We start from the raw sequence: 72,089 nt of genomic DNA, 5'->3' as shown, positions 1-72,089 counted from the left end.
ATCCAGAAGCAATTACAAAATGGTATGGCTGTTAAAATAGCCCAGGCACAATGACTGAAAGGTGATCCATAAAAAAAAGGAGAAAACAAACAGCTACAGACTTAACATAAAGCTTTAACAGGGCAAAAGGGAAAACTAGTTCTTAACGCTTATCTTAACAGCACCAGTTTTGTGCCAGTATAATCATTAACTCCAATGTGGCTGCTTCTTTTGTTCATCCATGGGAGCTGGGTCAGTTTTAAGCGACAGTATCTCTTTGAACATGTTAGCAGTCTGTGTACTAAAGATGAGTTCTTTAATAGTTTCTAAAGCTTGTTTTTAAGTACGTGAATTCCTCAGTGACTGAGCACCAATGTGTAGGTACATAGGAAATCCGTGGTTACTGTTAAATAAGGTGCATGAATTCAGCTAGAACATAGTAAGGACTTCTTCCTGGGTAGAAGCTTCATTGCTGAAATATAAGTATTGTGGGGTTTTTTTTTCCATTTTGAGTGGTTTTGAGGTTGCATTATGAGTGAAGACGTTGCTTTATGTGACTGTTCAATGAAAGTGATAATAATAAAACAATCACACACAGATAATTTTTATGAAACTCCAAGAAAGACAGTAGCTTTCATTTCTGCAGACTGAAAGAAAAAAAAAAAAAGTGTAATTTTTACTTAATTTCATACAGTCACTATGGTTTTTTGCTTTACTGAAAAATGAACAAACAAAACCCCCAAACATATCAAAAGTGATCATGTTCATTAAATTTTAAACCACAGATATATGTAGACATTTACTGCCTGATTGGATTCTGAAAGATTAACTTAGCATAGGAGCCGCAAGTTCAGATAGATGGCTCAAGTGGCTAACATGTGGCTGATTTATTGTTCTCTGGGGACAAGGGGAATTGAAATTTGACAGACAGGATATGCTGTACCTACTTACTGGCAGAACATTAATTCCCAGAAGTCAGAATGTATGCATTACAAGCAATGCATCTCTTCATTTTGCTTTGTTTTTCAAGGAGTATGCAGCTGAAAATAGCACAGACGATGCCTGAATACCTAAGTAACTCCTATACAGTGAACCGGTGGACAGGAAAAGGAAGCGTGGCTCTACAAGAAGCACTTCAAAGAAGACTTGCAAGTGTGCTTGATTTAATGCAACATACTCACCAAATCTTTTGAACTCTTACACAGCACAGGTCTCTTCCAGCAGCAGAAGCAACAGCAGCATGCTTTTCTGGCAGAAAGCATACAAGATAAAGAATGCATGAGCTATGGAGATAAACTAGGTTACAAGTTGAGAGCATCTGTACAATGTGATCCAAAAAATGCTTATCATACCAAGTTACCTTCTTCCCCACTGCATTTGGCTCATCTAAATCCTGAGCTATACTTGCTTATGAGGAAAAGAACAGAATGAAAATGAAATTTAAATGTCTAATACTTATTTGTATCACCAAGTTTTTCTTCCACATACATCAAATCGCATCCTCTAAAATGAACTGTTTTCAAAGTCTGCTCCAAATATTTTAGTTAAAAATTTTCTTGCCATAAAGTGCAATAATGCCAAAAGTGAAGCTTTTTATGGGATCAGATGCTTTTTCTGACAGTATGACACTAGTAATTAGATTGGCTGTATTATGACAGAGTAAAATCTAATAAGATCCATTTATTATGTGGCACCTTTGGAAAACAAAGTGTGCTTACATAGCTAAGTACACTCAATGTGCACACCCACATAGAGTCTGTAGTAGAAGCCACAAGGGGTAACACTAACTACAAATTTCAAAATAATTTGGAGGTTTTTCTTGTTGTTATTGCAGCACTTTGCTCAAAGTCAGGTGATGAAATGTTTTAGAATGAACTATACTTACAGAAAAGCAAACTGATGGAATCAGAGCTCTTAGTTTTGTCCCGTCCACGCTTGCTCAAGTTAGCTATGAGTATAATATCCCACCTAGCACTTAGTAAACCAAACAAGGCAAGCCATAAAGCAACTGGCAATTTTCGCTGCTGTTTTAAAAAACTTTTCCTGCAACTACATCTTTTTTTTTTTTTTTTTTCCTTCTCTCACAAGCTATTTATGCTTGCACATTATTTCCTCTGTGTTGCCCTCAAGGTGGAGCATTTGCCATAGTATACTTATTTCTGGAGTTTTTCCATCTGTGGGGTGCTGGGTGTAGAGATCCCATTTCAGCTACAAACACAGCTTACACTCTGTGAAAGCGTAAAATGTTCTGACTAGATAGCTAATGATTTATTGTTGCCAACAGTGGTTTTCTAATTCCATTACCATAATTTCCACTGAAAATTCCATTTACAGCATTCTATGTTTAGACTCCAGGTAAATGAAAGTTAGTAATTTAGTGCGGCAAATGTGCCTCACTGTTCTAATTAACATGTTATTTGTTATAGGCCTTCCTCCTTTCTTTGTAGAAGAAGAGATCCCATAGAAATGATTGCCACACATTTTTATGAAGAAAACAAATGAGAGAACTTCAAGTGTTACTCTACATGTATCACATAAATTATCCTCTATCCTTAACACAAACTGTGCACTGTAATTTAAAGCCAACATGCAGTCACCTATTTTCCATTGCTGTTGAACTGGATTACCACCTGCCTTGACTCCATCCTTTGGGAGATTGCCAGCATTGTTACAATTTAATGCTATATCCCACTGTGTCAGGAAAGACATGCCTCCCCAATCTCACTGTCAAATGAGTGCTTGTCAACATCCCTTAATTATTACTATTATTAGGAATGAAGGTTAAATATATGTGCTTTGTGAATGGTAACGTCTATTGTCTGTTTTATTTTTGTTAGGTTCAGTTGTACTACTAGGACATAAAATAAAGATTTAATCGAAGGACGGTTTAGAGTCAGGTCTCTGAGTTTATTTGTCATTGTTTGTAGTGAATTTTGTGCAAACTGTGTTAGCATTTACATTCCAAAATGCTGGTACAAGAGGAGAGAATGCGTGTTCAGCAAACTAGGAAAAAAAGTGTCTCTCAGTTGAAACGAAATAAAATATTACTCAAATCCCTAGGACAATATACAGGTACAGAAGAATACAAACGACTTTTTCCTCCTGTGCAGGCTGGGGACTAGAAAGCTGGAAAGTGGGCACAGCTCCCAAACCTGATGACTTCTTTTGTACCCCAGTGAGTTGTCACTTCCAGGAACTGTGGCCTTACAACTGGTTGACAGAAGATGATAGGCCAAAGTGTTTTCTGCCAGTGGAAATAAGTAAATTCTTGTAAATTTTTCTAAGATATAGTCAGGTTGCCCTTCAAGTCATTGCTCACATCCTATCTGTTTCCAGTATATATGTGGCCTATAAATCTTGGTCTTTGAGGAAGACGAAATTTTTATTTGCATTGTCATGACATGCCACTAAGGAGGTGTTATAATCACCTCAGTGTCAGGCAAGACACTGGCTCTTGGAGCAGGTATAATATTACCTGTGTCTACATAGCAGCTCGCCATCGATCTGTTCAACTCCTTACTGCTTCCAGCCTCTCTGGCAGTGTAGCTCCTCCTTTTTATGTAGTTCCACCTTCTGTCTTTCTGGCTCTGGTCCTTAGTAGACACATTTATTTATTTATTATTTTTGTGTGTGTGTGTTAGCTTTCTCCTCCATTCATGGCTTCAGCTGGCCCATGGAGGGAACTGCAAGCCGCAGCCAGAACAGGAGAGAAAAGAATGAGTTTACTCAAGAATGAGGGGGCAAAAAAGCCCTGTTACATTCACTCAAGCTATCTTTCTAACAAACTAACTATTTGGTTAACTTAAGCCACGTTCAGCAGAAGCACAATGTTGGTCAGGGTGAGCTTCCCCATCTGCCCCCAGCTCTTCATCTTCTGTTCATATTATCATTAAACCTTCCCTTGCACTTTATTTCTAAGGCTGTAGTATCTGTGAACTCAAGGAACTGAATGAATTGATCGATATCAGTACAAAATAGTACTGCTTTCCAGTTATACGAAGTTAACTTCACTGTGATCACACAACCTTCTGATCTGGCAAAACATGAGTAGGGGCTGTGTTGCAGTAGCTTAATCAGACATTGCTACGGGACTGGTCCCTGCAACCATAACCTGAAGCTGGCTGTGCCATGGAAGGGTTGCAACACCTGACAGATACGTGCTGCTCCCAGCAGGGTGATCCACAGCCCTCCACATTCCTACGGCACAGCCTGCGGTCCCACCAGCAACCTGACTTCTTGCATATATATAAATCAGGATACACTCAAACATTGTACCTTGGAAGGGAGGTATCTGTGGAAGCAAAGTTTAAACCATGTCCCAGTGGACTAGAAGAGTTTCTTTCATCTGTTCAGACTGGAATACAAAACCAGTAGAAGTATTTTAAGTAGCTGCTTTATTCTAGTCTTCAAGCTGGAGTTTACTGGAGTCTTATGTGGTTTGCTCTTAGTACTGCCTCTGTGAGAGCTGTCGCTAGATCACTCTGGGGAGTTGGTCTCATATTCAGAGTTTCTCAGCTTGTGCCAAGCAGGCCAGCAGGGCTAGGATGTTCAACAGTTTGTGTGATTTCCTGGTTAGAATAAAGCAAGGACATTACTACAGATCTAGCTAGTTAAGTGTAAGTTATTTCTTAAAAGATGATTCAGTATATTGAGTGGGGATCTACTCATACATACGCAGGCACAGGAGAAGCATCTCAGCTTCTGCTTGCCTGAAGTTTATGTGCCTGATTCAGACCTGTACACCGGTCATTTCCACCTAACTTGGAAATCAGAAGCAACAATCTTCCTGTGAGCTCTGTTTCTGACTTGGAAAAAAAACTTCGAACTTCAAACGCAGCCTGAGAAAGAGAAGGAATGGTAAATAATGCCAAACATTTCCATCGGAGCTAGTTGTTCGATCTACTTATCTGGAAACAGGGACATCTAAGTTTGACCTCCTTCTCTATTAAAGGATTCAAACCTCTATTTCCCCCTCCCTAGGATGGTAGCATGTATGTTTCCTATCAAACATCCTTTGCAATCTTAAATGAAACTGCTGGCTGAATACAGACACCTCACCAGCCAGGCAGCATGTGAGAGGAGACTCCTTGGACTTAAAAGGTTAAATTCCTTCCAAGTGCTGTCTTCGGTCCTAAAGCAGATGGTCCTAATTCTTGCCCCAAAATCTTTGCCTTGGTTTACAGGGAAGGCCAGATCAGAGAAGCGAACTATCCTCTTTCCCCACATGGTTGATTTAGTGACTATTGCCTTCACTTTCTGCGCTGTTACTCTGCAGTAATATGAAAGGAAAACAGAAAATCCAAACCCATCCAAATAATTTCAGGAATCTGCAAATAAAGTAACAAATCTTCTATAGTAATTATCTTCAAGGCTTATCATGAAACAAGCCATAACATTATAATTTTTCGATCAGGAATGTGTAGCTTACTAGACAGTGGCTAGTTTGAAGTATATAGGAAATAAACAGAAGGTCATTTCATAGATTGTGAATACACATCATTTTGAATAGATGAAGCAGGAAAAAACAAACTTAAAGTATGCAATATTTTGTTAGCTGATGTCCCTGAAAAAATGGTTATCATGGATACTTGCATGTATACATGTTACCATATTTTGAAAACAATATCTGCTTGTTCTGTTTACCCTCAAAAATCTGAACAGCAAAATTTTTCTAAATATTAAAAAATATTTATCTTTGAACACTGGTTATGTCAGGAATTATTGTTAATATCCAGAATCCACTATTTTTCATCTAGAAAACAAATATTCATGATTTTGATGCATTAACTGCACCAGCCTATTAGTACATTGTCTAAGCTGGAGTTTAAAAGACCAGTTTAAATTAAAAATAAAGCTCTATTCTGGAAGCACTCCTTTTCCTTCTTTCACTGGAGCTTAATCCATCAGTTGATACCATTGATACCACTTTTTTGCTTATGCAATACCAGTGATGTTTATCTTATCCCTTGTACCACTTACCACTGAGCCTACTGTGGTAATACTGAATATTTTCTTTCCAGCATGTATTGAATATAAAACCATCAGCAACCCACTGACATGTTTGGTAAAGCACTAAAAGTCATATGCAGTGTGACTTTCAACTTCACCAAGGTGAGAGAGGGTTTATAGCTCCAGGTTTTACAAGCTATTTACTTTAGCTTTTGCATCTCACCTTCCACCCTCCCTTAAAAAAGAACTATGCTCCTCTTTTGAAGCTTTTTATTAAAAAAAAAAAAAAAAAAAAAAAAGATTGTGCTGAATTTGTCAAGGAGACAAAGTATTGGTGCCTGTATCAGACCTTTTGGAGAGCTGCACTTAGCCATTTGTTACTTTTCTTAGGAAAATTTCACCCATGCTCAGCTGTTTCCCTGTCCTCTTAGAAAGTCCCAGAACTCTCCTCCACCACAGCAGTTCTGGCTGGGCTCCAGCTTACCTGCAAATGCCCACCTTCCTGGCGCAGCTTTCACATGTCTGTTGAGACAATAGTTCTTCAATAACACCATGAAGCAAAACTTCTGAGGTGTTCAACATATGTTGTCTGGTTCTTTAGCTAAAAAAGACGTTATTTACAGGGAAACGAGTTGGGAGTTTTGTCACTGAAGGTAAACTGTGTACTGGTGTGTTCTCTAAGCAAATGTTTTATTAATTTGTCTTCTCTTTCTCCACCTCCCACTTTTCTTGACTTCCTTCTAATATTTGAAACTCTACTTGGCAGCTTTTTACCTTTGGGCTTCTGAGAGCTGCAAACAGATCACCTGCTTATTGATCGTGGGCCAGAGAACACTAATCCTCTGAATATTGAGGAAAAATAAAATGTTGATGAAAAACAAAACCTCTGATTTTTTTTTCCCCCTTGTAGGATGCTTACGTTATTGCTTGATATTACTGTCACTCTTCTATGTCCTTTATTTTTAAAGTTATTTTGTTATGGTTTTTCTTCTGCTCATAATTTCTAGGCAAGATTTCCAGAAATCACCAAGGAAAGGGTTGTGAACCTTTTGATTGCAGCTTTAAATCTAAATTTAGTTATCCATTTTTGAAACTCTGCATATTCAATTCTGACATACAGAAATAATGCATTAAATCTACATTAATATCATTAGCATAATTTGATCTTAGAAGTAGATTCAAGTTTCACATTTTGGATACTTAAGTATTCCAAAACTGTTTGGAATAAAAAAAAATAATTTGCTCTGTTTTAAAACATAACTACAAATCAAGATAATTTGTAAATTCAAAGATAGTCTAATTCCTCTGTGTGAAGCATATGTGTTTATGCAGGAAGGAGGAAGAAAAGAGAGTGGAGAAGGTTTCATCACTGGGTCTTGATTTGGGTTGAACCACAGTGGTCTCTTAGCAGTGTTTTGCACTTCAAAAGCACTAAACATACACTAGGGTGGTAGCCTGATTACGCTGGATTGAGTCCTGAGTAACCCTGCTGTCTACTTAAGCACAAATAATGTGAGGGAATGAAGTCATTTAAGGAAAATGAGGACTCCTTAGAGATACCGACAGCAGAGCTACAGGCAGCATTGGTATGGATAGAGCCTGTGCTGTTCTTGACCTGCTTCCCCCCTTATATGACCCAGAGAACATGCTACTCCTGGGAGTACAGGCTACAGCCTCAGTAACTACTAAATGCACCTTCTCTGTCTAGGGATTTTCTTATAGGAGTAAGTGAATCCAGATAACATACAGAAGCTTTCAAAAAGAAAAACAGGAAGAAAGAAAAACAGTAAGAAAGAAAAACAGGAAGAAAGAAAGAAAGAAAGAAAGAAAGAGAGAGAGAAAGAGAGAGAGAAAGAGAGAGAGAAAGAGAGAAAGAGACAAAGAGAGAAAGAAAGAAAGAAAGAAAGAAAGAGAAAGAAAAAGAGAAAGAAAGAGAGAAAGAAAGAGAGAAAGAGAGAAAGAAAGAAAAAAAAGCCCTGGGTACAGTAGAAATATAGTCTATAATAGACTACTTGTCAGATATTCTTCCTTCTTAACCATACAGATGTTATCACGTCATGGGATTCCCTTGTCTTCAGAATGGTTCATTTGGCCATCCCTCATAACTACAGTTTTCTGAATTACAGATTTTGTCATCCACATCTGCTTAGAGGAGTGTTTAATGGTTCAGTATGATTCTGCTCACACCTGTGGCAGAAGATTTTACTTATTATGGTAATAGTGGCAGAAAGAATGTATGTGCTGGTATTTCTTATCAGCCCCCTTTCATGTAGCTGTGCTTTGAAATATGATGTCCTGCACTGAAGTCCACCTGAAGCCAAATTAGCTGTGAACAAAATGGTAATTACATGCTGATTTTACTTCTAATTTTAAACCCACTGCACCTTTTTGTTGATAGCATTGTATTCTTCAGTCATGGTCAGTCTGCCACAGACTGTAACCTACCATTCATCTGTTTCCAACTGAGTCAGTGTTTTCCTCTATGTTCATTTATGGATTGATCCTGAGAGGCACAAAGGACCCGCATCTGCAGTGCAGTTCATTACACTTCCTGGCAGCTTCTGACACTTGGTTATTTCTTCCTTCTTTACACATAGTGCATCTGTCTATGTTGGCTCTCATTTTATTCCAGTAGTTTTCTGTAATAATTATTGCCCCTGTTCCTGACTTCTTCTATGTTTAGCACACTGTTTTGTCTTTTTCAGTTTTAAATTAAAATCTTGTATGACACCGAATGTACAATGGCCTCTAGTATCAAGGCTTCCTGCTAATTTGATAACATCCCAGTTACACTTTGTGATTGACCTTCTAGCCAAGCATCTTGTTAAGTATACAGTGTTCCTATTACACTTACATCCACAGCATAAACGGAAAATAAATGATATATGATCTCTTTCCATCTACTGTATTCACAGGACACTTCAGTTTGTGGTTTACCTAAAACTGATCCAGTCATATTTCAATGCCTAAATTTCTCATATTCAGAGAAGTGGTTAATTTAAGCCTAAAGCATATTGCCCTTTTGAGAAACATTTCCTCTTCTAATTTAATATTACCATTCATCCAAATATTTCTTCTCTTCCATACCCCCAAACATCTGGAACCATCCAGTGTGATGCATGCTACTTATTGAATATATACCCATACGGTGAAAGTGCAGAATGACACCACACCAGGGAGCTGAGTTGGGAACAAAGCAGATGGAGTCAGGGACAGGGCTGGAGACTGGCATCCCACAGCAACACCAGGGCAGGCACCTGGAGCCCTGGCATGGGCTGAAGTGTGGTCCTGGGCAGTCAGCAGCTTAATGGTGACCCAGTGCTCTGACAGCAGCCTGGTACTTAATGTTTACCTCATCTTTGTATTGCAGTACCAGTATGCAATACATAATACATGCTATATGCGGGAACGTTATGAAAGTTTTTCCACGTTTGCTCTGATTTTATTTTTGTGGTAGGTATATGACACATTGAGCACAATTTTCATATGATTTTTTGCAGTCATAATTTTTCAATATTTATCTGCAATACCTTTCTTTCTCTGCTACATTAGTTATAGGAAAGTATATGAAAATAACATTTCTTGCTGTCATTGTTTCAAGTCCACGGACCTTTGTATCAAATGAGGTGTTTATAGAAATCATTGTGATTTATGAGTTAAGCACTCAAACAACTACTTTGTCAACATAATGGCAGCTGCAAGCATAAAAGACATCTCTAGCAACTCAGTTGTGTGAGTCTCAAGTCCTCACATTTATTGTGCTAATAAAATGGACATTTTATTGTGAAGCATGATCAAATTTCACTAGTATCCAATATTTAATAGCTGAAATACCTGTGCTTAGGTATAAAAGCTCAATGAATCTGTCAGCGTAGAAGTTTAATACTTAAACATGAAAAATAGGTTTTGGTTCTCATTGTCATACAAATGAATTTCCACAATTTCTGTTCTTTGATGAAAAAAAAAGTTGCTTTGGGAACGGTAGGATTACTAAATTTGAGTGCTACGTCTCCTTTGTGACAGTTTTCCAACTACACCACGTTCTGCTGGGATACTGGCTGGAGGCTCTCTGCATCACCTATGAAGGTGCTGGAAGCAGTTCACTCGCTGCCTAGCCCCCACCTAGCCCCGATGTCCTCTCCTTTATTGAAATATACCGTATTAGCAAAGCTCCTCTGAAAGTTTTACAGACAGGTGCAAGGTGTGTGTCTGCACTGGTGAGAACAAAGACCATAAAATGGTAATAGATAGTCTGTTGGCTGCACCTCATAACTAGTCATCCCATTTGAGCACACAGAATGGAAAGGAAAAACATATACTTTTCGAATCCATTGTTCATTTCTAATGAAACATGGAATTATCTGCTCATTTCTGGTTATCTTTCACTCTTTTCATTGTTACTTTTGCCCCCTTATTAGAAATACTTCATATTTAAACACATCCTATAAAGAACAAAATTTTTTTTAAGTAGAAATTGATCTAAACTTGGGCTTTGAGGCAACTGCCAAGTACTGTGGGACCATTCTCTCCCATTTTTATTTTCTTTCTTCAGAATTAGACCCAAATACTCTTCGTGTTCTTGATGTTCCTGTATCAGTCACTTCACAGTTCATGTTAAGTCAAAAACCAAAGGTTAAAGACATTTTCATTGTTTTATCTCTTTGTTTTATTGCACAAACCATTGTTTAATAACTAGGATACCTCTTACTTCCTTTTATCTTGTATAAGAAAGGTCTGAAGAAGGCTTATGCAGCTTAAGAATTTTTACAAAGTATCAGCAGGCAGATTGTTTTTAGCACATGTAATGGTATTATGAATCCAGTAAAATTCAAGTTAAGCAGGCCCTAATAGCATATTTGGCTTGCACGGTATTTCATTCTGGTGGTAGTACAATGGAAAATAGGATCAACAGCAAATTTTGACTTATTCAGAAGCTGTTTGCTATTTTATGCATTCTAGTTTAGCATATATCTATTTTGTCTACAAGATTTTTTTCAAAATACAGAAGACTTTCACTATCCAGCTTTGAGTAGTAACTTTATTTGTGAAGATACCTATCCTCTGTAGTAGAATGTAAAAGCACCTGCTGGTGATACTAGCTGCTCCCTACATTAAAAAACCTGTTTCAGCTAAGCACTCGGAAGGCATGATAAATTCACATCTTGGATTATTTTGTATGTTCAAGGTTTTCTCACCATTTAAGACTAACCTATTTATCTGATATCTTCATCTACAAAACCACAGTTCATTTTTAAATGCAAAAATTTCACAGCTTAGTGTTTTTATGATGATAGCTTCTGTTTCATCATGAAGCTTCTGTTAGGTAACTTTAGTCAGCTGGATACAGTATTCCACAGTTAAAACTGTAAATTGTTGTTGTTGTTATTATTACTATTATTATTATTATGGTGGTTGTGGTTATTGTTATTATTACAGATGGTCTAAGTACCTAAGCTAAGACAAATGCTCGGTGTTCTGCAGAGACAGAACCACAGCCTGCTGTACTACAGCTCATGTAATTTCAGCCTCAGTTCCATTAACATTCATTGATATCTGCAGGCTTTAACTGAATTTGAGGAATGAGTCTGAACAGACTGACAAAGCAAAGGCTGGAGAAAGGTGGTCTGATAGTCTACTGGCCAATTACTTCTATTTAGTCAGTTGTATCTGGAGAATCAGAAAACTCTCGATGTTGTAATAATAATTTTATACTTCAGTGGAATTCTGAGTAAATGATTTTCTGCAAGACTCAAGAGTTATCTCTTAACGGGCATCCTGTATTTGTACAAATGTACTTGCTTTTCATTTAAAAGATGCAATGTCACTCTCATTTCTAAGGCCTGTGTATCAACATTCTTAATAGAAGGGAAAAAAAAAAAGTATGCCATTTAGCCTATTATTGATACTGTTAGACCCAAAGTAATCTGACTTCCTTTGGCATTAAAAAGACTGGAATTTTCTCATTCTTTGCGAGAGAGGAATTGTATGTCTCTACATGTGTCTTACAGAACTGACACTGGATGAAATGGACGTAGAGCTGCCATGGTCACGGTGGGAGTTGCCTTATCAGTCATTACGATAACTAGTGTAGCTAGAAGTCAACGCAGATATGATGTAGCATTATAGTAGTTTCTCTAGTATGTAGTGATGGAATATTTAATTCAGATTTTCTACTTATTTATTTAACCACCTACACAGATAGTTATGAATAGATTTTTTTGTTTCTTCAGAAGTGAGGTAAGCCCTTTCCCACCTTCAGAGAAAAGATTTGCATAGAAAAATGCCCTTAATGGGGCAAAACCTTAACACTCACAAGTGTCTGTGTCTCCAGTTGTATCACCTACTGCTTAGGATTTTCTTCACTGCTTTGAACACTTGGTGACCATATCAGTTACTGGAACAAATTCAGCTCTGAATTACACCATCATTAGCAACATAGGTTGCTAACTCCTAATGATATGCTTGGTTTAGCACAATGATAACTTGGGAACTTTGGATCTAAAGTGAGGAGTATTTTATAATCAAGGCATATTTTGTATTTTGTCAGTAACACACTTTGTCCAAAGACTCTACATGTCTTTCTTTATCAAAACCTTTCATTCTGGGGTAGGTTTTCTGTTCAAAATGGCAGACATGACAGAGGACACACACATGCACTCTCTCTGCATGGAGACTTTTCTTCTCCTGCTTCCATTAAGACTGCAGGAAGCTGTGCAGGGTACAAATCCATGGAGGTTCTCCAAACATGGAAACAGTACAACTGGTCCTTCCCACCCTCACTAGATGGTGCTGCAGAGTAGTTTTCTGAAAAATAAATAAATAAACAGAAATACAAACCAAATTGTTCCCAGAAATTGCTGGTTTACATTTCACCTTTATAATTGGTAAAACAATGCAACAACTCTTTAGAGGGGAAAAACATCATGGTCAACGTAGGTGTAATGAAGCTAGGATTCATAAATAGTCCAGATCTCTAAAATCAAGTTCTTTGCAGATTTGATGTGTTAAGTGGATTTTAAATTAGAGGTTTAAAATACTAGGATTGTAATAAGAATGTTTCAGCAAAATTTTTTCTTTGTGTCTTACAGTGTTCTGCAGTAGGAAGTCATTCATTCTTTCTTTATACACCCAAGCTAGTATTATTGTAGAAGACCTCAACAGCATGGTGTCTTCCCAAGTTAACTATTCAGGATTCACAATTATGCTTTCCTGTAGACAGTCTTTAAGATTTCTCTTGGAAATTCTCTGACAGGCCTAATCTAATGCTCAGTAACCACAAGATCACAAAACAATGTTTTCATTCAAAACGCAGGAGGAGAATGTGCTTTCTGTAAGGTAAGAGCTAAAAGACTAGGACAGCTTTCCAGCAACTGGGAGGCTAAGATATCCCATCTTCAGCCTGATGAGGTGCAAGTGGGCACAGCTTATCTCCATGCAGAATGCCACAGTGAGGGGGAGGGAAAAGGGGAAGGGATGAGAGCACTCATCCCGCTGCTAGGGTCACATCAGCATACAGATAGGAAAAAAGGTCTTGTGAGATGTGGAAGACTGGGCACAAAATACGTCTTCATGTTGTAGCTTATTGATGAGAGTGTTCATCTGGAAGAAGTTTGAGGAAAATGAGCGTCATTTGGGGGTCTGATCCAACCACTGATCATGCCATTTTCATCAAACACTCTTAGATAAGGTATGGAAGCTACTGGGAACAAAGACCAGAGCTCAGGCTTTCTGGAGGAGCATCTCACCACTGATGTACATGCTTAGGCTCCTTCCTGTGCTCTCACTTGTGTTCTCTTCCCCACCCACCTTGCAGTTGCATCGTAGGAGCAAAAAGTTGATTTCTGACTTTTCCAATAGGGATGGGAAAAGAAAGAAAGAGAGAAGGTCCTTGGGGCTTACATTTTGATTTTTGTAGACCTGTATAATCAAGGGCTACAGTTAGACAGATGGGGGAAATCTGAGATACGTATCTTTTTCGTTAGCATTTTCTAATGACTGTGTCCCCTGTTTAGTATGCTTGCACGTGCATCCCATTCTAAGGTACCTAACTAATATGCTATATATGGAATACAGGTATTTCACTCACATCCCATTTCAGTAACTGGGAACCTATGAAGAAAAACAACTGAACTGGTATGAACTGCTGATGAGGAAATTTTAGTTGAAACACCAGAAAAAATCCTGGCTGTAAATCACATTTATCTATGAATAATACTCCAAAAAAGACAAAATCTATATACTGGATCTTCTCCCCAGGCATCTTTTAAAATTAAATGTGTCAAAACCATCAGAATAGCACTGTTTAATTATATATATATATTAGCCTGACTTCTGTTAACTTCTAACTATTCTGAGTACAGCTTACTGTACATCTCAGGTGTGACTCTTTTTCGTGCTTGTTGTTGGTGTTTTTCCTTTAGAAACATAGGATTAAAAATTAGTACACTATCCAGCATATCTATTTAGTAGCAATCTGACTGTCTATATTGAAATCGGGGTTAATCAGTTCAAGAAAAATTGACAGCATGTCCTAATATTTGTGAGAGGCTAAGTGTTAGAAAATATATTGCGTATCTTTGAACTGGCACACAGGGGAAAAATGATACATCCTTGTACATACAATACTAATACAAATGCACACACAATGCAGGCATATGTAAAGCAGATGCACATATGTCTGGTGTGTAAGAATGACTACACAGAAGCTGATTTCTCCCCATTGCCTGTTTTAAATCTGATTCCATTAATTGCCAGCTGGCTGTGAGCTGGAAGAGGTCTGTCAATAGAAACAGTAAAACCAGATTCATCCCTTGATTTAATAAGGATGGTTCAGTACACATCATCTGCACTATGCATTTATTCATGCCCTTTTCTAATTGGTCGGTTCAACTTGTAGAAGAGTACATAATTTTACTTAAATTATATCAGAGGAAGAGAGAGACAAAATAAAAGAGAGAGGAGGAGAGAGAAATTTTTAATTTATATTTCATTTTAATTCACCTAAATGAAGTTAGATATTTTGAAATGTTTAAAGTTAAAATAAGACAAATGAAAAATACCTTGATTTGCTTATATCTTAATTCCAAACAGTTGTCACCCACTGGCGTTTGGAGCATGAGGAAAGCTACTTCCTGTGTAAACCAAGACAGACAGAAGACATGCTGATGTAAAAAGAATAAAGGGGAAGAGTAGTTTAAAATCTAAGGTTTAAAAGAGAAAGATCAGGATTTTAATTGGCTCAGTGAACACCAGTTGTATTTTATGTGAAACCAAAGAAGGTCATAAGTATTTTGTCTTAAGATCTTGAGGAGTAAGGTCATGCTTCAGTGACTATATGCTTAAAGGCACATTTAATCTTACTGCAAAACTGTTTGGTGAGAATCTAAGTCCTCAGTACTGAAGAGGACATTTGGATAATGCTTTCTGTAAAAGATCCCTGACTTAAGCTGCAGACAGATCCTGATTCATGCGACGAAAGCTAAGTCAGACCTGCCTTTCCCAGCTCTCTAATATAGTTAAATACATAATGTACTTAACCTGCATATATGGAGGCAAAGAAGAATGTCACTTAAAGATGTCAGTCATGTCCATGTGAGGAAAAGACAAGGTATCAAAGCCATGCCTGACCATAAATGCTAACTCCTTTCACTTTGATCTTTTCCTTCACCTGTATAAAATAGGTTTTTTACTTCCTTGTATGCTTTGAAGTTGTATAGAAGTGGAGTTTTGTTATATCCCCCAGCTACTAGTTTGGAAAATTTTTCCCATGTGAGAGAAAACATCCTGTTCCATGGAGCATTGCCACTTTATGCAAGACCTCCTTCCTTGTTAGTAGGGAGCCATACCGTACTACAGCTGGTCTTAGAAATACGTGACTAAGTTAAAAATTTCCAAGCTACTTTACATCTAAAGTTAAAAAAACCCAGTTAATTCAAAATTTTAAGAACTAACCGCATTATGCCACTGCGAAGTGTTTATTCTGTTCTACACGCTCAACCTTCTCAGTGAACCACAGGGATTTAAAGTGCTGAAAGTGCAACTTCAGAGGTGGTAAAGTCTTTGAGGATTTCAATACCTGCTAACAAAACCCCTATGATATTTAATAATATTTTATAAACAATTAAAATTTTAATATCCAGAAGACAGTTAATTTTTCATGTACTATTTTTGGGTTTGGACCACATTTCCTCTGCTTTGTTTAGGTGAAAAGGAAAAGCAATTTGAAATATTACATTTGAAATGCTTTGTCCCCCATATTCTTGACATGTCTGATTTTTTTCCCCTCTCTAGTATTTGGCTGTTGCTATGTCCAGTGATGATTAATAAATGTAGCAAAGTAACGTTTCTTCTAAAATGAAATGATGAAGAATTCTGACAATTCCATTGTCACTGATCTATTTCAAAAGCAGTTGATTTTTCAAGCATACAGCAGCACCTTCTATGAACTATAAAGGTTTTCTGCAGATCTATGCCTGCCTCACTTTTATCAGACTAAGAGACATTTTTTTTTTTAATTTTAAATGAAGTTTAATGATTGCATGGCTACTTAAAAATGGCCATTTGTACTGCTACAAAATTGTGATACAAAAAATGCTCTGGTAATAAATTAATTAACTGGATGTAATTTCAGTGTTAATATTGGTTTTATTTAATCTGAAAGCATTACTCAAGCAGTGCAGATTTCTGCACAAGTAACTGTTTATGGCTTGTCAGAATGGAAATCCAGAAATGAGAATTTTGCTTTGCTGTACAGGATGCAGGCTTTGGTATAAACACTGTGGTCCCTTTACATATCCTTCTTGCACACAGCAGGGTTTGAAAGCATTGACGTGTATGGCTTGTTTCCACAGACCTTAATGTCAATAGGACCTTTTCTATGTACTTAAATGGATATAGGAAGAAGAGGACTGGTTACATTTTCACTGACTGTATCCTGTTAAGTGACCGAAAGAACGGTTTACCAGCTGTTTTGCAGGATGCTGGCCATTGTTATTAAATTATTTATTTTCCTGCGGTGTCACAGCTTTAGGACAATTACCTAAAAGAGTCTGCTGCAGTGCCTGCAGGCTATAGCAGACTCCACAGGATTCCCCTATAGATATTCCACAGGCAGAGGCCATACACTGCATAATTGGGCTGCAGTGAGTGACTTGCCACAGCAAATTATCCAGGGAAAGTGTTCAGCTTTCTGTGCTCACCTTTAAGAGTAAAATGTCTCTCAACAGAGACAAAAGGACTGTGTAAAGGCATCAAGGACTTATAATTTGATTTTCATAGCTGACTAAGAGACCAAAAACTCCAGTTCATGAGTTCATTACACAGCCTCTGCCAGAAGTGGTGTATTGACTTTAGAAGAGGTATTACAGGATTGAACTGCATCCAACCCCTGGGGAGGGCAATCCTGCCAGGTCAGGTCTAGTGTGTTTGAATTTGGAACCGTCTGCCTATACTCATCTTCATATAAATTTTAAAAAGCCTGCCTTCTGCAGTTGTGAGAGTCCATTAAGTTACAAAAACGTCAGTGTTTATTTGGGAAAATCATACTTTGGGAACGGGGGGAAACTGTAAATAAATTTTTGATGGCAAAGCACAATCTGAAAAAAAAAAAAATAATTTTGAAACCTTATTAAACTAGTGATGACCAGGAGTGGAAAGTCTAATAGCCCTAATGTGAGCAGGGTTTGTCACTTAGGTCTCTCTGTGACTTACCAAAGAGCAATGTCTCATTTCTCATTGAAATGTGTCCTGTAGGTTCATGTATCTCAAAACATCAATTTAATGATTCCAAAACTGCCATGGGCATTGACTACAGTTTTTGGAAGAGCTGTACCAATCACAATAGCCTGGGGTAAAATGCATTCAGCATTGCCTGATAATACTGCCATTTACACAGGACCACACTGTAGTTTGGCCTGTCATCAGTGGAAAGAAGACGTAAGAAAAAGAAACAGAGAAAAGCTTGATCAGTGGTCTGAACTCGCATTTTTCTCTTACATCCCTACTGCTTTTATCCAACAACCAGCTCTCAACCCTGAAAACAATGTTTCCCAAATGAGCCGGTTGTTGGTTCATGATTGTGAATTAACACAAACTGCTAGCACATCAGGAACTGAGATCCTTTTTCCTGTTTTTCAGTTTGTAAAGATAAAATCCTGGAGCCTGATGTTTTCTTGAGTGAGAAACATCATCCTTCCGGAAGCATACAGGCTTGCTTTCTGTCATTAAAATGGTCTGGAGAGAAAAAAATTAATTGTTCCTGTCTCTTCAGGTTAAAAATAGATCTCTGAAGCTATTGGCAAAACCTGCTGCACCTCTGTATTGTTTACTGTCAAAAGAACTTCACTTTCTGGAATGAAGTTCAAATTAGAGAACCTTGTATTTAGAAAGGAAAAGCGTAAAAGTATAAACTTTTTCTCTCTTGTTATTGTATTTTGAAAAGACTGAAATTTTACTGGGTTTTAACAGCTTCACAGATACTTCCTTGTTTATTATATCACCCTAGAAAAATGAGACACTGATGTAAAACAAACATGGAAATCTTTCTTCCTTGGTCTTCTATTTTTTTTTACTTTTTTGTGCCTTAGCTATCCTGTGTATTGTCTACTGGTCTGTTTAAAATAGAGGGATTTTTATTTTTTTTTTAACTGCACATGCATGCTTTTAAAATCCTCCTTTTTATTTGCTATTCAGTTATTTTTACAAAGTCCCTGACAAGGAAAGGACTTTTCAGTCCCCTTGACCCCTACTGAAGTGAAGATCTTCAGAATGTCCACTCAGCCTCTTTACTGATGGTTTAACCAAAAAGAGAAGAGGTAAGAACTGCAGTTCCCTGACTATAACAGACGACTTGGAAGGATGGGGATAGACATGAAATCAAAGAGGACAGACACCAGAAGGACACTGCTGAACTCTAGAAGCCTCTCTGTATTCATAGAATAAAGTTAGCTGAGGTGGTGACTAAGTAAAGTTTCTGAGTTGACTTTTACCTGCTTTGACCACTCCTGAGTGAAAACCATGGAAAAATCAACTGTACTTAAGGAACTTGTTGCAAGACTCCTGCTCAAGAAATTGTATTTTAGTGTTGAAAACCTACTATTTGCTAACTGAGGTAAGAGGTCTGTGGCAGAAAACTTTGTGAGGGTCCAGAACCCTTAATGTTTTGTGACCCCTGTCCATCAGTATTCAGGAAGGTGTGAAATGAAAAATATATGATCTGTGATGCTGAGAAGAAATTCTTGGTAGCGGATAAAGATGAAAAATCTGTCTCTTATTTAGTCTGACCCCCCCTTCCAGGTCCAGGTGGCGTGCACCTTTCTTAAAGTGAAACAAAACTGAGTTTGCTTTCATTTTATAACTGTTTAAATTACCACAGTTCTGGAAGGAGGTTGTGAGGTAAGCAAGAACTAGGTCCAAAAGGACAGACCCATAAAAGACATGTACAGTGACTGCTTTCTGTGCCCTGTCTTCAAACAAATAATTTTTGAGCTAGATCTAACTTGGAGGTCATATTGCAGTGGTTACCATACCAAAGTGCTCAAAATTTTAAGCTCTGCTGAGTGGCAAAGTTTATTAGCTCGGGCTTGGTGTCACACTGACACAAATATGCAGCATCTGGCCAACTCAGAGGGCAGGTAGGGAGTGCCTGGATCTGCCTTCAGAAGGCCTTGCTGACACGCTCTTGTAAGTGTTAATGGGAAGGGATGGGTGGTAGTGTCTTTAGGTCTACAGCACTGGAGTTAAGGCTGTGGAAAAAAATAATGAAGTTCTTGAAAGTGATTGGGCTGGGAAAAGCGGGAAATAGCTAGGCTTTAGTCCATGAGATAAGGTAGGCTACAGAAGGCTATTACTAGATTGAATGTTATTGCATATTTCCTAATCCAAGAGATGTCACTCTTGAGTATGGTCCTTCACAATTTGGGATGTTCAAGGATGCCCTAATCACTGTGGGATACTTTTCCATTTACTGTTGCCAGGGTACTGTAACTCCTTCATACACAGGCCTTGCTATCAGTCACCCACATTTCTATTGCTTTGAGGTAACTTTAATGTATATAACCCTGTGTAGGACTGCCCACTTAAAACATAAAGATGAGGCAGAAAGTGGATGTTATTTATTATTTGATTCAAGCTTCCCATATTTACTCTATAAATATGGTATAGGTATAAAATGCAACATATGATATACTATACAACAATATACCCACTATAATGTAGCATGCCATAAATAAGGCATTTGCCTTTCTGGAAAGTTTTGGACCTGAATAAATACTATGTTACTGAATATAGGTTATTACAGGTTCTTATTTATGGCATACTATATTGCTTTGTCATATGCAAACTTAGTTACGTACAAATTGTTATCTTTTATGTCATCTATTTTAAAGTACCCCAGAATAGGCGCTTAATGAATCAAACATAGCAGTAAGTGCATTTTGAATATGTGAATGCAATGCTTGCATAGCCACTGCCATAAAGCAATTTATAATATATCAAACTCCTTTTCAGGTATACTAGTAATTTATTAAAACCAAAATAAGCTGCTTTAAGACAGTCAATAAGTGCAACTGAATTGTGGAAAGCAGTTTTTTACAGTTCATCAAGGTCAAATAACTTCCTTTGGACAACAATACTGAAATCTGTTTCATTAATTCTTAATCTTGAGTTTGTAACCCCAGGTATGGATTTAAACTTTGTTATCAATGCACTTAGCATCTTAACTTGAAAGTTTATTCTTTCAACTAGTCACACATAATTGTTTATGAAAAACTATTTACTGTGATTTTTTTACATGTCTATAGATGCATCTTTAACATACCTTCAGCCATTTAATTTTCCTTTAAGTTTTCATTTCTCTAAATGCTTTCCAATTCTACAAATCTAAGATGCAAATACAGAGGTCATGTGAAAATCACTGTTTATCTCACATTATGGAAGGTACTTTTATTATATAAAAAACAGATACTATTCCTTATGTTTTGTATGTGCGTGATATACTCCTGTGCTGATTTAGAGCTTCATTACTTACCATGTGAGAATCTCCACCTAATTTTATTCAACTTCCACTGAATCTGTTCAGTAGGGGGGTTTTTCGGATATGACTAATCTAAGCTTGTGTCAGTATTTTATTTCTCAGTGCTTTTAAAAGAATAGTATTCCATACAATACAATATAAAAAAATAACTGTGTAAAAACACTTCCCTTTCAGGAACGAAATGAAGTCTTTGTTCAACCATGCTGATAGAAAAAAAATAATTTTCTTCACTGACTTGCTGAAATCATAAGTAAACTGGTGTACTGTAAAATCGTAAGTACAGAAAGCATCTACTTTACTGAAGGATAAACAAAAGATGGAAGGTAAATTACTCAAAGACACATTCTTCAGTAACAGGAAGAGTCAGAAATCTCAATTCTCAGGCCTCTGCTTGAACCACTAGACACAGGCCCACCTATAGTTCAGCTTTCTGTCAAACTTGTGTCTGTACTGTACTTTAACACAAGAAAAACTCTCTATGGACACATAATTTATTTCTTATAATCTCACCTTCTGATCCTTTGCTGGAGGTCCCTTGAAACTGGAAATAATTTCACTTCATGCACCAAAGACATCATTACATTCCTTACTGATAAGATGTCATATACTTACAAGCACTAGTAATTTCTTACATGGCATGGCTCAATAAACCTAGCAAAATGAAAAAAAGTCATGATATCTATTTTTGAGTCTTCAGCAACCTCATAGACAAAGGCATCTTTGTATGTAATATCAATCCTATAAATATCATAGAATCACAGAATGGTTAGGGTTGGAAGGGACTTTCAAGGTCATCTAGTTCCATCACTGTGCCATGGGCAGGGGCACATTTCACTAGACCAGGTTACTCCAAGCTCCATCCAGCCTGGCCTTGAACAATTCCAGGGATGGGGCATCCACAGCTTCTTGGGGTAACTTGATCCAGTGTCTCATCACCCATGCAGTAAAAAAATTCTTCCTTATATCTAATCTAAATCTGCCTTCTTTCAGCTTAATGCCATTATGCCTTGTCCTATCACTACATGTCCTTGTAAAAAGCTCCCCTCCAGCTTTCTTGTAGGCCCCTTTAGGTACTGGAAGGCTGCAAGAAGGTCTCCCCAGAGCCTTCTCTTCTCCAGGCTGAACCACCCCAACTCTCAACCTGTCTTCACAGGAAACATGCTCCAGCCCTCTGATCATCTTCATGTCCTTCCTCTGGACTCGGTCCAACAGGTCCCTGTTTGTCTTATGTTGGGGGCCCCAGAGCTCAACACAGTACTGCAGGTGAGATCTCATGAGAACAGAGTAGAATATGTAGACATCTTCAGGTATTGATGACTAAAAGAAAAAATAAACCCATACAATTTGCAATGTCTATTTGAAATCATAGCGTAAACACTTCACAAGATAAACATAACTTTAAGAATATTAACAGTATGTGCATATTTTATACCTATGTTTGGTGCTATGCACCTGCTTATGATCCCAAGTGAGAGCTGATGGCTGAAATGAAGAGTTTAGGGAGTATCCAGAGTGTGTATTAGGAAATCTGAAAGCTTCAGGCAGGTCGTCGAAATCTGTACGAATGTCAGGTTGTTCTTAGCAAAGGGCCAGGTTTTGCTAACACAGTGTTTAAAATGCTCATGGAGGGGTTAGGTTTTCCAAATCAGACCTCAAGTTGTTGGCAGTGCAATTGTAGGGAACTCCTTTGCAGCTGTTTCTACCAGAGTTGGCCTGTAGTATAGGGCTGAATAAAAGACTACAGTTTCCACTGCAGCTTTTGGAAAGTAAATGTTCACTAGGAGAGAATAATTTATAATGCACTAAAGACTATTTAATTTATGTGGTGCTGGCCTTGATTCCAAAATCTCCATCGCAAGAAATGAATGCAACAGCTCATAATAAAGTACATTGTAGAGGGCATTTTCTACCAACTATACAATCTTTAAAATATCTGCTCATGCACAAGCTGATCTAACAAAAAGAGAACAAAACAACATTTACCTCAGACTACTCTATATTGGTCTGAAGTGTAGCATAGTAACAAATCTATTTTACTGCTGTGAAGTGTCTGATTAAATGTGAAGATCAACATGATCTGTCTAATCAATAGAAAAATAATTTCCATTATAATGAACATTTTTCTCAATTATAGTTCAAAGCAAATCAGAAGGCAGAAGGTTATAACAGGGATCATTCCAGAGGATGTTGGCAGCATCTGGGATCCATGATCCCAGAAATAAAATTATAGAACTGAGAAGTAAAGAAGCACACTGAGGTGGGGTTTTATTTTGTACATGATTCCTGAAATGTATTTGTTGATAGCCTTATGCTGTCATTTCACCTCCATTTTCTGAAGATATGAACTGAATGATGGATTAGAGAGGATATACATTTCTCATTCTGTTTAAGAGTAAAAAACTTTTGCTATTCATTCATTCTCAATTCATTATTCTATCTGAATATTAATTTTCATGTTTTGTTAAAGGGAGAAAATCTAGTTGGTGGCATGTCACTTTTTCTAAAGGTGCATGAATAATTTGTGGTGATTTCATTCCTTCAACAAATTAATATTTTTTTTTGTCTGTTATTAAATGTCAAGACAAAGTCACAATTTTAGATGCAATTCCCAGTAAAAATATTAGCCTAATTATTTTTCCATCAGTAGTTCCTCTAATATTCAATAGTCAAATTTTGTTGGAGGTACTTGATCAAAGAAAAGGTTATAAAGTTTTGTTTTCTTGTCATAAATGAGCCTTCTCAAGAAACTCTGTTCTGCCTGTCATGTCTCTTCCTCTTATGTGACAAATTTGTGGAGAGGTAAGGTGTGTGCTGTCACATTTTTGAAGATAGTATTTTTGTTCTGATTTTAGTGACTGAAACTAGAAGAGCTGGAGCAGAAAACAAACACCTGTTAGCAGATTCCAAGGATTCAAATGATTTTCCCCATGCAAATAAAGACCACTCATTTCATAATACCAGATTTTCACACCAGGTTTATCCTGAACAATCCTGACCAAACCCCCTGAAATGTAGACAATTTGAAGACCATTATAGAGATCATTCAGATTAATGAATATTTTCCTAGTGGTAATACTTATTTTAGAAGTGAAATTTGTGAGAATAGCATAAAAGCCCCATCCCCAGAAAACCCACAACTACTTAAAAAACCTCAGTTTTGGAATGAAACATGCTTTTCAGGAAATAAACTGGTGTGTATTCCTGCCAGATCTTTTCAATGCAACTTTCAAAGCACTTAAGTTGTGGTTCTGTTTTATCTCACTACATAAAGTTACAAAACATGGAAAATTTGAGGGGAGGGGTGTGTGTGAGATAAAAAGAGAGTTTAGGTTACCAACACCTCTTTCCATTTGGCTGCAGGGACCTTTTGGAAGTGAAAACAAAAAAAGCAGAAGGAAAGATTTCTTAAAAACTAGCAAACTTTCTGGTAGAGTTTGGAACTGCTAAGTAGCTAGTCAAATCAGGACTTATGTAAATTAATTTCTCAGGGATTTATAGCTGATCATTTCCTAGAGACAAAGCTGATCTTCTTAACCAAAAGCATGGATGTGATTTTACAACTTTATTACGGAAATGGCTGTAGCTCGCACTGTAATTACTGCTTGGTCTTTTATAGACACAGCTTCCAGAACGCTTTATAGTAAGCTGCTTCATCATATGCTGTGTAGGGAAATGACACTTTTCTTTATGTGTTCCCATGTTCTCAGTTTGGTGATTACTTTCAGTTCATGGGGATTATAAGGTGTCAAACATTATTTTTTATAATAAAAAAAGAAAAAGGAATGAAGGAATGCATCTCTTGACACACCCATGTCATAAATGCTGACATTACCTTTCATGGCCTTTTAGTGCATTGAGCTAAACCCACATATTTTTGCTACTCTTTGTGACACTCTCTTGGGCTTTTTAAATAGCCGCTCCTTTAGCTAGCATCCCCTATGATCCTGGGCTTCAAAGTTTGGTTTTATGAGGAAACCACGCTGTCTCCCTGTCTCGGTGTGCAATCTTTCCTGTCGCCCACTCCGGAGGCCTGCTAAGCATGGCTTACTGCACACAGATTGTTTGTGAAGCTGCCAAACGGAAGCCAGCAGCTCAGCTCAGCTGAAAGAGATAAAAACAACATTATTTCATAGCTATAAAAAAACACAATAGACTTGTAAATGGTGCCTTGTACAAACAGAGCTTTTCTTCAGGCAAAGAATAGCTCCTTCAGGGGACACTGAGACATCTGTATTGTTCGTTCACCTCTTGTGTAAAGAGCTGCTATTTATAGCTCCACATTAGAAAATCTTGCTATAAATAACATCTGAAATCCACTCCTCCCATAATACCCTTTGTCCTTGATATGCCTTCACTGGGACATTTGTATATTTACCATGAACAAGAGAACAAAACAACTTTGGACAAAAATGGTTATGACTATGTCCAATGATTCAGTTCCTGGGATGGCTTTCATTTGGTGGAGGGAGGAGAAGGGAGGAGATAGATATAAACAATAAGCATCTCTCTGACTTTTCTCCAATATTCTAGCTAGACTAACAGGCAAACAGACACAGCTTGACAGACAGATGATTGTCTTATCAACTGTAACCATCTTGGAAAGAGTATATCCAATTCTTCTAAAATAGCTAATTAATTGGGAACTGGTCCCTCTGTTCTCTTGATATGGGAACTTTTCACAGCAGATGGTCTGTTCCATAATATAAACTGTATATTAGTTTTCACATCTTCCTGAAATTGAAGATGTCACTTAACAAGCCCTTCCAAATGGGGTTCTAGTAGGAAGAGGCTGATGATTTACCTCAGCAGATAGAGATTGACGTGGTGTTTTAGGAGTTTCATTTGTAGTTCTTTTGAGACTTTTAGTTTGCATAATGGTTTTATGGTATGTCTTTTGTTACTTGCTTTCATTCTTGAATATCAGGAAGATACAATTTGCTCTTCTCTGGTTTTATTGACAGTAATGCTTATTGCAAGAGTGAAGCTAAAGGAACCAGATTTAAGTGTTTTCCTTAGTTGTGTCCGTTGGTGGTTGTTAATCAGAAAGCAAAAATGCTGCAAATGTCTGCTTGGTTATGCAATTTGTAGGTTTTCAGGATCTTGTTTCTTGCTGAATTTTAACTTCACTGTACCTTCTCTACTGTATGCCTCAAAACAGGCTACATTTTTTTAAAAAAGCAAAAATAAAAAAATTGAGAACATGATAAGAGATGTGACTCCTATTCTTCATGTCCTCAGAAGAAAGGACAAGAAAAAACAATTTAATTTTGGAACAAGGAAGATTTCCTTCTGTCTGCTGAGATCAGTTTTGCCTTCATTCATGCACAATGCTCAGTTCACCTTTCATTGCTGGACTGATCCTGGGTTTACAGGCTCTTTGACATCTCTTTGAAGAAGCTCTCCACAAAATCAACACTAACTTGTGCTGCAGCTGTTTGTCACAGCTGTTTTGTTTTTGTGGAAGAAAATACACTTCTCATTTTGCTTCCTTCCTTTCAGCTGGTTTCCTACTTCCAGGATCATAAAATATTTTACCTTTTTTAACTCCAGTGTTTTGGTACCTCATCATGGTTCCTCCAGGTGTCTCTGCTGTAGACCTAGAGGAAGTATGTCATTGTGTAAGGGTAATGAATTTAAGGTTATATACTTCCTAGGCATGCCTCTTTTTTTGCTTATATATTTTGGAAAAAAAAAAAAAATCAGCTGGATTTCAAATCCCACAAGAGTACAGCAATGCAATACTGCAGCTACATTCTAGGCTTTTATCCTTGTTTTGTAAGAGGTCCCACTTGCAGAGGCGCAATATATAATGTCAAAGGAAAAGAGTGTGGCAGGGACAATATATCCTATTTTATCTCTTGCACCTTCAGGTGATTCAGCTTGCAGGCACCACATTTCTGTACAGCAGCATTTCTTTTCTAGATGTTCTGTCGTGTGTGTATGTGCATGCAAGTGCTTGTGAAAATATAGTTCTTCTAATGCCTCAGTCTGCACTGCAACTCCCTGATACCGAGAACATCTACAACTCAAGTAGTTTAAGGAAATCATGATTCCTTCTTTTCACATCTTCATCACTCACGTATGGCATACGTACATCTATGGCAAATAATGTACTAGCAGTCTCTAATTTAATAGTTCAATGTTATTTATACAACTGTTCAAGTGTGTACTCATCTTTAGGCAATGCCTATATCTGATTGGTTGGACATGAGTAAGAAGTAGCTGTGTGAAAAGAGATCACACCAACATTTTGCCCAGCAGAGGCAATCAGGTGTTTCATGAAGGCATTCAGCTAAATCGTGTGAGATGTTACACAGACCTTCAGATGTAAGTATATGCGAAATACAGTATCTTTAGGAGCTTTGATCCCTTCATAATTAGCTACTAGTGATGTGGTGCCTGGGTCTAAAAGCTACATTTGCTCTTGCTTAATTTAACTTAGGGAACTGGCAAGTTGAATAGCCTTTGGCCAGACCTACCATTAACAGAGATAACTCATAATAGTTATTGTAATGATACATACGAGTTTTCTAGCAATATAATATAATTTGCCACGCTGTGCATGACAATAGAGTGGGATGATCAAGTTTAAAGTGTATTTGGAAAATTTATTAATATCTCAGTTCTTGAAATCTTTACTAGATTATGATTAATTTTGAGCAGAAAGATTAAAAAAAAATATCTTTTCTCATTAACCTAAGAAAGCCATGCTCTGAAGGAAGCAAATTGTTTCATTGCAGAGAAGCAATTTTCGTCTCAGTAATTTTTTTTCTGAACAACCTGTTCACGGGGAAGAGCCACTGTTGCATTTCTATAAGTGATCTTAGTTTCTGTGAATCTACACCTGAATAATGCCGATTTTACATTAGAAATTTGAATTGTGCATTGCAGTTTTCTTAAAACACTTGGATTCATGGAAACAAAGGTAATAAATTCTAAATTCATGGTTTAGTAAACGATACCAATTCTTTGTGATAGGATCTTATGCCTGCTGACCCTGTGATAGACATACATACTGGTAAAGCAAGAAGACATGGTTCTGGTACACTAGAAACAGATGTTTGTGGATATTGTAAGTAGCTAAGGTCAATAAAAAGATTTCCAAAGCAGACAGCTTGTCTCTGTTTAAACAGAATAGAAAAAAATATTTCTGAAAGAAACCAAGCAATGATGGTAACCTGATATTGCAAAGTTTTATTTATTATCATCAGCCAAAATTCTGTAGATTTGTTTTTGTGGGAACTAAAATCTAGCAAAGATCTTGAAGAAGAGGAACTCTTCAGTGAAATATTCTGCTTTTTCTGAGACTATGGGTGATATCAAATACTGAAATCAACATTCAAAATAAAAATATATGGAATATAAATAGAAGCTCTTTTATTGCATGAGATAAATACTTTTTGAAATGCGTTCAGAAGGATGTATTATTCATGAACTGTAATCCACAAAAAAAGTTATCTAATTTTCTCAAGTAAATGTTGGTAAACTTATATATGTTGCATGTTATAGCTAAATAAAATGAAAAAGGTACTTTTGAACAATTAAAAAAAACACTTTCAAAGATTATTTTTACATCTCATATTGAGAGAATGGATGCTTTAGTTATCATGAATCCATACTTCCATGGGTCTGAAGAATCCATAAACTGGTAAATTGGTCTAAGGTAGTTTTATGGTGGATTTTAAATGTCACATTTTAACACATATCAATGTTATGCAATTTGGACTCTCTTGCAATGTGTCCCTGCATCATCGAAATCCTGAGACATTATTAGGAGATGCTGGAACTCTTTTCTAATCTATGTGCCTAAATTTATTTCTTAGGGAAACCAGAGGAAATTATGAGGATGAATGAGTAACATCTAGCCTTTGCCTCTACATTGTGTCCATGACTGTGTAGTTTGTACATGCTTCTCATGTCCCATGGTTTATATCTTCCAGGAAAAGATCCTTTCTTCCAGTTCCAAATCTCTTGCTTCCCTACCATGGCAATTTTTTTTTATTATTTTTATGTTGTTGAGGGTTTTTTTGTTTTGTAATTGGTGGTCATGATAGGTTCAAAACTGTTCACTGTATGAGATACTCTGGCAGGTGGTCCCCTACCATAAATTCCTCAAAATACCATGAATGCCAAATTAAAAAAAGGCAGATAATTAAAAGTATAGAAGGAAGAATCTTAATCTAAGAAAATTGAAAGTTATTCCATACAGACTGGGCTTTGTTTCCCTATACTGAAATCTTGCAGAACCCTAAAGAGATCTTTACAGTGTAGGTAGAAATACTTTTTCCTTCCTATCAGGCTCATCCAGAACTTTGTGTTCATGCTTAAAAGAATAACTGTTTTGATAGATGAAAATCAGCTTCTCTTAATTCTTCCTATTTTTCTTGCTTAAGCAAGCTTGAGCTGCTTACCTGGACAGAAGGAGGCACCTCAGTGTCTGTTCTCATTGTCCCAGGATCACCTCAGATAGCAAGTCCACCCAAAAACCTCTCCATGGTTTGGTGTTATGGTGCTGACAGTGCTCCAGACTGTGTTTCAAAACCTATTGTATTTTAATTAAAACTCCATCACAGGAAATATGTAAGCCTTCTCATTAGAAATAGCAATTAAATTAAAGAAGGAAAAGTTAGTGAGGGGTTGGGATGGGTGGGGTGGGGGGAAGCGAGATCTTATAAACCACCTTGAATACTTCAGGAATCAGAAATCAAATAAAAAAGAATATACCATTGGAATCTTGGAATTTTTAATACAATTTTGTCATTCCTCAGAGCCATACTAATGACTTTTTGAACAGTTGGACTTGATAATAGTTCCCCTCTCTCTTCGGCATAGCTTTTACTGTCTGTACTGTACCCATCTTTTTTAGTTTGCAGCAATATGTCTGCATAAACCAAAAGTCTATTAACTTCCAGGATATCTGAGATTATCTTTATACCCATCTCGAAGCTTCAGTTGCTATGCAGAGTATTTGCACTACAGTTAAAGAGCTAGTAAGTGGTGTGGAAAAAAATAAGAAATTGGTATACTTCCGTTAGTATCTTATAAGCTTAATGTTCTGGCTTGTGTTAAGGCCATGGATGAATACTGGGAGTCTCACTAAAAGGATTATCTGTAGATAGCGGCATCTGATTTATAGAAGTAAGCTTTAGACACTAACCTCTTACAGTGTTAGTATGTAGCTTGTCAGCTGAAGAAATGTTCCCTTTTGAGGAGATCAAGTAATTGGAAGCAGTGAGAAAACACATGAGAGACTTCATATGTTTAGATCAAAATGAAACATGAAGAAAATAGAAAGTGGTTATGTTGTGCATCAACTCTGAGTGATAATGACTAAGAGCAGGATACCATTTCTTTTGCTCATACCAACTCCTTTCTCTTTCAGTAAAGAAATGGTTCATTCTTGAAATCCAGATTTTCATTTTGGTTTTGGACAATCTTTATGACAACAGTAGTACAGTACAAAGGTATAGGAAAAAAAAAAATGTTTGGAAATTGTAATAAAAACTCTTTCACATTGGTGCAGGAATGTAGTGATAAGGAAATACCAAAACATAGGGTTCTGTTTGGATTTCTCCCCATTACCTTGAAGTAAAATTAGTCAACTCGATATCCTGTGTCCTGAAGGTTTAGAACATGATCAGGTAAATCAGAAAAATAATGCTATTTATGAATGTGTACACTGTATGCTATACTTTAACTTGTATCTGTAAATGAATGAAATAAGGCATCATATAACAATAACAACCTAAAATCTGTCCATAATTTTGAAACCAGCTAAATCCTGGATTAGTATCACAAATCAAACACTTAGATAACAGGAAAGGTTTTAGGAATCTGTAAAGTCAAATATTTTGAAATAAATGAAACCTAGAATGTCCAGGCTTTCAATAGTTGGACTGTTACTTAAATATTAAAAGAAATTGACCCGCTGCAGAATATTTTGGAAATGTTTGCAGTCATATAATTCTGTTCTTTAGTATAATATAGAAAAATAGATTGGCTTGATCTGCTATAACAGACAGATCCTATAAATTGAAAAAAAATATTACATTACTTGTAGATTTGTGCTTAAACTTTAAAAGAGACTTTTCCTTTGGCCGTCTGCTCCAGATGTGCAGAGTGAAGAGGGCAGCACGAAAGGAAGTTTGTGCCCTTGCTTACCTCTATCTACTCAGTGTACTTCTAGTCCCATGGCCAACACATGCATATTCAGAGCATGATGGACTTCCTGCGTATGTGCTGGCCATATATGCACAAATATAAATATAATAAAAATAAAAATATAAAAGATCTACTGCAACCCAGAATATTCAAACTGCATGCTGCAAGGTGCATGGGCCTATAAACGAATCTAAGATTTCACCTGATGCTCCACACAGGTGGAATGGAATGAGTCCATCCTCTGAATGGACTCAATACTGATCTCACATTCCAATACTTCTCTCATAGTGTGGTTCTAATTATCTCCAGTGTCTCACCGATTAAGACAAATTATGAGGTAAGGAGACTGAGGGTTTTTTCCTCCTGTTTTCTGATCTGCTTGAGGGTAGAAAGCTCTGCAAAGGGACCTGATTGATAGGCCAGGGCCAGTTGTATGAGGTTCAACAAGGCTCAGTGCCGGGTCCTGCGCTTGGGTCACAACAACCCCACGCAGCGCTACAGGCTTGGGGCAGAGTGGCTGGAAAGCTGCCTGGCCGAAAAAAACAAGACCTGGAGGCGTTGGCTGACAACTGGCTGAACATGAGCAAGCAGTGGGCCCAGGTGGCCAAGGCGGCCAACAGCATTCAGGCTTCTATCTCAAACAGCATGGCCAGCAGGACTAGAAGTGATTGTCCCCCTGTAACTGGCACTGGGGAGGCCACATCTTGACTATTCTGTGCACTTTTGGGCCCCTCACTATAAGAAAGACATTGAGGTGCTGGAGCATGTCCAGAGAAGGGCAACAAAGCTGGTGAAGGGTCTAGAGCACAAGTCTTATGAGAAATGGATGAGGGAACTAGGGATGTTTAGTCTGGAGAAAAGGAAACTTGAGGGGGGATTTTATTGCTCTCTATAACTCGCTGACAGGAGGCTGTAGCAAGATGAGTGTTGGTCTCTTCCCCCAAGTAACAAGCAATAGAACAGGAGGCAATGGCCTCAAGCTGTACCAGGGGAAGTTCAGATTGGATATTAGGAAAAATATCTTCACTTAAAGGTTGTCAGGCATTGGAACAGGCTGCCTAGGGAAGTCACTATCCCCAGAGGTATTTAAAAGACATGTAGATGTGGCTCTTAGGAACATGGTTTAGTGGTGGACTTAGTGTCAGTTTTACAGTTGGACTTGACAATCTTAAAGGTATTTTCCAACCTAAATGATTCCATGATTCTAATTGCTAGTAATTATTCTGAGGCCAGATACGTGTGAAAATTCTGTGCAGAATTCATAGTAAGGCCTGTTGTAATGAGACGGCAATTATACATTATGGGATGCAATCCATGTATCTCTTCTGGTCTTTAGAAGAGCAGTAGCCTGCATATGTAGTAATGTGGCACCCTCCATGAAACATGGAGCTGGGCAAGTTGGGGTTCTGTTCCGAGCGAGGTGAATACAAGCCAGAAGTAATACTTCGAGGCTTGAACTATGCTCATACTGCTACTATGATCTGACAACAAAATTTTAGGAAAAAAATGGATCTGGCAATGCCTGTAGACTCAGGGAAGGGGAAAATTCCTCTCTGAGATTTTTCTCTATATTTTTGTATCTCCTATTAAAATCTTTCCTACTTCTAATATTTTTTTTTTTTTTTCACTTGTTGCAATTAACTCTGTCATTCCTTTTCACTTACTCTCTCCCTGTTTCCCAACTTCCCCAACATATCTGTCATGGTTTAACCCTGGCTGGCAACCAAGCACCACACAGCTGCTTGCTCACTCCCCCCTCACCCAGAGTGATGAGGAGGAGAATCAGAAAGGAATGTAAAACTCAAGGGTTGAGACAAGAACAATTTAACAGGTAAAGCAAGAGCCACACGCAGAAGCAAAGCAAAACAAGGAACTCATTCACCGCCTCCCATGGGCAGGCAGGTGCTCAGCCATCTCCAGGCCAGCAGGGCTCCATCACATATAAGGGTTACTCAGGAAGACAAATGCCATAAACGCCAGATGTCCCCCCCTTCCTTCTTCCCCCTATTTATATACTCAACCTGACACCATATGGCATGGAACACCTCTTTGCCTAGTTTGGGTCACCTGTCCTGGCTGTGTCCCCTCCCAATCTCCCATGGCCCTCCAGCCCGCTCGCTGGAAGGGTCCAAGGAACCAAAACGTCCTTGATTTAGTACAAATATCACCCAGCAACAACTAAAAACATCAGTGCATTATCAACATTTTTCTCACATCAGACCCAAAACACAGCACTGTACTAACTACTAAGAAGAAAATCAGCTCAATTCCAGCTGAAGCCAGGACAGTATCCTGTCCTAGTTCCTGAAGGCACCTGAAGAGAAAAAGAGTGGGATTTTCAATATCTGGGGAAAAAAAATTAATGTATATATATTACTCTGATTGCTTATTCTTGGTGTTGCCTTTTATAAGACTTACAGGATTTAACCTTCTCTAGGACTTATATATGCACATATTTATGCTTATACATGAATATAAGAATATCCCGTTCATAAACACGCATTTAGAATGCTCTATAAGGTCACAAAACTGTAAGAAACAAAAATCTCATGAAATAAAATATGTGTAAATTGTTCTTATTTTCTTCTTGCTGTAGTGTTGTGGTTGGTTTTTTTTTTTAGTATATTTTTCATTTGCTTGCAGCTTCCTGTATTTTTGCAAATATTTGTTTACTCTTGTAAGTGTTGTCTTCATGTAACTTTGAGAATAATTTCTTAGGAATGCTTACTGGTTCTCATTATCAATACCCACACAAGTTATATTGAAGATTGCTCTTTCCCCTTTTGTTCCATTTCATTTTGCATGCAAGGCTTTATACAACTCCAATACAACAGCACGTGTTATCACATATTCATCTTCCAAAACTGATGATGCCTTTTGCACTTTCCCCGAGTTGCCTTCACATAAAAGCTACAGACAGAGCTACATATCACATAGTGAATTCAGACAACACAACCCAGTAGTTCCAACCATTTCTGTTGGACATATAGTCCCTGTGAAATCAAACCTCCAAACTGTGCCAGGTTTCTACGCTTTCTGATTTCTGTCAGTGCAAATCCTTGAAACTCTATTACTGCCAAACTGCATTAGCCATATCTTACTTTCTTGTTAATAAAGATGCTCAAAACATCTGCACAATAAGAATAATTGTAAATTGGATCCATATTTCTGAGAAAAAAGTTGTTTTATGTCACAGCACAAACAAACTAGTAGGCTGTAACAAGGCTTTTACCACCCCATACCAGGTTAACTTCAGTAAGTAGCTCCCACGCCTTGCCCTGGCACAGCCATCAATCCCCCACAAGGTTTCAACAGTTCATCTACTGTCTGTGCCATTTATTCATACTCTTCCAGGCCAACCCACCCTGCTTCTTGCCTCTTCTCCATCTAGAGCATGCACACTCTCTCTTCTGCCTCCCCCAGGTCTCTCTTCATCAGCTGCCCCTCTTCCATACCCCTTAGAGCTATTTAACCACTTAGCAGGAACCAGCCACAGCTGCACCTTAACCACATCAGCCAACCCACCGCCCCTGAAGCCAGCCCACAGCTGTATATTGTTAATTAACCCAGCTTCATTCCTCTACAGTTTTATAGAAAGGATTACATTTATTTCAGTTTTACAATTCTTAGAGGTCCTACCCCCTCAGAATTCATCAAAAGAAAATGCAAGGGTGATGCTTAAGCCAACTACTAATTTCTTTCTAATGAATTCACATATTTTATGTGTGGGCTAAGATAAATACCCTGTGTATATCTATGCAATAGATCAATTCACTCTTAGATTCATAAGTGCATGCTTTTATAAGTGTAGGCTTAAAAAATTTTTCACTCTGTGCTTGACACCAACTACTACTGGAATGTGTTGCGTGTTCTTGGAGATTTTTGGTCTCGTCAAAGAATATGTAGAATATGTTTGGGGGGGGTTGTATTATTTTGGGAGTTATTTTCTAGACCACAAGTTAAAAATGACAGAAGACAGCACTTCTATACGCTCCTTGAAACATTTTACTGAGTTTATAGTCCAGCCTTTTGTTCATTCACTGCAGAGATGTACATTGGTGAATCAGGGAATCAGTGTTTAATAGCATGAATAAGATTCCTAGAATTTGACCCTCTATGTATGTACATGGTTCATGTTGACGGTAATGGATGACAGATATTTAACATGTCAAAGAAGGTACTCATGTTGAGCTGTAAGAGAATTCTAGTAGATAGTAATTTAAACTCTCTTGAAATTCTCCAAAAATATACTCCTCACTGTAAAGGTAAGCATTTTTCTTTCAACAAATAAGAAACACTGAAAATTTTATACAAAACTGGAAAGTTAATTTGTCCCTTAAGACCAGATGTGACCTTCATTATTGATCCGTGATAAACTCCTTCTCAAATTAAAAGTATTTTAAAATGTTTAAACATCTTTACATTGCTCTTTCTCTGCTGCCATCACTTTACTTAGAAACCGGTCTTGTGGCTCTGAAAATCAGTAAGGTCAACGTGGTGTCTTGGAAAACCAACAGAGCAGCCAGAGACACAGCTAGCTTAAATGTTATTTATATGCATGAACATCAAAAAGGAACAAATCAACTCCTTTGTCCATAAGTATTAGACCAATATCACTGCCCTAAGAAACAATTTGGCCTTATAAGGTGGTTGTAATCAGACACAATCCCCAGCCCTCTCTGCTCCAAGCGTTGATACAGCCAGACACTATTACCAATTCCGGTACTTGTTCCAGTACTGTAAACTTGCTTGGACATCAGGAAAAAAGAATGTGTGAGAATGGAAAGCAAAATGCACTGTGCTGTATGTCTGAGGCCCTCTTAATATGGTCTTGATTGGAGTCTGGCGCCTATTGTGCAAGGTGCTTAACAAATGGTAGGAGACAGTCCTTGTATTAGTTCAGAGGCGTACAAGCAACCCATTGGCCTACACATGACACTTGACAATTTCACCCCTTTTTTTTCCAAAGAATTTTCTTAATGAAATGAGCCATTAAGAGCAGTGCATGAATCTGAACTGTATATAGCACACCACCTAACACTGCATTTTAGAGAATGAGAAATGTGAACATGTTCAGGCATCTGTGAACAGAAATTGCAAGTTGTGGAAAATAAACCCCTTTGTCCTAAAGAGCTTTCAAGCAATAATTCACTCTTACAGAAAGGTCTTTCCTAAGGTCATGCTACCTTTATTTCATAATCCCAGAACACAGCAAGGAAGTGAATATGGACACGACCTCTTTCAACTCCTGTTCATTAGAGCAGATGATACAAACAACACAGGCCTTTCATTGCAAGGCATGTGAACAAACTGAAATCATGACACGATCTAGCCAACAAGAGAAATCTATTGAAATTGAATACTCTAACATGTTTCTCCACTTAAATGATAATGCACATTATAGTTCTTTTAGTTTAGTAATCTATTTCTGCCTAGCTCCATTATTTCTGTGAGACTAATGCTATTCCACAATGAATAGCATCAGAAGCAGGCCATGGAGCTGTAGGGAAGCCAAAATCTTCCTTTCTGTTTATATATAAACAGGACTGAGTCAGTCCATGCTTCAAAAAAGCAAAGAGTGTTTATAGGCAGACAACCAAGGTAACCGAAGGAGATTTAGGCTACAGCTAACTAAGGTGATCTCAAGACAGCTAGATCCTGTATTGTATTCAGGCACACTTTGTGTTAATTCAGTGTCTGTTTTCCATGCATGGTAAACCACTAAATGTCTTGCAGACTGCTGCATTAGATTCCATGCACTGTGAATAGGGTCAACAATTCAATAATTTGACTTTTTAGCTGGTGTGTGTCAATCTTTCACTGTAAATCACTGAAATAAGAGAGAAAGTGGCTGAAGGGCAGACCAAAACCAGAAAGCACATAAGATTCTTTTCAGTTTATTCCTGAAAAGTGGTGATAGAAATGTGAAACACTTTAGCTAAACTGAGGAAGTGATCTCTCTTTTGTATGAAACAGTGGATTTCTTACCTGTTAGAAGTACTGTTAGGGTAAAACATTGGGGACATATTCATTTCCACAGTGTAAAATTATACAAGATTCCTGAATACAGAAAGCGTGCCAGAGCAGAGTTCACACTGGCACAGGGCAGATATCACCTCTTTTTTTTTTATTCTTGGAAAAAAGCACGAAAGAAACTGATCCTGTGCATCACGCAGTGATTCTCAACGACTTCTCACACTCTGTGAGATAACACGCAATTTGGTGGTTTACCCTAGCTGCATGAAGGAGTGTGGTACTGAGTGCTGTGGTTTTAGCACCAGTCTCAGCTAGCACAGTCACTCAATGCCAGGAGAAGGTAGTAGATCACTCACCGTAGTGTTGCTTTGGGCTAAACCTTAGAAGGTCTCTCTGAGAGACTTATCAGGGCCACACTGTATTTTTAATCTCAGTGTGGGGTAGGGTCTGCTAGTCTGGCCATTTCTCAACCCTGTGTTATCACACTGCCTGGATGGGATGGGATGGGATGGGATGGGATGGGATAGGATAGGATAGGATAGGATAGGATAGGATAGGATAGGATAGGATAGCATAGGATAGCATAGGATAGCATAGGATAGCATAGGATAGCATAGGATAGCATAGCATAGGATAGGATAGCATAGGATAGGATAGCATAGGATAGCATAGGATAGCATAGGATAGGATGACGGTTTGCTCTCCTTCAGCTTGAACACTGCCTAAAGAGACTAAAGACCCGGCAGGTCTTCATATATCTTTTAAGTATTTGCTATCTTTTCTATATACCGTTTTTGAAATATGGTGCATGAAATTCTGGAAGGTGTGGTGTGGTGGCTTACCTTGGCTGGATGCCCACCAAGCTCCTCTGTCCTTCCCTCCTCAGCAGAACAGGACAGGGAAGAAAATAAGATCAAAGAAAAAAGAAAAACCAAACAGTGAACCCAGACAAAGGCAGTTTAATGAAGCAATAGCAAAAGCCACATGAGTGAAGCAAAGGAAAACAAAAGATTTTATTCTCTACTTCCAATCAGCAGGCAATGTTGGGCCACTTCCCAGGAAGTAGGTCTTCAGTACATGTAGCAGTTGCTCCAGAAGGCAAATGTTGTAAATAACGAATGCCCCCCCTTCCTTCTCTTTTCGCTTAGCTTTTATGTCTGAGCAGACATCATATGGTATGGAATATCCCCCTGGTCACTTCGGCACTTTGGGTCATCTGTCCTGGCTATGTCCCCTCCCAAGACCTTCCCACCCCCAGCCTGCTGGTGGTGCAGGAGGGAATGTTGCAGAGAGAGCCTGGGTGCTGTGCGAGCCCTGCTCAGCAGCAGCCAAACCCCTGGTGTGTTATCACCACCTTTCTCACTACCATTACAAGCACAGCGCTGTGGGGGCTGCTGTGGGGCTCAGCCAGACCCCATACATGTGCCCTAGGAAGAAGATTCACTTTTCATTTGAAGAGAGGCATCATTAGAACTCAGCCTAACACAACTTTCAGTATAGGGGTTTTTTTTCCTTTTTGTAAAGTAAATAATTGCTAATGGCAGACACAGCTATATTACTGGCTATTAGATAGGTTTGTGGGGGTTTGTGTTTGGTTTGGTTTTTTTTAGTGGGTTTGTTTGGTTTTTTTTTCATCTACAGACAGATTTTTAGGCTTTGCACTGTTTACAGAACATCTGAAAAATGAAAAGACAAACTACGTGAAAGGTGATGCTGTTACTGTCCTCTGTTTACCTGGTGAGTAGGATTTGGGGGCAGATGATACATTTTAGAAAGCACTGAAGTAGCCAGCTGAAATATTCTGATGTACAGGAACTTACTTTGTAATACAGAGGAAAGAAAGTCTGGAGAAGGATTCAGATACTTAAACACAGGCATCTAGTGTGTTTTTAGTACCTAAGAGGATCCTCCTTGGCCCCAAACCATGTAAATAAGCTCTAGTTTTGTGTAATATATGTCAGCCCCATGCAGCTGTCTAGGACACCCTAGAGAGTCTCAAATGACCTAGTTACCCTCGTTTAGGCACTTTCTACTCATTAGGCAGACTCACCACTGACTGTAAGGATGGAGAACATGCTTACTTTCTCCTTGTAATCTGATCTTTCTTTATGCAGCCATTTCATCTTTTGTTTAACAAAAAGTACTTCCTCTGGGCCAAGGAAAATGTTTGAGCCAAGGTTTAAGTCAAGGAGAATGCTTTATTCCAGAAAACTTCATGGAGAAATCCCCAAAATTTTACTAACTGCAAGACATCTCTGCGACTTCTGCTTCTCCATCTGTTCTATAGCATATCTGGTGGTCTGTTTTACATGTGCAAAATGGATAATCAGGGTTTTTTTGCATTAGTCTGAGCAATTAATTACCCCTTTATGTACAGATTTCATGCATCCATAATGTAGATGACAGGTTATAATGTAAGTATTTCATTAATTACTCGTATTCAATCAGCTGCATGCTTCAATCACAATTCTGTGAATAGGAAGCTACACACAGTGTCTGTCCCACACTCTCAGATTTTAGGAGTAGCAGTCTTTTACCACTCTCTGCCTCCAAGGAATATCACAAATGTCTGGAAAATAAACCCCAAAATACTAATTCATTTTATTGTATTTATTTTTTGTTATTTTACTCATATTTATGTACAGATTGTTAAAGAAAATATTGGAGGTCAACTATATCAATGGCTTGCCTTTCTTAAAAAAAAGTTCTGTTTTAAAGTGTGAGTAGAATGTGCGTGTCTAAATGCTCCAATAATGGTGCTTAAGGCAGGAAAACTGGTTTTACTTTTCACTAATTTTTCCTTAAATATTTTAGGTTTATGTAATACTTACTCATAGCAAAGATGTACTTGCAATGATGGACGTAGCTGTTCTTTAAAGCAGACAGAGGATGTTTTTCAGGCTAGATGTCCCTTAAATCAAGAAACTGCTGAATTTCTAAAGAAGTTTCACCTTATTCTAAATATAAAAATTATTTAAATGAGTAGAAAATTACCCACCCAACACAAATGCACAGTCATTATTTTCTAATTGCTGCAATAATGTTGCACATGCTTACTGGCAACATAGCTGTTAAATTGATTAAAGGATTACTTTCACTGCACCACCAAGAACAGTGGTAAAGGTGCTCTGAGACATATGTAAGCAATGTCACAGCATCACAGGGTATTATACCAATGAAATGGAAAAAGTGCTGGATTATACCAGCAAGTAGCTGTGTTGAGAAACTAGTGTAAAGTTGAAGGTTTTCATCATGTGTGGAGTTTAGCCCATGTTCCAGTGAGAGATCGCTGAACTGTATAAAATGCCCTTCACCAAGTAGGTGGATAACTAATGATGGAGCAGCCAGCAACTGACTGTTAGATTGGCAATTCTTTAATTGTCAATCTAGCAATTTTTCAGTTTATAGCAAATTGGTAGGTCCTGTTAACAAGGCAGAGGAACCGGAATTTCTTGCCTCTGAGAAGAAATCCAATTGGCAAAATTAGAGATAGCTCACATGTTTGAAATGTCTTCTTACAATCAGTGTGGAAACAAGGTAAAGGAGTTCCTCAGCAATGGATGGAATTCTGTAATAAACCCTTTGTTACATATGCACCCATATTGTGGCAAATAAATGTCAGTGAACTAATTACTTTGTATAAAAATTAAAAATGGTCAAATTTATCTGTTTAGTGTTTCCAGCTGGACAACAGGAAGAGGTAAATATCTATGCCTAAATTTGTACTGAACTCCCTTAATCTGCATTTGTTCTTATCCACACGCTTCTACATCTGTAAAGCTGCTGCTAGACACAGAAAAGAAAAGGGAGACTTATTTTCCTTGATAGAGATTTAACAGCATGGACAAATGTGGGTGATCAATTTAGGGTTAAGTACTGGAATAAAATGCATTTTTTTCTCACAAATTGACAGAGATGCAGGATTATTATACTTAATATAGGTGAACTATACTTAATAAGATCTGATCAGAGGGAGTTTTAATCTTACCTCAGACTTGAGTCATAAAGTATTGAGATGAAACTGCAAGAGAATATAAGAAGTCCACTTTGGTTTTTATCCATCTGGTCTTCACTGGCACATTCTACACACTTCTATAAAACCATTTCATTGCTGGTGTTCCAAACTTTAAGAGCAGAGCTGCATGGATTTAACTGGGGAGGACCTGTCACCACCCAGTAATCACCAAAGCTGCAGTTCCAAAAAGGTATGTGAGGGTGATAAGTCTACAGAGATGATATTGTTGGTGGAAGTTAAAGAAGAAATGGACAAACACAGATTCAGGTCCCCGGTTTCACTATTGGGTTGAACTGAATTTGGACTACTGTGTCACCAAAAAGACTGTTTACTCCCCCAGTTCATCCTTGGCGATAATTCCCCATGAGACATTTTTTCCTTTGACACACTGAGGAGTTGTTGGAGTCTGTGGTGGACTAGATTAGCTTGCTAATATTGCTGAAAATTAACACATCAAAACATGAGTAAGTTTTATGCTGGATGCATGAGCAGATTCTACTCAGCATGGAGAGCAGGGACCCATGGCTATGGTTAAATGGTAGGAATTGCTATCTTAGCTTAATCCAGTCATGAAAACTTCTCTGCTGCAGATGGGGGTCAGGATGCTGAGAAGGAGTGTGACGATTACATTTATAATTTTGCTTGGGACACTCACCACCAGAACAGAAAGGAACCTAAACCTCTCAATTTCTTTCTAACTATAAAAACACCCCCCCCCCCCCCCAAAAAAAAAAAAACAAAAAACAAAACCCAAAACCCAAAAGACAAACCCCAAAGAAAAACCCCAACCACTTTACAAAAGTAAGTTGTATTTATTTATATACTTATTTTTCCCCATGAGGGAACCCTAAACCTGGAAACCACATGAGTTCACTAGGTAAGAAGTTTTTACACTGCTGTGTGTCTGAAGACCGTATAGCAATGTCAGACAATAAGGTAGCATCAGTAAGAAAGGTGCTCTAGATGTCAGAAGGCACCTGAATAGCTGGGGTGTGATGTTGTGTGAAGATCAATAAAGAAGCAAAAGAACAAAGAGGCAAGTTTTTTTTTTCCCCCCATTTTCTTCCAGCCACATCACTTCTCCTAATTCTTCTGAAAGCCTTGTGTTCTGGAGCTGCATGAGCTTTCAACAGTAAATTTTGAGAGAATATAGGAGAAGAATATAGGAGAGAGATGTTTTTTTGTTGCTCTATCATCACAACTTAATTATATGTTGTCTGTCTTTTTAATAAAACATAATTTACTTTATATAATAAAAGAGATTGCATTGCCTGAGCCGAGTTGATGCCAAGATAAGATACTTGGTCTTTCCTCTCTTCAGAGGCATAGACCAGCTCTGTATTGTAATGGTAAGAGAAACTGTTATTAAAACTAAGTCTTTTTTATGTTTAATAATGCATAACAAATTATTATTTGTTTTGTATGGAGTTTTTTTGAAGTTACACAAAAACTTTTCTCAGACTTGAAAACTTGAAAAAAAGTCTTAGAAATGGACTTTGTTAGAATCCTCTAGGCAGTATCTAGCTAGTTATTGATGATGTTCTGACTCTCTAGTTGTTGAGTCTCAATGTGAATCTGGAAGCGATGCAGCTGTTGGTGGAGGTGAGTGTCCAACTTACCTTATTTTTTATGGTAACCAGCTTGTGTTGAAGTTGGTACTTGACAGATTTCTGCTGTGGAGAGTAAGATTCAGATGCATGCTTGCATCAGGGAATGTGTTTCTTGTAAAATAACCACAGCCTTATAAAACATCCAATTAAACAGGAAAATACTTTTTGTTTGTAAAATCAGGACATTTAGTCACAAAAGACTGTAGTTGCAGTAACATATTGCAAAAGTTAAGCCAATTTCTGAAAAGAAATTTTTATTACTTTAAAATAAATAGTCCTACTCTTGCCATAGTGTAGCTTTATAGGACCTAACTTTTCAGAACAAATCTTGATAGATAACATGAAATAAACACGTATTGGACATAATTTGATGATTTCCTAGGAACTAATGAATTTGACCTGATTACTGAGGACTGTCCATCTGTAAGTTACTAGATCTCTGACAGCACTTACATACAACATACACTTTTAGTGTAAAGTCCAGTCAAAAGAAAAGGTTTTATATTAACAGGGGAATTCTTTATGAAAAGGGCTAAAAATGTCAAGACCTCATAATCATGAAGAAAGAGAACAAGCTTTGATGCAAACTCATCTGTATCAGGAACAAAGAGAAGGAATCAATTGGATATGAGAAAGCAATTTGCTGATAAGAGAAAGAAAGGGAAATAACAGTGGAGATAAATGAGAAAATAATGTGTGGAATTGAAATGGAAATAAATGATACAACAGAAAAAATAATCAGGTTGTTTTTAGCAGTATTATGGACCCCTTCATTGCAATCCTGGTAAATGGTATTAGACAGCAAAATTACTAAAAATGAACCTAAAAAGGCAGCATTATTCAACAGCTGCATCTTTAATTTAGAAAAAAGCAAGCATAATATATGTTTCTTAGCAGGGCACTAGATGCACTAGACTATAAATGATGAATATTAAACAACAGTTTTGGTGATGAATATATTTTTATGAATAGAACTACGTAATATGTCCCTATGAATTTTGGATGATCTGAATGAGGACAGCTTTTAGACTGTTGATAGTTTTTGACATATTTTAACAGTGTTTGAGAAGTACTAAAGAAACAAGAAAGTGTAAATATTATGGCAATACTTAAAAGGGCAAGTACACTCCATAGGTATAGGTGGAAGGCTGGCACCAACGCAGAGCACTACTATTAACAGCCTCTTAAGGAAATCCAGTTTTGATAGAATTATTTTAAAACTCAGCCAAAGAGAACACTTTACAGCCCAACCTTATTCTAAAGACACAGAAGAAGTATGTGGGACTTTTTTGGTTTCCTAGTGATTTGCATGTTCGTTCCAGCTACAGAAGATCTGATCCCTTCAGTCTTCTTTGAAGGCATTTAAATTCATATCCCACTTCCAGGAAGTGTGCTGAATTTTTGTTATCCCATGGCTTCATAGAAAATGCAAACATAGGCTTGGGGCCGAAATTCAGCCGAGTGTCCCCAGTATTAAGCTAGAGCACTGTTATCCGTCTTGCATATTCTTGACCTAATAATTCTTTAATTGTTGCAGAATGACATTACTACTTCAACATGATGTCAGAGTATTTGTATCAAGTTTAAAGGCTGCTGGTAAACCACAGGTCAGATCAAATGAAGGTATGATTCCTTCTGGCTTTAAAGATACTTTACCTCTTAAATCTGGGTACCGTTAGTGAGGCAAAACTTATCTCAAGTTTAGAATCATAGAATCATTTAGGCTGGAAAAGACCTTTGAGATTACCAAGTCCAACCGTTAACCCAAGACTGCTAAATCCATCACTAAACCATGTCCCTAAGCATGGCATCTACGCATTTTTTTAAACAGCTCCAGGGACAGTGATTCCACCACCTCCCTGGGCAGCCTGTTCCAGTGCTTGGCAACTCTTTCAGTGAAGAAATGTTTCCAATTTATTGAATCAAAACCTCCCCTGGTGTAACTTGAGGCCATTCCCTCTTGTCCTGTTGCTTGTTACCTGGGAGAAGAGACCTACCCCCACCTGTCTACAACCTCCTTCACCAACCTTACACAGGTATTGATAGAACAGGTGATAAGGCTAATCACTGCTGTCCCACAGAAGAGGCTCATCAAGACAAAGAAGGCCATTTCCTGAAAATATGCTCTAGCGTATCTCAAAGAAGAGCACTACCAATGAAAGATTCAGTCCAACTCTGCATTAACACCACCAAGTCACACAGATCTGCCCATATCAAAGTAGGACAGAGATTCATAAGATTAAGGTATCATATATTTCAGAAGGTAGCTGATCAACACTATCCTTTTACTCTCTCCACCATATGCTGAAATCTGATTAACAGAACTAAAGAAATACTCAGGCTACTAAGTGTCTAGATAAGCAATAAGATTTTGTATTGTTTTCAGGCAAGTGTGAGTCCTGGGTTGTGGTGAGGGGCTTTAACTCTCAGATGTGAGGAGACAGAGTGGGAACTGAAAATCCAGTTTTGTTCATTTGCACTTCTACATGAATACATGCTCCCCATTAATCTCTTTCAAAGCTGACTGGAGCTAAGGAAATGTCCTTAAATAGGCCTTGGGTCAACCAATATTAAGGACCAACGGTACTCATTAAGCAATCAATATAGTGATTTATCAATGATATAATATCTAGAATAGTATATATACTATTTTCTTTCGTATAAATATATATATATATAGTATACTAAGTGACTGATGGCAAGTTACACAGAATTTTGGGAAAAAGCTTGTTTTGTTTCAGTACAAGCTTAGTTCATGATAAAGTTTCATTAAAAGCTGTACTTCCTGTAGGTGCATTCTCTAGAAAAAGTAGTGAAAACCTCAGAAATCTGATTTGAATTTTATATTTATAAAATTTGAAATCTATTGAAAGTTTGAAGTCAGTCTGGATGTTTTTACCCACTCTTCATCACACTTCCACTGTGTTTACATTACTATAAATAGCATCCACAAAATAAATACATATACTTAAATAGCAATGAGATAGACACTTTGAGTTATCCTCACAGCTAATGCATTATAACTTTGGGGTGGTACAGAATTTCATAGAATTTTGCTAGAGTGAATTTATTTTAAGGTGAGAAACAAAACTGGATTATATTTATCTATGGCTGATTTATTTAAAAAAAAAGCTGATGACGTTAAGATTTTAAATTAAAATAAAATTTTAAAATAATTTATTCACAGATATCTTAGAAATCTCTGGATGAGTGTAACATTTGTGTCTTGTAACTATCACAGCGATCTCTCACCAATATAATATCAGGTGATATGCATGAATACAAAAATATCATTGCAATTATTAGAGATATTTTCAAACTGAAAAAAATTTCCAGTTAATCATTTTTTGTTATCCCCTTCAAAATTTTAAACTACATTGTACGTATATCAAGCAGAAGTCACTGCATGTATTCTACAAAAATCCAATAGTCATCAAACTGAAAAAGAAAAATCTGCACCTGTGATTCTTTTAATATAACTATTCCTGTCAGCACTGTACATGTAGTAACTGAGATGCTCAGTAACTTTGCTTTACTTCTGTGCTTAGTGGATTGAAATCTGAGACATGATGATTTGCTGTTACTGGAGGTATTGCTCAGTTCTGATAAAAAGTAAAACACTCATGCACACACCTCTTCTATGAAGAACATCATTCATTTGATTCTTAAAATCACCTCTAGTGCCACATGTTGTCTGTCCCTTTACTGAAGAAAAAATTATCTGCACCAAAGGAAAGAATCCCACAGCATTTCAATTTTTCTACTTCACTGTGTTTTCTTTGGGTCATTGTTGCACCTGGCATCTCATTTCCAGACCCTGGCATGTTCAGAGATGTGCACAGACTTACGTGTTACATGACATATGATTTCACAATATGCATTCTAGAGAGTATAAAATACACATAACTGCTTATCTCCTTGTGGGCAATTATTTCTTCTTGGGGTCTTTTTGCTTTTGCTATGAAGTCTATTTTCCTGAGAGGAAAATTTTTAAGATTATATTTCCTTTTCATTTTATTCATGAAAATCCCCTGCCCTTCTTTTTTTGCACTTTGAAACCTACATTTTGACAAGTATTCTTTACAAGATGCAGTAAAATGAGTACCATTAACTGCAGCCTACACAGCATCTGACCTTTCAGAAAGAGACTGGAGCCCTTTCTTAATCACCAGCCTCCCTAATTACCCTTCTTTTCACAAGGGTTGTTGCATTTAGGAAGCATTTCAGCCTGCTAGCCTCTCTAGGCTATTTGCTTCAATAAACTCAATGTCCTTTTTCTATAAACTGGGAGATAGATAATCATGTTGACAAGTCATATTATATAGTTGTTAAACATACAATCCCCTTTTTATCTCAGCTTAAAATACATCTCACTGACAGTAAGAAAGCAGTATTTTTAACAGGTACAAGTATACATCATAGGCAATGATAAAAGGAAGAAAGACTGTTCCTTGAACAGTCCTGGACAATTTCTTTTATTGAAATATTATGTTAGAGGAGGTATATCGTTCCTTACAACAAAAGACAGTTGGTTATTAAATTTACATTACAAAATTAAATTAAAAGTTTAAAATCTGAATAACCCTTTTTATAGTCAATGTCTTGATGTTTTCACTATTGAATAACCTGAGTTTTTTTCTATGTATTCTCATGATGTTCCATACAGTTATTCAGAACTAAAAGACTTGTTTTGTCATAGGAGGAAGTGACACAGAGATAAAATGCATAATGACTACTTGTATATTATGGCAAGTAGGAAAATAGAAGGGGGAAAAGCACTATGAGTAGATACACAAGTGAAGTATTTTATGAAACTCCTCATCTGGCTATTCTGGATCCATATCTTACCTGTCCACAAGTCTTCTACCTAGTCCCAGCTCTGAGAAAGTCTTTGTGATGGTTCATTGCCAGGCTGCGGAAAGGTGGGACCATTTCTTTCCAAAGCCAGGACTGAAGTGCCAGTTGTTCCATGTACTGCACATTCTAGAGGCAGTGACTGGGGTCTGCATGCTAAGAGCTCACCAGTCACAACTCTTGTCTTCTTCCATGCCTTCTAACTACATAGTTTCCTAAATATCACTTTTCACTGATTGGTGATATTATCCTCAAGCCATAGACCCAGAAAGCCTGTGTCCTGAGGGGATGAGAGGAGAATTTGGCTTTTTTTCACACTATAGAGGAAACAACACTCCTAATAATTATGCTAAAAAATAAAATCCATTTGTGTATTTTATTAATTTCCCATAATGTAATGCTGCCTCACAAAATTCTATTCAGTCGGGCAAGCAATTTTTTTCTTTTGACAGGCCAATAAGATGTCATTAATTTTTCATTCTCATCAATCACTGTGGTAAAGGCCGTCTGAGAAGGTTTTGTGCTTTGGCTGGTAATTTGTCATGACAATTTTGCAAGGTGGTTTTAATGCCTTCTCTTAGCTGATTGAAAATGTCTTATTTACTTCAATTAGTTTTGCCAGTGAGACACTGTAGTTTTATATAAAATGAATTGTTAATTGCTCCCTAAAGCCTAGGTAGACACCTGCTTTTCTATTAAAACACAGATTAAACTGCATATGTGGCAAGGGCTAAAATTAACTCCATTGTACAGACAGACTTAGTGCCTTCTGATTTGTTATACAGTCAATGCTATTTGTGACATAATTTCTGATTTTCAGTTAAGTATTATTTTTGCAAAATATAAAAAATATAAGTGGAAGCTAGTTTTTACTTGCTTGGTAGATATTACTATTTTAAAAATATATTTATGTATATATATGTATTGCCTTAACTGGTAGGTGCTTCATAAATCCTTTGCAAAGCTGGTGAATTAAACAACCTTTCAATGACAATCTTTTAAGCTTAACTACTCGGCTCTTCATAACCTATTTAATACCGAGAGATGATAGAGAAAGCAATAAGGAAGATTTAAGCATCTACATTAAACAAGTTCAAGGCCTCATGGTCCAGTCTCTAACCATGCAGTAGCATTTGTTTTCTGTGCATACTGTATGCAATTCTCATAATGACATTAATATTTCCACATGGTGAGGTTGTACCACTATAGTATGGAAACAAATTGTCCACAGCTGATTTCACTAGGTCACCAACACATTCTGCAGCTGGTATGAGGCCATAATTAGTGAAATTAATTAGCCTGAGGAAATTAAGCCATGTGACCTATACTTTAACACACATACTCGTTGCTATGGTAGCCCAAATAGGAGTATCTCTCAAGCTGTTAGGGCCCCTGGTTTCCTTTCATAATGAACAGCTACAGGGTGTGGAGCTGTAGATAAAGTAAATCCATTTGTTGGACATGGTAAACTGCACCAAATAATAAATGAAGTGACACTGGTACCTGAAGGCATCATTTGAAAGAAACCTAAACATAGCATTTAAACTTTGTGATGAAAAGCTTGGCTATTTTTAAACTTCAGGCATTGTCAGAATTTTATGGCACTGGTCAGAAAAAGTACAGGCAAAGTGAACATCACAGTGTGGTTTTCTTTCCTTCACTGTATTGATTTCTTTGTTTATATTCTAAATCCTTCTAAACCCAAACAAATGAAAGGTTCTGGGCAGATTTGGCAGGAAAACCTTTTAAATATTGGATTTATATTTTTTAAACTTCCCACCATTTTCAGACCATTCCCATATACTCTTGTTTTTATCTTACATTTCTCTACATAATCATATTTACATACTGACAACCAAAACTTGTTACAAAAAAAACTTGTTAATTCAATGACAAAATGCCAGCAGGATATGCATTCCTGTATACTGAAGAATGTAGTAGTTTTTTCAGCAATGTGACATGGCAAAGTTTTTCCAGATGCCTGTTCAAAGACATATTTATTTGGAAAAACTGAAAAATAGAAAAATAAAAAAAATAACAACCACTGGGGACATAAGGCATTCATGTAACATCTTTGACCATAGAAAGATTTCATTTTAAAAGAAAGTCCCAAGAGAATTCTGCACCTTTTTGCATTTTGTGAAAAGTTTATGCTGGATGACCCAGAATTTCCTTATGTTGGGATTTACAACACTATTTTCCTCATTATTTTGATAACTGTGACCCTAAACTTCATTAGTCAACTTCAGTAGTTTAAGAATCTTTTAATCAAGACATCGATGAAGGGAGAATTTGTTACAGTAAGTGCAGTGATACATGGGTTGAAAAGATAAAAATAATACTGGGAGGTGGCTTGAGGTCCCATGCATTACAATTGTCGGAATGCTTTTTATATAATTAGTCAAATTTAATTGTAGATTATATTTGGCCTCTGCGGTATAGAGCTGGGGAGCTCCCCAAAGACTCACTGAGGTAGATGGTTCAGTTTCTACCAATACTTTACATAATGCCTACGTTTCTGCTGAGATTCAGCAATGGGGTTTATCTGCTTTCTGTAATCATCTGAAAGGGAAGGTGGCTCATTTACCCACCCTTCTCATGGTGCTTTAATGTCAATACTATAAAAAAAAAAACAAAACCAAAAAAACCCCCACCAAAACCAAATGGCTGCAAATAGATTTTTCCCGAGGACTACAAATAACTGCATGGCTAGAAGTTCTTAAGAAGTTCATGAAGAATTTTGAAAAACTGGAAAATGAGTGGAAGTTAAGAAAACACACCCATAATTTTACATATTCCTTATGCAAATGTAAATACTACTGAATTTCTGAAAACAATATCCAAATTTAAACTTTGGTGACAGTGAAATGGAAATGATCCATATTTAAGCCAGCACAGCACAATGGGTCTTGATCATCTGAGCTGGGTGCCAGTGCCCTGTTGCCAGCAAGGGGCTGGGGTGGCTTTTGTGAGGCACGGCTGGGGCTGCCCTGCGCTGGGCATGGCCAGTTCCAGCCGGTTCCAGCCGGCTCCAGCCCACTTGCCACCAGGCTCCACTGGGCCCTGCGGCCTGCGTGGTGATGAAAATGTATTTAGGAAGGACAAGGCTAACATCTGAAAGGCTTGGAAGGGTGCTCCAACCTGAAGAAAGTCTGATGCAAACTTTTAGTTAAATAGTACCCTCTTCCTCTTACAAGAACCTATTATAGATGCCAGAGAATCTTTTCTCTAGTGATAGCAATTCTGGTTTCCATGAGGGCATCTAAATTCAAACTCAGTCTATAAATAGTATTATATTATAAATCTATAGTTTTTAATGTTTTGTGTGCGTTTGAGGGAAGGTTCTTCTGCATCTTATAGCAGTGAAATTAGATCTGAAGTTTTACCTTCAGGTACAGCAAAGGTGCAAGAAAACTAGCTAACATACCAGGCCTGATACTGATTTCACACTGATCTGTACCAGCTGTAACTCCAACTCATGTTATTCATGTAGTCAGAGATCAGAATATCAGATTTTTTATTAATTTATTTTCAAGAGAGTAGGTAAATTAAATCAATGACAAAACTTTCTGATCATGCCCAGGTTTTCACCCACTATTATCACATCACAGTTACTAAAGGTAAAAGAAAGCAAAACAAAACAAAATGCAACCCACCACCGGTCTTTTCAAAGGAGATGTGAATTTAAAAAAAGTTTAAAGACAGAGCATTGAAATCTAATCATGCAGATGATTATCATGTGTAAACATACGTAAGTTTTAAGGAACTGAAGAACAATAATTTCTTAAACTCTTTTTGGAAGATGCTTTTTGACAAGCATTAGGAAGAGAAGGCTGTGATGCACAAGGGATTGAAGAGAGTGTAGAGGGCAAAAGGAAGCTCAGAAAAAGAAGGGAAGGAAAATAAAAGAATTACATGGAGTGAGCTTTATGAGTTGAAAAAGAAGAGAAAACAAGGCAAAAGTGAGAGATGCACAGAAGATGATGATGATGTCAGATGGATTTGATGGGAAAATCTGTCACTTCAAGTCAAACAAGAAAAAGATGTTTTTTTAAAAAACTTCAATAAACCTAGCTATAAATGGATTTGACGTTCTCCAAAATTAAGTATATATGATTCATTTTCTATGGATTCGTAAACTGTGCTCAGACATTGCCCTTGTGTACAAGATTGGGAAAAAATAATTTCCCATATGCAAATGGTTAAAAGCAGAGGGTGACATATATCTGTCTTACATCCAGAATTAAATATACTGAAATACAAAAATAGCAAACATAATAAAAAAACCACCTATAATGCAAATTTCTATTGATAAATTTTACAGTATTCTTTTAGAAACTTAAGAGTACAGTAGTGAAATAGTAAGGCAGCAGACAAAATAACCGAATACAACTGTTACTATTAAAAAATAATAATGTAAAAGACAATACACACCTCTGATAGTTTTAAAAAACTGTTCTTAACTAACAGTATCTGAAGATATTCTCAGATCATCTGACTTCCTCTTTCTGTTTTTGTAAGGTACTTCAGTATCTTTAATCAGATCACTTAAAATTCCTGAGGTTCAGCCCGTAATTTTAAAAAATATGTTCTCACTTCTGCCACTAACCTGCTAAGCAAGTCTGTGCCTCTGTTTCCTATCTGACTCATTCTTCTGTGTAATGAGATAAATTCTCTAGGGTGGGGACTTTCCTTCACTGTGTGTATGTACAGCTATTATGTCACTGCTAGGCAGTGACAAAAATAGCGATGAACATGTTATCATAATATTGATATTGTGTTTTTAGTTTGTTGGTGAGTGTTGTCCTCAGTGCATGTTGTTATATAAGATTAATGTTTCCACTTTCCAGAAAGAGGAGAAAACAAGACACAGGCAAGAAAGAAAACTATTGATCTGGCAAACACTACATAAGAATTTTATGACAAAGCAGAGAGCACTATAAAGAAGTGTCTTGGCTTCCCAAACTGTGTCTTAATCATAAAAGCATCATTTCTACTCTTTACAAATGAAGCTGTAATAACATCAATAGCTTTAGTATTTTAAAAATAGATTATTTATTTAGAGTAAAAAATGCCATTAAGGAAGGGTGACAATATTGAGACAATTCCTTATTTCGTTTGTGATAAGTGTTTTCTGGAAAACTTGAGAAAAGAAAGAGGCTGAGTTTTGCTTCAAATAATCCTAGTTAATAGAAGGCTGTGGTATTGTGACAGATGAAACACTACCATTACCTTCTTCCTTGACTACTGTATGTATCATGTCCACATGATGGTGGCTTTTTAATTTCATTTGAAATGTGCTTTTTAAACTTAATCTAAATTATCTTTAGAATTTTTAATTAACACCTCAGGAACAAATTTGTATGTTTAAGTCAAAATACTGGCAAATTTTATATTATAATTCTTGTTAATCTTACAATGAAATTTTAAATTACGTGCAAATGAAATTTAAACTCTAAACAAAATTCATAGAACACCTGATTGAATTAACAGAATTCAATACCTAAAGCAGTCTGGAAGGCATTACAAGAAGTTACCTAGTCCATCCACTTCCACCAAAACAGAATCTCATTAGTCTGTGCCATTTTTCAGAGGTACTTGTTCAGTGTGTTCTTTAAAAAACTCAAAAGGCATTTTGCAGTTTTTCTCAAGCATTTACTTCGGTGTTGAAATAATCTTCACCATCAAATGTCTGACTTACCCCTTCCTAGCCTCTCCAGGCCCTAAAAGGTGAGGACTAGCAAGCTGAAGTAGGTACATTAGCTTGAACTGGGAACTAGACAAACTACTCAACAAGTAATGTTGTAAAAACTGATCTATCTTCCTTCCTCTACCTCTCGGGAATGTAGAGAATCATCTGTGTCCCCACCAGAAACTTTTTTGTTAGGTGGTTTGATTAAAAGCTCATCTCTATGCACACAAAGGAGCCTAGAGGAACAATGACAGGCCAGGGAACCCCAAGAACCTTATCAGGACCCCCCTGACCTGGTTCGTCCCAGGGCTACCCTGGAAGGATGATCAGCCCCATGGCCCAGGGGTGACACTCACCAATTCAAGACAAAGGGAGAGGTTTTCCATGGGGAAAATCTTATAGGCTGGATAAGGGGCTGATGGCTACTGCGTGCAAGGGTATGGGTCTCATTATTTGATACAGTGAAATGCATTTTGCATAAGACATGGCATATTTTGGAAAAAGAGCCAAAGGTTGGCAAAGAGAGGAATCAAGGTGGTTTGGGGAGGAACAAGCATGGGAAAACAGAGCCAGGGATAAAAGGAGCCATTTATATGTAAACAGGGGGCTGGTCACTATGCTTGCATGGCCATGCCCTGTGTCTGATACCCATAGTCTGTCCTGCCTTCTCCTTAAAATCCATTTCTAACTATTTTGGGTGGTCTATTCCATGTGTGTGAGTGTGCATGGAGGTCTAAGTGCCAGCCACTGGGTTGGACAGCAAGTCTAGAGGCCTGTGTGCCTGTTGTGCCATTACCTAGAGAGACTGGAGCATGAGTGTGCTGTGTGGGTATGCATGTCAGCATGCAATTGCCAGCAAACATCAAGCTGGTCTAGCTGGCCAGCAGGACGAGAGACTTGGGAGCCAGGTTTTGGAGTGGCCAGAAGGCTGGGTCAGGTCTTGGACAGACGAGAGAGTTTGAGAATTGGCTACTGGAGGGACCTGGATGTCCAGGCTAACTCCTGGAGAGACTATGAGGTCTGGAGGTTGGATATTCATAAGGCCAGAATTGGGAACCAGCTATGGGGAGAGCCATTTGGCCTGTGTTTGTCTGTGCATGGGGTCACAGGGAAATCCAAGAGCCAGGGAATGGGCAGACTGGGTGTCCACCAAGGCAAGTTACTGGAGAGACTGAGCATGTGTGTGGCTGTCTGTGTGTTGTGCAAAAGGGGCTCCGAGCATCAGCAACTAGAGTAGAGCTGTGGCCTTAGGAGCTTACTATGTCCAGGCACCAGCGATCCAGTGGCAGCTGCTGCACAGATTCAGTGTCTAAGCCTGGCTGCTGAAGGGATCTGTACAGGATATATGTCTATATAGGTATACGTGTCCCACTAATTGACCTTCACCCTCATTAGCCAGAGATGAGTATAGATTAAGGGGTTTGACACTGTTTGCATGAATACATTTTCTGTCCATGTTGTGGTCTGTTTGACCAGCTGCATGTGTGTATATATAAATATACACATTTAGTGCATGCATATGTGCACATGTGTGCCTGCTGGGAATTCAAGATCAGCCTCACTACTGGTTAGACCTGTGTATGTGGAGCTGCAGCAGGCTTTCTCCATTTGGCTACTGGATTAATCAACTCCTAATACTTTTTCCTACACATAATTACCTACTTTTCTTTCGGTATGACTACTTTTCCAAACATTGGTTATTATACTGTCCATAGCCAGTATGAAAAGAAAAGACCTTAAGCAGGAAAAGAAGCTAACCATTGTACTCTTGTGTATCTCTACAATTTGGAATTTTTAATATATGTTGTCTAATTCAGGAGTAATGCTAAAAAGGTCCGCAGGGGTTAGATGCTGAAAGAGAACCTTATTGGAAAAGGCAGAGAAGGTGAGGATTTTTGCCATTCACTTCTCCTCTTGCTAATCATGAATACTACTTCATGCAGCAATGCTATTTCAATGTGTTTTGATAAAGTTATAGATATATATAAAGATATATATATCTAACCATATAAAAATATTCACCTGCATCTCAGCAGTAACATTGTACTATCACATCCTGTCAATATATTTGAAGAAAATGAGTTTTTCATCTGAGATTAAGTACATTTTTTTAGATCAACCACCCTCACATATGGCTGAATAAAAATGCACCTGCAAAAACTTCTGTTTCAAGAATAAAGAGAAAAGTGTTCCTAAAAATGCATCAGTCACTAACGCAGCCTCAAGGGCTCAAAAATATGTTGTTAGGAATGTTTTCCCTTTAAGGAAGTTTCCATTGCTTTGAATAGCAATTTTGCCTGCATAAGGAGTACAGAGATAGTGGTTACAGCACAACAAGGCTGTCATGCTCCATAATCGTTTTGTCCTGCAGGGCCAAGGTTTAGACTGGTGTTTCTCTTTCGATGTTAACAGCTTCTTTTTACTGTCTAGTTTTCTTTTGCCAAATCATAAGCTGTTTTAAACTAGTCAAGACCCATCTTCCACTTCTTATCTCATATGTGCAAGTGTAAGAGGAATGGGTGAGAGAAGATTAGGTGATTAACATGGCCAAATAAAGCATTTCAAGAGTTAGCAGGTCTGTGTAAATGCCTGGCTAGAAGAACATCACCAAGTTTTATTAAAGTAAATGCAACTACATGGGTGCTTAAATGCAGATAACCAGGGATGTCTATTATGGTCATTTGTTGAGCTCACATGATCAAATGATTAACAATTCTAGATTCAATACAGTTCTTTTCATATTTGAAATGTTTCCCAAACACTGTCTAATTAGAAAAACCTAATGTCAATTTAATTAGTCAGTCCACACTGTGTGATTAATAAGTGTTTATAAATAATTCTTGTGCTGAAAAAAGGCATAGGGATATCAATATTGGTACTGGAACTCAAAATAAAACTCAGCAGCCTCCCTCTGTGTCCTGCCTCCCTTCTATGACTGTAGAACCCATTTAGAAATGAAACTGAACTGCCTCTGAGCCTGGAAGAGTCCAATGTAACTATCAGGCACTTCTTGGCAACTCTCCAATATGTCCTATCAACCACCCCTGAAATCTGTTATTTGATTAAACTGATGTGTCTGGCTCCATGTTTAGAGCTTGTCAATAGCTTGCCAAAGACATCTGTCATGGTTGTAACTGGCTATATTTGTCTGTAACCTACCTCTAGGTGCACCTTCACCTCTTTATCCCTGCCAAGCATTTAACCTATTACTATTATTTAATAACACACAGGACTCCAGTCATAGCCTGTGATCACATTATGCCAGGCGTTCCATAGGTTTGTACTAAGCTACTTTCCGCAATAAACAGAATAGGATAAATTATAATTTCTTTGTCAACATATATAAAGACACTGGTATAGTGATCCCTAGTTCCATTTGAAATGTTGTTACCACATTGTAAAAGATTAATAGCAAGAAGAAAAATTGTCAATTAAGTAAAACAAACAAACAAACAAACTGAAAGAGCATTACACCAAAAACCCCCAAAGCAAATAGGCATAAGGTGTTGCTAAGCTATCAAGAAAAAAATCCCTGTGTATTTTCATCTAGATTTATGAGAAAGCTAGCAAAAAGAAAATGGCATCTATTTCAAGATGTGCAGAGGAAAAAGGAGAGGTACAAGCTGTTTTTTAACATCTTGAGACTGTACTAAATTAGTTTAATCCAGACAGTGCTGAGTGCTTGCAGGGACACAGAGCCCATTGCAGCAACAGGTAAAAAGGTGCTAGAGGTGATGATCTTGCTCAGTTTTTGGCCATCCTTTCACAGGAACCATGGTAAAGCAAAGGTTTTTGGTAGTTTGTGTAACATGAAGTGAGCTTCAGGTCCGCTTCCCATTTGGTCTCCAAAGGAAGTAGATTTTGAGATGCTGCTATGATGCTTTTCAAAGCTGAACTGGCACTGCAAGCTGGCTCATTTGAAGTAAATCTTGAAGGCAAAGTAAATACAAGTTTTACAGTTAAGCCATAGTTTGCAGTTTGTAGGTATCAGGCAGGCTTATACAAGTAGACCCATGTGGAAATCAATCTACAAACTTTTCCTCTCTGAAGGGTAAGAGGGTGTAGAGTGATGGAGATGTGCTGAGAATGGCTAAATCAATGATGCAGTATTTTGTGGCCCACAAATAGGAAGATATGGACAAAGCTTCTCTGACAGCATCTGGGTAGAAAAGCTATGGCTCCTAATTGAGCATTATGCTGCTTCAGACCTCACATCAGAGGTGTAAGATGGTGTTAATGCCAGGTGACATTAAATATTATGTAAATTAGACCTCATGTCCACAAATATATAGTACTTTAAACATGACTAGGGCAGCTTTCATATTCTCTTGCTACATTTATAGAATACAGCATCCAGGCAATTTATATATATTTACATGGAATGAAATAGCTCAGTGTAGATAAACCAGCACAGCTCTGGAAGAAGCACAGCAGCAGTGTTGTGGACACTCTGTCCTGGCAGGCTTGTCCCATGCTTGCAAAGCTATACTGCTGCTGATTAGGGAAATAGTCTGCTATTTCTTCAGCAAGCTCAGTTTTGTACAGTTGAGTTACCAAAGCAGACTAAAGGCTTATCTAAAGTAAGGTGCCGGCAAATACTAAAACTAACTGGATTTCCTTTCCTTTTTTTAATTTAAAAGGTGAAGGAGGGACAGAATGCAGCTATTTTCCTTAAAGTTTTCTAAAAAAAAATATATATTGCTAAAAGCCTCAAACTCAATTTTTCATAATTCAGGCTTGAACCATAGACTGGGAAATGTTGTGTATTCAGTGGGAACAAATTCCTGTCTTCCTATGGGTTTCCCTGTAAAGTACTCAGTTAATTGTGTTATTTGTGATGGGTAAAACCACATATTTCTTGGAAACATTTTGCTTTGTTTACAACGGTATTGTGACATTCTGGATTGAATGAAGCCCTCAGTTAGTTTATCTGGGGCTTATTATAATGTTTAGCACATGTTCGTCATCACCGGGGACCAAAATAGAAAATGGCCTGGAAAATAATTTCTTATTCCTAAGAAATGTTAAAATGTTAGGTGTGATAGTCATCAAGTCTCCTGATGTAAAGGAAATAATAACAATGATGTTTTGTTTTAGGGGGGGAGTGGCAGGAATCATAAGGCTGTACAAAACCCATAATCTCTTACTGGAATGTAGCTTTCAAAGGTGCTAGGAATTGCTTACTCATGCTGAGCTGCCCCTGGGAGTCATATGAGACTTTTGTTGTGGTCACATGCTGGCAATCACCATGGTGTAGTACCTTTATCAAAGTCACTGAGGGAATACAAGCACTGTGCTTTTTAAAGCAGGGCTTGTGGTATGAAATACAGTTGCTTCATTTTCTGCAGAATAATTCACAGAAATTATTAACAATGTGCATTTGAATAGTCATCATCTTCCTTACAATGCCTTATTTTGTACTTTAAAAGGCCCAATGACAATTTGCCTCTTCTTACAAAGTAAAATATTAAAAAACACCCTTAAAAATATAGAAAATGGCTTATCTATCTAGTTTTTATTTTCTTTGGAGGTTAAAACTGAGAATGCACTTTACTACATCATATTGTAAGCTAGATGAAAAATTACTCAGATTATATAAATCCACCATAAGGACAGGGACTCTTTCCTTATGGAAATAACATTCATCCTATATTTTAGATGAATAAATTTATTGGTTTATGGAATTTTATTTAGTGTTTCAAAAGCTCACAGCAAGATATTTATATGCACCAAAACAGAGTTGGGCCTAATGTCACTTCTGGGTGTACAAGCAGGACTCAGTAGAGAATCCTAGAGATAAATTTCCCGTGACTACATTATAATTTCAGAATGCTTGTGGAGGTGAAGACAAATCGTTCTCTGCCAGATACAAAGTGCTTGTATAAACTTACTCACAATTACACCTCGCGCTGGGTACTGAGACCTGAATGAAAATCCTACATGCAAACATTCCTGAATCCCTGCGCTACAAGAAAAGAAGGAGACTGGCCTCATATTAAAATTAGCTTAACCAAAACCGGTAGAGATTCAGCAGCAGCAAAGTTTGACCTGGTACTGTGTGACCTCATTTAAAAGTTGTAAAATACTGTGTTGCATCCTACAAAATCTTTTATTACTTGAATAATTCATTGATTTCACAATGTAGTTTTTAACCCTAAGCAGGCATTGGAAAGGAAGTCCATACTGAAGACTGGTGAGTGGGCCACAGCAGGACTAGATAGGTCTTACTCCAGTTTGATTGTTCCTAATATCCAATAGCTTGAATATCTCTACATGGAATGACCCCATTGCAGATATACTCTGAAACCAAAATAGTATTATGAGAAGAGTCCATAAGTTGCCAATGTAGCAGTTTTTCTCATGTGAATAATTCTTCTGATAAGTGCTCATGGGTGTTTCTGCAATATTTTTGGAACACAGAAATAGAGGTGAGTTCTTACAGATTCTTGCATAAATTAAAAAATAACAAGTAAAAGAGTATATTATCAAATTGGACCCCCTATGCTAGAGTTGTAACTCGGGAGTCATAGGTCATCTTTCTGTTTTGGAACTCCCTGCAGCTGTTTATAGTCAGAAACTCATACATGTCCATTTAGCACAATTAATGTGCAAGAGATTTAAAGTGATGAAATTTGTATCAGTATTGAGAAGGAGGTGTAGGAAAGGGAAATTAAAATAGATCTCATCCTACTTTTGCTTACCTCCTTTTACCCCTTGACACAGCATTTTCTCGAATTCTAGCTCTTACAAATCAGTAGGTAGACTGTAAATAGACCTAGAAAAGAGAGATTTTACAGCATCAGTTTCAAACCGGCTAAGAATAAATTTTAGTATTAAAGGGCATAGAACAACTGCATTGTTTCTTATCATATATTGCAAAAGCATAAGTATTACTCCTTTAAAGGAAATATACTCACTAGTTTGCAAAAGCATAAGTATTACTACTTTAAAGGAAATATACTCACTAGTAGAGGAATGGTGATTAAGATAAAACCATAACTTTCTTATTGATTAGAGACTGCTCTCAATGTTAGAATAATAGGATGAATTAGTGCTACAACATCATAAAGTCAGAGCTTGCCAAATACAAGTGGGTGTACTTCTGGCGCCATCTCTGATAGCCACGTCTGGCTGAAGGCTATCAGATAAATATGTAATTAAATAAATATGGTCCTGACTGATCTGACATTTTTTGTTAAAAAATAAAAAATATGGAATGAGTATAGCTCTTTGATCTAAGAGAAAGGTTTCTGCCTGAAGTAGAATTTATGTTTTATGGACTGATTGTGAGCAGTTGTTTTAAACAGTCTGAATTTTGTTCCATCTAAATCCACATGCAGCTGGATTAAGTATTCCTCGGTGCAGGACATGAAGTTAAAATGATAAAAGAAAGTAGTCACTGGGTATTCTGATTGGCTTCTGGAGATTTCAAGCCATAGCATGTTCCTGGCATAAGATCAAGTGTCACATATTGGATGCTCATCACATGTAAAATACCAGGATGCCAACTGCTTTTCATTTAGCCAAGCAACGTATTGGCCCTCTCCCAGCAGCTGGCTGATACCCATTCAAAATTCACAGGTTGGTGGGACTGTGATCTCAGCAATCTTTTCTTCCTCATTTTGCTTAATTTTTTGCTCATGGCTTTTTCACCTTCTTCCTTCTTTCACTTATGGTTTGTAGTTTTCTTCCTTTTTCTTTTGTATGTGTGTGTGCATGTCTTCTACGCTTCTGTACTCCAGAATCCCTTGTTTCTTCCTTTTTTCTTTCATTTTCTTTTTTCCTTCTCTTTTCCTTCCCTCTTTTAATTTATTGTGTCTTTTTTTTCTTGTTCCTTTACCTTCCCTTCATTTTCTTCTTAAATTTTGCTATCTTACTCCCTCAATTTCTCCTTTGCAAATCAATCCAATCTGATATACACACAAAATTTATTAAACATACATTGTCATATATTGACAATATATGTATGATATACGTATTATCTGGATAGAGTGTTGTGATATGTTATGGTTTGAAACCAACAGCTTTAAACATCCTTCACTTTGGGGGTTTAATCCTTCTAGCCATTACTCCTTGTTCTTCTGATAAGAGCAAACTGTCAATTGCAGAGTACAATCACTGCCGACTCCTGCCAGTTCCCTAGGGTTATGTGCTAGTTTTCTTAAATTCTTTCTTAAAGAAAAAACAGATTTTTTTTTAGTCATTACAGCATTGATTAATTTAATATCATTCCTTATGAGGCTAACATTAACGCTAATGCAGATTCATATGTAATCTCTTTTCAAAACAGACTGGAGTTACGCAGTGACTTATGCCAGTATATTTGCCCCAAAATAATTTTTTTTAAAAATTTATATTTTATTAAAATGTATTTTAATATATTATATAAAATATGTAATGTATAAATATTATTTTATATCTAAATATGATGCATGTACTATAATGTAAATGTTAACATTATATTAAAAGATTATTATATAAAATATATAATTGTATATAAAATCTGGAGTGTTCTATATAACCCCTCTTGCATTTATTCCATAGGAAAAAAAAAACCCTAAGCCCAGTCAAGTACATTTGAATACTGCACTTCCTTATGTCTTTTGCAATTAAAGCTTTTAGGACAAATCCAGAGCCACTGCAACTTTCACGTACTCTATTTCAATTAGGATAGCTGCAGCTCTGTTAACTGCCTATGGCAAAAAACTCCTGTCTTCTTTAGTCCTAGGAGGTCATAAAATGATTGTACTGCCCCTATTACGCAATTCCACACACCATTTCAACAGTATAGTTATAAGTTATCCACCATCTTCCTCACAGCATTTACTTTTAGACCATCGTATTATAAATTTTCTAAGTAAGTTTTCTTTGCATTATTCAATAAATATTGACTGCTTGAAGCTATATGATTAATGAGTGAAACAATGCTACGTTGGGAGTGAGGCTGATCCCTGAGGTGCCATATCTCATAATATCCTGCCTGAAGTTGAATAAATCTATTGAGGATTCTTATTAAAATCTTGTTCATATAAGCTCTATAGAACTGATCCTGTGAATCCTAAAATTTTGAAGGCCTTTATCCACTATTCTTACAATCATCAGAAATCATAATTAGACAATTGAGAAATATTGTTCTTAAAGTGTCAACAGCAATCAAGTTTCTGGAAGCTTGAGAAGGAGGAAGCTACAATCAAGACGAAATCTTTGCTTCTTAGAATGAATGGTATTAGAAAGAGTGTTTTCAGACAGGCACATTTCTAGAATTCTCCTGAATTTGAGTAGGGGTCAGCTCAGTCTAGGTGAAGGAGTCTGGGTCAACAGGCCCTCTTTGGACTCATATGCAACATGAACCTTTTATTAGTATTTTTTTATAAAGACTGTCATATGTATTTTGAATGCCCTCTTGAGTAGTCATAATTTACCTTGCAATATAGTTTAACATGAGGTCATTTCTATACTGGACCATCTATGTATTTAGTGGCAGCATGTTTTACCAGCTGTTACACTCTGAACAGCTAAGTACATCTGCACACTGCCTGTATTGTTTATTCTATTATACTATTGAGGAGATAATACAACTTATAATAATTTAATTATATTATTATATTTTATTTAGGAGAAAGTTAAGGCAAACTAGCTGTTTAGAGCCCTTCATTCTACTTCTTAAAGCCTGAATATCATATAAAACCATCCAAGATAACAAGTTTTTAAAAATAATAGTAATAGTCATCAAACTAAAGAATTTGGAGAAATCTTTTGGGGAAACAGGGACCAAAAATGTTGATTTAAATTACACCATTCTTTCCTATAGCACTATCATTTGGTTATAGATACTGTGGTAACAAATTGGGGATAATAAACTACAACAACCTTACCCCTCCAAAAACCTTTCATCTCGTCTACTGTTACCATCAAATACAAAGCCAGTCTGGATGAACATTTTGTCCAGAAGTAATCTGTAAATCTGCTGTTGCCTTCTGCTATTGCCTCTCACTTGATCATTGCCTTTCAGACCTAGCAAATTAAATGGAGGATTAAATACGAAGTAAAATTTCTCGCAGGACCCTTTCTTCTGCTTCTCCTTCACCTGAAAGTGAGGTACATATGTGCAAAACTGTCCTAACCTTAAGTACAATGTCTTCTAAGTCTCCTTGCTATAATCTCAGTGACTGAAGCAAATAACTCTTCATCATGAAGGCTTTAAAAAAGAGAAGATGGTAACTGTGAAAGAGTTGACTCTACTATTCCTCTCCTGTAGGAAGCGTGGGAGAAAGAAGAGGGAAAAAAAAAGAAAGTAGTAGCTGTTGTAAGTGATTGTCTCAAAAATGCTTCATATATGAATGAGCAAAAGGACTATGAGATCAGTAGTAAAAAAAAAAAAGTTACTAGGAAAAAAATATGTACATTAGCCATTTAATTTGAACATCTACAAAGTAGATGGCTGTATCTGAGCTAGTCATCCTTGTATCCCTTTATAGTCACTCACTGGAGAAAAATAGGAACCTCTAAGTTATGATTCATGTGATCTATTTTTAGGTTTCTACATAAGGATGAGGATGAGATATGACAGAAACTCCCTATTTTTATCTTTCAACTATAAAGGGAGTCTTAACAGCTACATTTCATATGATTATGTCTATACTATAAATGTCTAATGTGATATCAGTACATAATAGTGGAAAAGGTGGAATAGTACATAAATGGCAACTTCCTTCAAATAAGGGGATAATTAGGGTAAGGGGCTGGGGGGTGGGAGTGGAAAAAGAAAAGATTCCTGCAGACACAGACATGCAAAAGCACTTGAGCAGATGGTGGTGGAAGATCAGCCAGAACTCCACATATCTACATGGCCAAGTGAATGTGCAGATCAACCCTCCTTCCTTTTCTGGTACACAAGTATTCAATCAGAACAGAACTATCATTCTGCTAATGTATTAATAGATTTACTGCTAAAAATGAAACAAAACCAAACCCAAAAAACTGTTGTCAGAATTTCCCATCCTTTTACTGATCATAGGTTGTAAAATAATTCTGGTTCTTCCAGGTCAAGATCTGTAAGCATGTGACTGCAGTGTCTTGTAAGGAATCATACACTAATCAAATTCAAGACTATGGTATTCCCAGCATATTGAACTTGCAGTTATCTTAGTTTAAGGAGAATACTTGCCAGCAAGACATTGCACATATGATACTGAAATAGAAATAAAGAATACTAGTGCAACAATTAGAGGAACAGAAAAAGAATCAAACTATTTTCTGCTCTAAGAAATGTTTTGGTATTTAATATGGCAGTCCTACACAGACATCTTGTTAGATTCAAACAAAACTATTCCTAAATTGCAAAACTTTAACCCACCAAAATGTTCCAACATTTTTACAATGCACCAATATTTTCTTCCCTGCGGCAGCTGAAATTCTATCTGTGTGGTTAAACCTTAAACCATTATAATTTTTAAAGCTGTATATTTTCCTATGAATGATGTTAATGAGGTTTGGGCAAGGCTGTCTCCTCAGCATCCATAATTAACATTATTTCCTTAAAGCAGCAAGAAATGGCAGAAAGCAAGGGTAATAAGGACACATCTAAGGAAAAGGGTACTGGAAAGGGAGCGGAGTGAAAAAGGAGAAGGTGGTGCAAGACAGAGAAGGGTAGATGAATCCAAATATCTTGTTCATTCTTCCACTCAAGGCAAATCTTGAAGACCTTAACCAAAGGTATTTTTATAGTTAACAATCTCTCTATTTTTCAGCATAACACATCAGCTGGCTTTGCACCCAAGTCTCATTTCTTTGCAGTGTTTTATGGTGGTGGTCTATCCTTGCAGATAATAAAATGCCATCCAATCTACTTACCAGAGCAGCTTACTTTAATTATGAAATCTCAGTATTAGTTCTATTCTTGCTTTTTTGCTGGCTTTTAGGTGTATGTTCTTTCATCTACCCAAAAGAGTTGTTTAACTTCCTGCCCTGGTTTCAGCTGGGGCTGAGTTAATTTTCCTCTTAATAGCTGGTGCAGGCTCTGTTTTGAATTTGGTGTGAGAACAGTGTTGACAGCACATGGATGGTTCTAGTTGTTGCTGGGTGATGTTTGTACTAAGTCAAGGACTTCTCAGTTTCTTGGGCCCTGCCAGTGAGAGGGCTGGGGGGAGGGGACACAGCCAGGAGAGGTGACCCAAACTGGCAAAAGGGATATTCCATACCATATGACATCATGCCGAGTATATATAAGCTGAGGGAAGAAGAAGGAGGAAGCGGGAGGACATTCAGCATTATGGCATTTGTCTTCCCAGGTCACCGTTACGTGTGACGGAGCCCTGCTGTCCTGGGGATGGCTGAGCACCTGCCTGCCCATGGGGAGTGGTGAATGAATTCTTGTTTTGCTTTGCTTGTGCACGTCACTTTCACTTTAACTATTAAACTGTCTTTATCCAAACCCACACATTTTCTCACTTTACCCTTCCAGTTCTTTCCCCCATCCTGCTGTGGGGGAAGTGAGTGAGCAGCTGCATGGTACTTAGTTAAGGGCTGGGGTTAAGCCACAACACTTCCAAAGGTAGTGGCAAGAATGACAAAAGCAATATGAAAGTGTCATTGAGGAAGAAATGCAGATATGCTGATTTGGACTATAAACCATGAATGGACTTACACTGACTTCATCTCCCAACTATCTAAAATCCAGTTAAAGCGTGGTATTTCAAAATAGAGAAGTGCATGAGTTAGAGTTAAGATTAGCTATCTTCTCATCTTGACGGGCAACTATTCTAGCCCTCTGTTTCCTCTTTTTTTAAAAAAAAAAATGCACTGTATAAAATCCATTTATGTTTTGTTTTAGCAGAGCATATATAATTCATATTCTCAGTGTACCATATGTGATCATTGACTGTGTTAAATGGATGAAGGAATACGTGAGTAACTTTTATGCACTGAATAAAACAGTAGTGCATAATATACAATGCAATGACAAATCATCTATTTCAGAAAACAAGCAGACAGAAATATTACGAAAATTATCGAACTCACAAAAAGCTTAAGCATATGCTTTTTGGGGAGATACATATTTGTATATAGTATTTACTGGAAAATATCAGCTCTTATACTTAAAGTCTCAGAGTTACATTTCAATTCACATCAGAACACGTATAAAATTTAAGGTTGGTAATATATTCTGCAAATAAATCTTTGTCCAGTTACTTCCAGACATGGATATGTATTTTACTACAAGTATTCAAAATTACTGCAGAATCTGTTTTTTCTTTTTCTTTCTTTCTTTCTTTCTTTCTTGCTTCCTTCCTTCCTTCCTTCTTTCCTTCCTTCTTTCCTTTCTTTAGGTTATTTCAAGGTTATCAACCATTCTATTACACTCATTTAAACGGTTAGTCATCTGAACCTGCTGATCAGTATTTTCTGCAGTATTTTCTTGACACTGTTTACAGTAATGGCTTCTGAGGAAGTTTCTAGTGTACAGCATACATTCATAACTTTCCCAGAAGCTCAAATATACTCTCTACCAGCATTAATGTTCTCTGCCAAACAAACTGATTATTTCTAATTGGAATGCATTCACAAAGTATCACTGTGTTTGGCACTAATTGACACTTCTGTTACATCATCAGCTGAGAGGTTAAGGACAGCTCAAAGACTTAAACTATCCTTTAATTTCTAAGATGTTTCCTACCTGTCAGAATTTGAGTGCATGAGCAAAGTAAGACAGGTTTCTAGTTGATAAACAAAGAACTTAAGACTGTGGGTTTTTCAAGTAATTTTGCAAATTTTCAAATAAGTTTGCCAAAATTATATTTTAACACACACCCCTACCCCAGAAAGGAAACCCTTCCATCTCCCCACAAACCCTTAAATGTTCTGAGTTTCTAGAGGAGATGAAGATCCATATGGAAAATGAAATTCTGTCAGTTTTACTTTATGTCTATGAAGTTATACATTTATTTTTTTTTAAATACATTTAAATATACCCACTGATGGGTATTTGAATCCTGAAGATTGTACATGCAGTGGCCAAAATGTTTTATTCTGGACAAGAATAAGTGAAGTATGACATATGTACAGAAATGGAAATACGGAGGTCTCATTTTAAAAAGATCCTCTTCCATCCATGGAGATATTTTTAATAATTGAGCTGTTACAAGATGTTATGAAAGGCATGAACTTGCAATTTAACGATGCAGTGTAAATCACAGTTTGAGTGCTGTGGGATTTCATCTGATGATCCACAATTCATGAGCCATTTGTTTCAGTAAATCTCCTTGATATATCAGTTCATAAGTGCCACGATGTGCCATTATAAAGCATTGTCAAAGGGTCTGTGGAAACACCCCTACAAATGGCAAAGAATCTGATTATCCTGAAGGGCTCAAAGATCCCTACTTCTGCTGTTGCTCTGTGTACCATTCAAAAAAAAAAAAATAGTTTTATTACATACAAAATTGTAATTCATGGGGTGGTTATTTTTCAAGGAAGGATGCAACTATTGTCATTATATAGTGGGTTTTTTTTTTTTCCCACAGTAAATGTAATTAACACAGAATTATATGTGACAATATAGACCTAGGTGATAGTAAAGCAGGTGATACAACAGGTGAAGAATGTTCAGCACAAGCAGGAGAAAATACAGGTTTCATATTCAAAATCACATATTAGTCTAGAGAGCAGGAGGCTCAGGGGGGATCTTGTTGATCTCTACAACTGCCTGAAAGGAGGTTGTAGGCAGGTGGGGTAGGTCTCTTCTCCCAAGTAATAAGCAATAGGAAAAAAGGAAATGGCCTCCAGTTACACTAGGGGAGGTTTACATTGGATATTAGGAAAAAATGCTTTACTGACAGGGTGGTCAAGCATTGGAACAGGCTGCCCAGGGAAGCGGTGGCTTCACCATCCCTGGAGGTCTTTAAAAAATACTTAGATGCAGTGCTTAGTGATGGACTTGGCAGTCCTGGGTTAACAGCTGGATTTGATGACCTCAAAGGTCTTTTCCAAGCTAAATGATTCTATAACCAAAAGAAGACCACGTATCTCCCATGCAAAGAAGAAGCAGAAGGCATAAAGAAACACCAGAAAGATGTTGTTGCATTTGTTAATAGTGATGTAAGAGAGGCAAAGAGAGAATTAGTAACAAATGAATCATAGAAAACATTCTCCAAGGGAATTACCAGACCTGTAAAGAAAGAGTAACACTTTGGAAAGAAAAAAATGGCCACATGATGTGAAAGGGATCATGGTTTAATTACAATAAAGACTGATACACTTTCATAAGAAAAAAACGTATCTTCCAATGCACCAGGAGAGTTCAATCTACCTAATTCTGTTTCTAGTTTTCTAGACTCTTTCCCTTTGTTGTGTTACTTTGTGGCTGCTTTACATTTTTGTTACATTTCATTTGCATTAAAGTTCTTTTAAAAGGAAGTGTCAGATGTGTTGGTTTAGTTTTCACAGACCTTTTTATATATGATAGGAGTAAACTCATATCTTGCGATCAGTTGTGTGCACACTCACAAATTAGCAGGCCCAAGTTAATTTATCTGCCGTCCTGTAAGAGCAGAAAATTTAGATATAGCCGTCCTGTAAGAGCAGAAAATTTAGATATACTGTGTAGTAAATAAATTGCAGTTCCTTTATTATAGCTGTCCCAAGATATCTTCCCTAACTCAAAAGTAAGACTGTTGTCAAAAAAGCCATAAACTAGACTTACTTTTAGTTGTGGGCAGTAGCAGTGATTTCATGATGGATATTCATACTTGCTAATTGCATCTGCTACATTGCACTGTCTCCCATAACATCCCCATTGACAAACATATAAATGAACAGTGAGGCAGACTGAAAACTGGTTAAATTGCCAGGCCCAAAGAGTTGTGATACGAGGCACAAAGTCCAGTTGGAGACCCATTACAATGGCATACCCCGGGAATCAATGATGAGATTGGTAATGATTAACATCTTCATTGATGACCTTGATAAGGAGGCAGAAAGCACCCTCAGGAAGTTTGCGGATGATACAAACCTGTGAGGATTGGTTGGTACACCATAGGGCTGTGCTGCCATTCAGAGGGTCCTTTAAGGGCTGGCAAAATGGGCCAACAGAAATCCCATGAATTTCAACAAAGGGAAATGTCAAGTCCAGCACCTGGGGAGGAACAACACCACAAACTGGTACAGGATGGGGGCTAACTGGGTTGGCAGAAAAGGACTGGGAGTTCTGGTGGACAGCAAGTCAACCATAAGCTGGTAATGTGCCCTTGCTATAAGGAAGGCTAATGGGATCCTGTGCTGCGTTAGGAGGATTGTTGCCATCAGGTCAAGGGAAGTTATCCTTACCCTCTGCTCAGCGTTGGTGAGACATATCTGGAGTATTGTGTTCAGTTCTGGGCTTTCCAGTGGAAGAGATATAGGGAGCAACTGGAGACAGACCAGAAAACAGCCACTAAGATGATTATGGGACTGGAAGATCTCTCCCATGCAGAAAGTGTGAGAACTGAAACTGTTTTGCCTAGAGAAGACTCAGAAGAAGAAAGCTCAGAGGAGGATCTCATCAGTGTGTATAAATAAGTGTTTTGGTGGGACAGTAAAGAAGATAGAGCCAGGCTCTTTTCACTAGTGCCTGCTGACAGGGCAAGAGGCAATGAATGCTAGCTGGAATACAGAAATTCCATTTAAACAGAAGAAAAAACTTTTTAGTGTGAAAGTGATCAAACACTGGACCAGTTTACCCAGAGTTTATGGAGTGTCTATTCCTGGGGATGGTCAAGACCAGACTGGACATTGTTCTCAGCAACGTGTTGTAGTGGCTTCTGCTTTGAGTATGGTGGTTACACTACATACCTCCAGAGGTTCCTACCAAGGTCAACAGTTCTACTGTGATTCTGTGAAATTGTTCTTTGAGTCATTTCTTCTCTGATCCAGTAATTTTGGGTAATTTTAGACTGTGGTCTTTCTTTGCCTTGTAGCAAAATTCTTCTTGAACCCTGTTATAAAGGTTCCATCACCAAGCAGAATTCAGAAATTAATCTTTCCATTGAAGTTATTGGAGAGTACTATGTGGTAGGAAACACAAGTTTCAAACAACAGCTGTGTCAGACAAGTGAATGGAAGAAGTTGAAAATAATCTTGCCTATGTAAGATTGTGTGAAGCATTTGAAACCTAAAAAAACCATTTTCATAATCTGTTTACTAGTTTAGGTTTGAATAACAAAATAAACATTTCAAAGGAAGTGGTAAAGCGAAACCAGACTGTCAGTATCCAACTCTAAATGGCAAACAAGATCAGACTTGCAGTTTGTTTAGTCTAGGGGAAACATTTTGTGTATGATGGTAATGCTGTTGGAACTACGGACTGCATAGGGGTTGTGATGAGTTGAAATTTGCTGGCTGCATGATGTCCACGAAGCTGCTCTCTCATTCCCTCTGCTTAGCAGGACAGAGGGAGAAAATATGATTGAAAAGCTGGTGGGTCAAAATAAGGACAGGGAGATCATTCACCAATTTCTGTCACAGGCGAAACAAAATTTAGTTGGGGAAAATTAATTTAATTTTATTGTCCATTAATGACAGAGTAGGGCAGTGATGAAATAAAACTCCCAAACCTCAAAAGCCACCCTCCCCTCACCCTGCTTTTTACCCAGGCTTATATTCATTCCTGTCTCTTCCACCTCCTTTCCCTTGAGCAGTGCAGGGGGATGAGGAATGGGGATTGTGGTCTGTTCATAACACTTCATCTTTGCCACTCCTTCCTCCTCAGGCTTTTCCTCTGCTCCATCGTGGGGTCCCTCCCATGGGATACAGTCCTTCCTGAACTGTTTTAATGTGGGTCCTTCCCACAGGCTGCAGTTCTTCAAGATCTGCTTGAGCATGGGTCCTCTCTGTGGGGTAAAGTTCATCAGGAACAGACTGCTCCAGCATGGGTCACCCACAGGCCACAGTTCCTGTTGGAAAACCTGCTCTAGTATGGACTTTCCACAGGCTGCAGCTTCCTTCAGGGCATCTGCTCTGGCATGAGGTCTCCCTTGAGCTGCAGTGTGGATATCTGCTTTGATGTGGTCCTCTGTGGACTGCAGGGGGTCAACCTGGGTCACCATGGTCTTCTCCATGGGCTGAAAGGGAATATCTGTTCTAGGGCCTGGAGCACATCCTCTACCCTCCTTCTTCTCTGACCTTGGTGTCTACATAGTTCTCTCTCTCTCATTTTCTCACTTTTCTCTTACAGCTGTTGCACAGGGGTTTTTTAGTTTTTAAAAAATACCTTATCACAGAGGAGCGACCAGCATCACTGATAGGCTCAGTTTTGGTAAGCAGCTGGTCTGTCTTGGAACTGGCTGGAACTGTCTCTGACACAGGCACAGCTCCTAGTGTCTTCTGACAGAAGCCACCTCTGCAGCTACTCTGCTCCCAAAGCCTTGCCATGTACAACCCAGTACAGGGCACTGACAGTTCTTAAGAACTGACAGTTCTGTGAACACATACATCTGGTAGTCAGATCTGCCCATGTCAGAAGAGGGCTGGCCAGTGAAATCTTCCATTTAGCAACATCAGGCTGTACCACAGCACTGCATCTGCAATTCAACAGCTTCCTCCTTGTTCATTCCATCACTCAATACATGGAAGCCGTTTCAACAGCTATACCATATTTATTTGCATGTTCCTTTCCTACAGCATACAGAAGTTTATGCTGGGACACTTAGGCTGACTGGATGGCTGGCTCCCCCAGACCAGTGGGTCTCCCAGTTGCCCAGGCAGTATGTCCAGCCTGACTGACTACTGGATGGTATATGTTCACAGTGAACTGATGCATTTTTACACTCCCAAGCCACTGCACTAATT

General features: G+C 37.6%; 2 long non-coding RNA genes across 3 annotated transcripts; both read right to left on the bottom strand.

Moving 5' to 3' along the window:
• Positions 1 to 39,274: 39,274 nt before the first annotated feature.
• On the bottom strand, positions 39,275 to 41,811 carry LOC119148870. Its single transcript, XR_005104519.1, has 3 exons — positions 41,085 to 41,811; positions 39,928 to 40,053; positions 39,275 to 39,396 (listed from the first exon to the last, which is right to left on the bottom strand). It is a non-coding gene; the product is annotated as an uncharacterized LOC119148870 (long non-coding RNA).
• An 896-nt stretch (positions 41,812 to 42,707) lies between these two features.
• On the bottom strand, positions 42,708 to 69,104 carry LOC119149466. Of its 2 annotated transcripts, none has more exons than XR_005104699.1 (3): positions 68,968 to 69,104; positions 59,969 to 60,042; positions 42,708 to 42,784 (listed from the first exon to the last, which is right to left on the bottom strand). It is a non-coding gene; the product is annotated as an uncharacterized LOC119149466 (long non-coding RNA). The 2 variants fall into 2 exon arrangements; XR_005104698.1 differs by lacking the exon at positions 42,708 to 42,784 and adding an exon at positions 55,221 to 57,195.
• Between the last annotated feature and the right edge of the window lie 2,985 nt (positions 69,105 to 72,089).

This window comes from Falco rusticolus, chromosome 5 (assembly GCF_015220075.1).
Source record: "Falco rusticolus isolate bFalRus1 chromosome 5, bFalRus1.pri, whole genome shotgun sequence".
NCBI lineage: Eukaryota > Metazoa > Chordata > Aves > Falconiformes > Falconidae > Falco > Falco rusticolus.
Note: the sequence above shows the minus strand (reverse complement) of the source record. Positions and strands in the feature narration are given on the sequence as shown.